Source organism: Cupressus sempervirens, chromosome 1, assembly GCF_028749045.1.
Source record: "Cupressus sempervirens isolate cs-2001-9-10 chromosome 1, ASM2874904v1, whole genome shotgun sequence".
NCBI classification, from domain to species: Eukaryota; Viridiplantae; Streptophyta; class Pinopsida; order Cupressales; family Cupressaceae; genus Cupressus; species Cupressus sempervirens.
This window is the reverse complement of record NC_143118.1, coordinates 321,543,349-321,615,437: the sequence shown is the minus strand read 5'-3', so window position 1 is coordinate 321,615,437 and position 72,089 is coordinate 321,543,349. Positions and strand designations below refer to the sequence as shown.

General features: G+C 33.8%; 2 protein-coding genes across 2 annotated transcripts; both read right to left on the bottom strand.

Annotated features, from left to right (window-relative positions):
* Positions 1-35,734: 35,734 nt before the first annotated feature.
* LOC149577445 (exocyst complex component EXO70B1-like) lies at positions 35,735-61,465 on the bottom strand. The gene is made up of 2 exons (XM_089796462.1): positions 61,403-61,465; positions 35,735-37,477 (listed from the first exon to the last, which is right to left on the bottom strand). The coding sequence occupies exons 1-2, from the start codon at positions 61,463-61,465 to the stop codon at positions 35,735-35,737; spliced, it is 1,806 nt and encodes a 601-aa protein (XP_089652588.1).
* A 401-nt stretch (positions 61,466-61,866) lies between these two features.
* Positions 61,867-62,696, bottom strand: LOC149577444 (exocyst complex component EXO70H1-like). Its single transcript, XM_089796452.1, is given in 2 exon segments — positions 61,867-62,441; positions 62,444-62,696. Coding segments are annotated over 2 exon segments (825 nt in total). The 5' UTR covers positions 62,694-62,696.
* Positions 62,697-72,089: the final 9,393 nt, after the last annotated feature.

The window sequence follows — 72,089 nt, the reverse complement described above, 5'->3', positions numbered from 1 at the left end:
GGGTGATCTATGATCCCCTTGGACCCATTAAATGATGACATATGTCCCTAGTGGTCCTACAACCCCTAGTGACATATTAGAATTGTTCATATGGGTCAAACAGGGTCACCTATGACCTCCTTGGACCCATTAAATGATGACATATGTCCTTAGGAATCCTAGAAGCCCAAGGGACATATTAGAATTGTTCATATGGGTCATATATGTCCCTAGGAGTCCAAGGACCCCTAGAGACATATTAGAATTGATCATATGGGTCAAAGTGGGTCATAGGGTGACCTATGACCTCCTTTGACCCATTAAATGATGACATATGTCCCTAGGGGTCTTAGGACCCCTAGGGACATATTAGAATGGTTAATATGTGTCAAAGGGGGTCATAGGGTGATCTATGACCCCCTTTGATCCATTAAATGATGACATATGTCCCTAGGGGTCCTAGGACCCCTAGGGACATATTAGAATGGTTAATATAGGTCAAAGAAGGTCATATGGTGACCTATGACCCCCTTTGATCCATTAAATGATGACATATGTTCTTAGAGGTCCAAGGACCCCTAAGGACATATTAGAGTTGTTCATATGGGTCAAAGGGGCTCATAGGGTGACCTATGACCCCCTTTGACCCATTAAATGATGACATATGTCTCTAGGGGTCCAAGGACCCTTGGAGACATATTAGAAGTGTTCATATGGTCAAAGGGGGTCATAGGTTGAACCTATGACCCTCTTTGACCCATTAAATGATGACATATTTATATACTATTAATACTATTGTAGCATGATAATAATAATAATATAAATAAACACTAAATATTAATACTATTATATCTTTAGTAATAATAATAATACTATTATAGCTATTATATATATATATATATATATATATATATATATATATATATATATTAATACTATTGTAGCATAATAATAATAATAATATAAATAAACACTAAATATTAATACTATTATATCTATAGTAATAATAATAATACTATTATAGTTATAATAATAATATTGATACTATATATTAATAGTAATAAACCAAAGTCGGTTTTCTTGCAATAATTATTCTAATATTAATACTATTATAGCAAAGGTTGTTTTCTCTCCAAATGTCAATGGAGAAAATCAGATATCCGATCTGAAATTGAATATTCAATTTTTCTCAGCACTAGTTTCGAACATCTCCCTATCTCTGCAGACCCAACAACATCACCTTTTCAGTTCTTTTTTCACGGGTTTTGCAAAAAAGTGTGTTTTGGAGCCCAACCAAATGAAAGAAATTCAAAAATATAACCTTAGGTGTTCGAATTTGTCATCTCAATGGGGAGCAGTAGTCATCGAAAGGATAAATGCAAAAGGAAGATATCTAATGAAGACATTACAACATATAGGGAAAGAGATAAAATGGAACGCCGAAGAAAAAGACAAGGTATGCTAAATATCAGTCAAGTTGATGATGAATTAGTCGAAGGTGAAATCATAGAGTTAGATAATGAATATGTACAGTTGGGGAATGAAAATGTATCTATTGAAAATGATAATGCTGAAATTGAAAATTTAGAGAATGAAAATTTTGAAGATAAAATGCTACCAAGTCATAATCCAAATTGCATAATTGACCATGTCAAACATGACAATGCATAGGAAACTAATGCACAAGAACGTTACATATCTCCTAATTATAATCGACATGAAGGTTATAAAACACCAAAATGGATAATTGAAATTGATGAAATGATTAATTTTAGTTTGGAAGGGAAAAAATCAGAAAGAACCATTCAGTTATGGGCTTCAAGACTATATCAGATGTTTTTCAGGAACAAGACAGTGGTAGAGAAATGTCAACTTTTCATGCACTTATTAAAGATGCAAAAGATGAGACCTATGCTTTCCAAATTGAAGAATTGTGTCAATAAAATGTTGGAAAGAAATGTCATTATTGTGAAGAATCTTTTCAGTGCTCTGAATAGTATCGGGAAAAATAATAGGGAGAAGGATGACAGAGCTACTCGAAGGGTTATTACAACCTCTTCGATAAGTCATCATTTGAGAAAGGGTAGATATATGAGACAAACTTGTATTTATTTGAATCTAAATCATACTACTTTGAGAAGAGCACTTAGTTGACGAGAGAAAATTGATGATCCTCTTCAAAATAAAACGTGGGCATTTGGTGGGAGACTTTCACATATTGATAAGAAGCTATCTGATGATGTGAAGGAAGAAATTACACAATTTTGGCACTCTAACTCACGAGTATCACTCAATGCTAAAGATGTGTTAAAGTTGAGAATTGGCATCAAAGACCACACACCACATCCTAAACACTATTGGAAGTAAGTCAAACTATGTTGTTCAAATAATTTAGAGAGAGTCATCCAAGTCTTCATATATCACAAAGGGATTTTGAATCTTTGAAGCCATTTTATTGTGTGCCACTCAAAATTTGAAATACATGTTGTTGCAAATATCATGTTGAGTTTTTTATGCACTATGAACTATTATGCTTCATCCATTCTACTTTGCATAGTAAAGAAATGTTGGAGAATTGTGGTGATAGTGAGCTTCTAAAATCATCAAGAGACTTGCTTGATCAACTTTTATGTCGTAGAGTTGATGGTTGTTTCTTTTATAGAAATACTTTCTTAAATGAGAAGTGTTCAAAATGTGGTGGCTTATCCAAGTTTGACACATGTTTTCATGAGGGGTGCGAACAAGATCTTGGAAAGATAATAGTGAAAAAAAAGGTATATGAAACGGTGAAATACACATTGTAGAGTGGAGGTGAGAGCTCTAGATGTGAATTGGTTGGAAAAGATATCAGTGTCACTATTTTTATTTTAGATTTCGAGGCAAATCTTTTTTACAAGTATGAATGACATAGTCATAGGTCTCAGTGGTTGGATGAACAATTTAGAATGTGCAAGGAGACTTTTCCCATTGGCACTATTATATCATGTGTTAAGAACTACACATTGCAACCTCAAAATGAGACACAATCTCAGTATTACAATTCTATTCAGATTGCTATTTTTTTCACATAACATATAGATATGCCCCTGATAGTGCGAAAGATAATTGGAAGATTATTAGAGAGTATCATTTTTATATGAGTGATGATAGATCTCACTCTCATGAGTTTGTGCAACATTGTTTCAAAAATTATTTTGATTTCTTACATGAGCATGCAATTGCTATGGGTAGATATATCATTTGGTCATATAACTATACAGGTCAATTCAAGAATGCTCACATATTTTATTGGTTGTGTAGGATGCACGTAGAGAGAGGGGTGCCTCATATTTGGAGTTTTTTTGAGTTTGGCCATGGAAAAGGGGAACATGATGGAGTGGGGGCATGTGTGAAGAGAGCTCTAGTCAAGGAGCAACTGAAGATTTCAGCAACAAAGCTTCTTGTTGCTTGTAGCATTGTTGATTGGTGTAGTTTAGCATTATCACGGGGGGGACTTTTGATTCAATGGTATGCAAGTTCTTTTGGTTGGTTGAGGAAGGGTCCATAGTTGATAGATTAGATTGTGCTACAATGAGAGACTCATCAAAAATGCATTCATTCCAAAGCTCTGATTCTAGTACATGGACCATTTGGACACGACAGCTAGCTTGCTTTTGTCCTAATTGTTTTCAGTGTGATTGGGATCACTATGAGTCAAGTGAGTGGGTGGACACATGGGCTCCACATTAGCTTACTCCATTGTCTATCATATCCTCTATCATAAATGATGACATGGAAAGTTCACCTGAGCATAACCATCTATTAGATCTACTTCAACCAGGACATGTCTTTGCATTGGTTGCACCACAAGGGAATGATGAGAAATCTGAATATTGGTTCGCACGTTGTATAAGAGGTAAACAAAAACTTGCATAACCAATCAAAAATGATGATGGATTCACATATCCTACTGGTTCAGTGGTTGTTGCTAGAACATGGCTGCAGACATGCATGCTTAGAAGGAACGAAATTCCTATTTTTGAAGACTATCAGAAGCACAAAATAATTCTCATATATTCGCATCTTATGATAGCAACAAATGTGAAGTTGTTGAATCATCAAGGAAGATCAAAAGTAAAAGAACTTTTTACTATTGCTAATGTTGATCATGAAGCCCTATTGGAGACCCTAAAATAGAGAGAGGACCCTATTGGAACACTCGACTAGGTATATTTACTTCTTATGTTATTTTCTTCATAATGATTCAATGAACTGATGATTATCTTGTTTAATACAACAAGTTACTAATTTTTTTATGATATTGGAATGTAGGTACATCATGAAGAGTTGGGGGGGACGGGGGGGTGGGGTGGTATTGGGGAGAATTCCTAAGATTTATGATGTATTATGATGTAAAATGTGAACTTTTTTTGTATATGGTTTTTGTAATAATGAAAAAGACAGGTTAAATTAGTTGCACATTCTAATTTGTATTTTAGTAAGTTCTTTGTAAAGAATTATAAAATGAAGATATTGAACAAGTTCTTGCAAATCATATTTGCATGTGATACAAGGCTATAAGGACAATTTTAAGAGCATTTATGACTATATGAAAGATAATTTCTTGTGGATATCTTATTACAAATTTGGTTTTTTCCTTATTTGACATAAAACTGACATTATGATTATTAAAACTATTTTTATCAAACTAATCAAATAAGAAAAATCTAGAAAGTATAGATGAACAATTAGAATAATTGATTTCTTCTATTTTGCAACCAATCATGGCATTTGAAAGCATAAAGAGTCATAATATTGTATAATGTTTTGAAAGACTTTCATATTGAAAAGTTGTAAAGGACCATGAGATTTGAACTTTAGTAATGTCTAGGTTTGCATAGGGTAAGTGATTCATTACATAGGTCCTAATAAGGTCTCATAATAATCTCAAGTCATTTCATAAGTAGAAACATTCAATAAGTCACTTAAAATTTAGCTTATTGCTTTAGAAAATTCAAATCTTGAATGTAACGGCTACATGAGCATTTTGGAAGGAAACTCTATAGTTAAAATTTTATGAAATACAGGGAATACTAGTGCAAAGAGCCTAATCATTTTATTTTTCTTGATGTAATAAGGTCTAGGGATAGATCTAATGATCTCCCTATGACCATCCACATTTGTAAGGGACACAAGACCCCATGGTGCAACTATAAGCCTTGGCCATCAATTGGTCCAATAAAGTGGATTTTTGGTAAATTCCATATTTTTTAGGTAATTCTAGATGTTTATAACATTATTAGGGTCCCTAGGAGTTTGTAGAGTCTATTTTCAATCAAATTTGCAATAAAACTTGTCTTAGCGCAAAAATTGCAAAAAGTTGCTTAGCAACTTTTGTAATTTTCTTGACAACTTTTCAAAATCTAACTCCTAACAGCTAGAATTGTTTGAATCATTAGTGCCATTAGCTCCAAGTGGGTGGGTGAACCCTAGTGACACCCTTGTTCCAACCATGGAGACCCTCTATCGTTCGTGGCCAGCCCGTACCGAGGAGTCCCCAAGGTTCTCTAAGTGCATTTTGAGGTCAATCTTCTGAGGGTCATAACTCGGAGCTCGTGAGGGTTATCGATAAACTATCAAATGCTATTGGATAGTGATGTTGAGGCCTAACATAAACTATCTCATTTTTGAGAGATCACATTCTATTTTAATTTGGCACAACAATCTCGCTCGATGCCAAAACTCGTAGTGTGCCTCAGTTCATAGGTGCACCACAACATAACTTTGAAGCCACTGATCGTGGCATTGAATCGTCAGCACCATTAACTCTGGATGGGCAGGTGAACCCTAGTCATACCCTTGTTCTGGCCATGAAGACCATCCATCATTTGCGGCCACCTCGTACTGAGGAGTCTCCAAGGTGCTCTAAGTGCATTTCGAGGTCGATATTTTGAGGGTCATAACTCAAAGCTCATGAGGGCTGTTAATGAACTGTCAAATGCTATAGGATAGTGATACTAAGTCCTAAAATAACCTATCTCATTTTTGAGAGATCACATTCCATTTGGATTTGGCACAACGATCTCGCTCGATGCCAAAACTCGCAGTATGCCTCAGTTCATAGGTGCACCACAATGTAACTTTGAAACCGCTAATCTTGGCATTGAATCGTCAGTGCCATTAGCTTTGGATGGGTGGGTGAACCCTAGTCACACCCTTATTTTGTCCATGAAGACCACCCATCATTTGCAACCACCTTGTACTGAGGAGTCTCCAAGGCGCTTTAAGTGCATTTTGAGGTTGATCTTTCGAGGGTCATAACTTGAAGCTTGTGAGGGCTATCGATGAACTATCAAATGCTATAGGATAGTGATACTGAGGCCTAAAATAAAGTATCTCATTTTTGAGAGATCACATTCCATTTGGATTCAACACAATGATCTCGCTCGATGCCACAACTCGCAGTGTGCCTCAATTCATAGGTGCACCATAGCAAAAGTTTGAAACCGCTGATCATGGCATCAAATCATCAACACCATTAGCTATGAATGGGTGAGTGAACCCTAGTCATACCCTTATTTCAGCCATGAAGAGCATCCATCATTTGCGGTCATCCCATATCGAGGAGTCTCCAAAGTGCTCTAAGTGCATTTCGAGGTTGATCTTTCGAGGGTCATAACTCGAAGTTCGTGATGGCTATCGATGAACTATCAAATGATACAAGATAGAGATACTGAGGCCTAAAATAACCTATCTCATTTTTGAGAGACCACATTCTGTTTGGATTCGGCACGACAATCTCACTTGATGCCAAAACTCATAGTGTGCCTCAATTCATAGGTGTACCACAGCGTAACTTTGAAACCGCTAATCTTGGCATCAAATCGTTAGCGCCATTAGCTCCAAATGGGTGGGTGAACCCTAGTCACACTCTTGTTCTAGCCACGAAAACCATTCATCATTTGCGGCCACCCCATACCGAGGAGTCTCCAAGGTACTCTAAGTGCATTTCGAGGTCGATCTTTCGAGGGTCATAACTCGAAGCTCGTAAGGGCTATCGATGAACTATCAAATGCTATAGGAAAGTGATATTGAGGCCTAAAATAACCTATCTCATTTTTGAGAGATCACATTCTGTTTGGATTCAGCACAATGATCTCGCTCGATGCTAAAACTCGCAGTGTGCCTCAGTTCATAGGTGCACCACAGTGTAACTTTGAAACTGCTTATCTTGGCATCAAATTTTTAGTGCCATTAGCTCCCGATGGGCGGGTAAACCCTAGTCACACCCTTGTTCCAGCCACAGAGACCATCCATCATTTGCAACCACCCCATACTGAGGAGTCTCCAAGGTGCTCTAAGTGCATTTCGAGGTCGATCTTTCGATGATCATAACTTAGACCTCGTGAGGGCTATCGATGAACTGTCAAATGCTACAGGATGGTGATGCTCAGACCATAATCTATCTCATTTTTGAGAGTTCACATTCCATTTGGATTCGACATAGTGATCTTGCTTGATGCCAAAATTCACAGTGTGCCTTAGTTCATAGGTGCACCACAACATAACTTTGAAACTGCTGATCTTGGCATCGAATTGTCAGTGTCATTAGCTCCGAGTGGGTGAGTGAATGTTAGTGACACCCTTGTTCTAGCCATGGAGACCATCCATCATTTGCAACCACCCCATACCGAGGAGTCTCCAAGGTGCTATAAGTGCATTTTGAGGTCGATATTTTGAGGGTCATAACTTAGAGCTCGTGAGGGCTATCAATGAACTGTTAGAGGAGACAAGTTTGTAAGAAGTAGTGGCTTAGCATTTTTGCTAAAATAAGTTAGTGGGAAGGCTTTATTAGAGGGTCTTGGCCAAACTAGTGGGGTGTCTACCCACTCTCTAATTTTAGAGACAATTAGGTTTTGGAGGGAGATTAGGGGAACTCTACTACAACTATCCTTACCCTAGCTTGGACCAAGGTCGGTATCTCAAACTTTCTTTTTTTCCATTTCTTTCTTTTAGCATGGTTAAGAAAATATGCAAGTGTGGAGTTTATCGATGGAGTATGCATTGCATTGCATTGTGGAGTAGCATTCATGTGAGTGCTTGAATGGTGTTCATTCCATGTAGATTAGTGTGACACCATTGTGCATCTTTGTGTATTGTGTGGAGTATTGTGAGTATGAGGTTTGGATTTCCTCTATTTCCTTGTTATATTATGGGTGTTGATATTGTGTTGTGAAAATGTGATGTGCTCTTGAAAATTTCTTGTTTTATTTCTACTTGGTTTTGTTTTCTTGTTTTGTGCTTGAGTGTTGTTATGGGCGTGGGACTTACACTCACCCTTGTGGGAAGGGAAGAGAAGTCCAAGATGAAGGGCTTAAGCTGGGTTCGAAAAATGTATTGAGAACCTTGGAGTATGGGCTCCATTGTATGCCATAACCATTCATATCTTGCTGGGGTTGATAAGGAAAGTATGGTGTAGAAAGAATGTTTGAGGAGTTACAGCTAATGGTAGTGGGTTTGGAGGAGGAAATGTGGAGGCCCCGAGAGGGCATTAAATTATTGATTTATGATAGCCCCAAGAGGGCATGAAATTTTCTGAATTATGATAGCCCCGAGAGGGCATGAAAATTGTTTATTGTAGATATGGTTTGGTATGGCAAGTCTCCATTTTAGAACACACCTTCACCCTATGTTTATGGTTCCATCTATGAAGCCATTGTGAAATAGCCTTGGGGGGGAATTGTTCAAGTTTGAAATGTATAGTTTATGCATTGAAAGATTGTATGTGTATCCCAATTTGAGCCTTGTTCCCTAGCGCGGGGGTGGTCTCTTTGAGGCCTATGGTTGGGTGGAAAGCACCCATGGTCCTTGTTATTTTGTTGTGTTGCATATGCAAATTTGTGTCGAAGGGAGCAATGGAAATGCCTTGGAATGATCATCTTGTAGATTGATGTTGGATGAGAAAACTTGACATTGTGCCCTCATTTGTGAAGGAGGATTCACCAGCTTGTTCATGTTCTCAACAATCATGTTGGACAATGTTCATGCTACTCATTGTCCATATCTTTCAATGTTCATTTTCCTTATAATTTTGAAAAGTCCCTTATGTTTCCCCATTGTGATGGAAGGAGATTGTATCATTGTTACCTAATGCACATGTAGAGGAAATAATTGATAAGGTTGTATATGCATGTTTCGTTTGGAGTTTATATTGTTATGAAAGCATTGGTATGAGTCGTAGATTTACTTTGACATCATTTTTATCATTTGAAAATGTGAAAGAAAGTTTTCTCCTTGTGGTATTGTAAATGACTAGTTGATAATAACAATCCATAGATGTTGTGTGATACCATTGATTGTATAAATTTAAAACTTAGTAGATTGCTTACAATCTTTTTGTGCACTCAATAATTTGGAAGGAAAATTTTATGTTCATATCACATGCATGGATAACATTGATTTTAATTACCAAGCTTAATGCAATTCTAAGCAAGGAAATCATCAAATTAATTTCATGATATAACAAAATGAAGTTTGTTGTAAGAGAAGACATAATAAAATCTATGAGATACATTGCTGTAGGATTGTGTTTTCCTCTTTGGAAAATGTATGGTAAAGGCAAATAAATCCCTTCCTTAATACAGAGCAATAAAATATTAAATAATATTTCTAAATTCTAGACTACTATCCAATAAAAATAATAATAATAGCATATAGAGACTAATGAGTGTCCTAGACTAATATATTTCCTAAGTGATAGAATGGTACACATTACAATCTTATGACCTCTAAGTCACATCCAACACTCAAATAATAAATTAGTAATTAAATAAATAAAGGCATATTAGTGTGCATGTTAGAGAATATGACAAATTTAAATATTTAACTAAAAAATAAAATAAAATCCAAGATTGATCTTGACCGCCCTTCTAGAGTAGCCCCCAACATTTCCTAAGCCATCATAATGCAAAAAGTTTTCTCCACTCCCCAAGGCATATTGTTAAATCTGACATTCATTCTGACATGTCATGTCAAAACTTTTATCCTTGAGCTTGCCTCCTTGAAAAGGGGTTTCATCCCCATTAATATACTTGCGTGCATAGGAGAAAGGGTTTATGTCACATCCTTGACTTATTCACTAGTCGTCCCCTCCTTGCAGAAGTGGTCACGCGTTCCCAAGCATAGGTAGTCAACTTGAAATTTCTTGCAGCAATGGTCACATGTTCCCAAGCATAGGTAGTCGACTTGAAATTAAGGGGGAGTGGGATAGCAATCCCAAGGGATTTGCAGTTAGGAGAATGTCAAGTTGACATTTAATATGACTTGTCCACATTAGGATTGTTGATTGGAGGGATGGGAAAAAGATGTCCTAAGGCTTGGATTAGTCAAAATCCTGCACATGACCCATGTGGGACCTTGTGGGGACCATGTGTATGAAAAAATGTGGCCTTGGTAAGAGTTAGGGAATGATGAGGATTTAAGATAGATAGGAGATTCACCCTTTAGATTTGATTTGATTTTTATCAGATAATTATTTAATCATTTCAAGTCTTGAGTAGAGGATAATGACACTTAGTCTATTTGAGCTTAGTTTAAGGGTAATGTTTATATCAAGGGGCTCATTTAGAAACATGTAACAATTAAACCATATGGTAATGGAAAAGCTCAATATAGGAAAATAAATTAAATGAAATAAATAAGTTTATGAGAATGAATATATAATTGAACATAATGTTAAGTACGGAGGGTTTAATTAAATTAGTGTTAAGACTATAAATTAGGATAGTTGGATGTAGATATAATAGGGTTAATATGAAGTAAGTTGTCAAGATGATTGGATTGGAGAATCAAGGATAAGGATGGATGGTGGATTAAAATAATAACTCAAATCTAGTTTTATCTAGTCAATAAAGCACATTGATAGATAAGAGTTACTAGATAGAATTGAATGCATGAAAAACCTGTGTAGATGTTGGATTTAATGTCAAGTGAATTTTGTATTCGGCTTGAGGGAATTTTAGTTAGATAATGAATGTTGTGAATTCGATTGAAGATATTAGTAGAATAATCGATAGAATATATATACCAATTTGAAAATGTAGTGTAGGAATAAAGCATTAGTTAGCTAGTATGTAATAAGGGTCAATAGGCATGTCATTAGAGGTAGCTCGTCAGCTCATGTACCCTATGTATAATTGATGATAATATGATTCATGTACACCACATTTTACTATGTTAGTTTCATGAAATGATAAATACATATATGTCAAAACGACAAGGTATGTTATATACAAACCTTATTTATACGCTTGCACCTAATCCTTGCATAAAAAATTCATCCAACAAATTTAAATTGACACACTCAATATGATGATGTAGTAGGATGTGTTTAAATACTGATCGTGAATTATTTTTGAGTTAAGTACTTTGAATTGCTCCTTAGACTTACTAAGAGTTCCTCGTTTTATGTGCTTACTAATTCGTACTATGAAACTACTTTGAATCTTAACATGCTTTGATAATAATAATATTGATAGTGAGAAAGTAAGCTTATGGTGAATAATTAGATGTAATAATGTAAAAAGTAAATGTAATAGTATAGTAATTACAGTAATTAAAATAGTGAATGTAAAAGCATGGCAATGTAGATAGATTAGTTAGTAGTTGATGAGCTAGACAGTTAGTAATTGTCTTTTGTTAGAGTGAGTTTAATTTATGTATTGAAATAGTAATTTTTGTGTTTAGGAAACTGTAGTGAGTGCTAGTTTGGTGAGGAAGCAATGTTGATAGAATGCATAAGCATGACTAAATAGAGTAAAGAGGGAGAAAATGACTCAGTATTGGTCCAATCTTTGAGAGGACCTGTACCCAGTAAGATATGGATGCAAACACATGATACACGTTTGGCACGCAAAACAAATTGTTTATTCCATAAGTTGTGTATAGTATGTGTTGAATGATGGATACTATCAATACAAGTGGCCCCTTCTCCGTCATGTAGACTTCGAAGCTACCTTTGGGGCATATATTTTCTAATTTCCAATGATTAGATCTGATATAGTGTGGTAGATAAGTGTACATTTTCTTATTTGACTAAGGGTGCTCATGTGATGAGTACTAATCTAAATTCTCTAGATACGTGTGTTTAATCGATTAAGATATACTACACTTCCACACCATATAGTAATTGTCACATTAATATATATTGTAATGATTAATGAATGTGTGTACATTGGTAATGAGGATAGTAAGTAATTTTGATCCCCTTCCCTTACATGCTAGAATCACGACCTAGTCCATATGATACAATCGATAGACCCTAATAGAATATTAGTATTAGAGGCTTGTTAGGATATGAATTACCTCACTAATTTATGAGTGTTGTATCTTGAACTTGCTCTTTTGACTTGTGATGCTAACTTGAACTAGACTGTCATCCAACCTATTTGAAAACCACCTGTGATTAAAATGTTACAACCGGATGACACTATCCACATCAGTCTTGAACTCCTATTCAATGATAACCTTGTTTTACAATATATAATTTCTTATGTGACTTCATAAGCTACAAAAAAAAAAAAAAAAAAAAAAAAAATTGTTGTGTTTTTACTAGTAAAATTTAGGGCATGACACATGATCCACGATAAATTGAACAATACTAGATACTAAATTAATATGTATATCATTGTGCACATAAATTACAAAAATATATATCAAAATACATGTATCCATAGACAAAATTTTACACAAATATATATCAAAGATCATGTATCCATAGACAAAGTACTCAAATATATATCAAAATACATAGATCTATACACAAAATGTGACTGATCATGCCATCAGAATGTGTATAATATCAATGTTTCTGTATACAATGTGGCATATTCCATCTCAAAATGTCTCATGATGCATCCTACAACAACTATACTATCCTAGGGTGTTGGTGGATGATCAAAATGCAGCCTCTTTGCTGCACTAGGTGGATCGGATGCCTCCTACATAAACAAAAAAGGAAAACCCAAAGTTAGACTACTAAATTAATATGATTCCACATATCTAACATTGAATTACTCAAATGCATAATGATTTTTTTTTGTAATGGAGATTAATACTATCAAAATTTCATAATAAATACCTCTCTCAACGATCTCTTGTGCTAGTCAAGAGTCCTCTTGTATGCCCTCGGTAATGCTGGTACCTCTCTAATTGTGGGCTGTATATGTTCAAATACCTTTGTCAAGTGAATTTAAAATTTAAACTATAACATTATAATTCATAGCATGCTAAATTTATAACATATTTAATCATGAATTCAAACTACAACTTACTAATGTAGTCTCATCCTCAGGAGTGAGTGGCCACATCATTAAATCTACATAACTCTCCCGTCGGACCTCATGTGCACTAGGAGTCTCCTATGAGATACAAAATAGTAGTTGTTAATATCACAAAAATCAGTTTTGAATTTATTTATGAAGATAAGGATAATAAAAAATAAATGATACTTATACATAAAATGGGGCTCTCAGTGCGAATGGAAATCCCTAATGGTCTACGACGCAAAATCTATACAGGCTCATCATTAGTATTGATGCCCTATATACAATAAAGAATGTAATTAAATGGGATTACCACAAACATTTTACAAGAATGCATCAATATTTAATCAAATAGAAAGCACCTAATTACCTTTCCTTTGTCAATGTGTGCTGGCTCACCCTCTGCACTTTGTCCTTCCGGGACAAGTGCTACCTACAAGATGAAATAAAGATTAGCAACCATATATGCTACAATATCAAATAGAAAAAAAAATGCGAACACAACATAATGTACCGTAGATGTTTCAAGGCCAAATGAAATGGCCAAGAGCATGGCATTGTCAATCTGTCTGAGCTCCTCCTCGATCATCAACTAAATGTGAATGAAGATCACATACATATAAAAGTCAATATGGCTTAAAAATTAAAATTACTCTATTATAAAAATTAACTTTAAATCACATATGTCATAACAAAAATATATATACACATACTGACATCGAAGGAGTCCATGCCTCTGTATTCCCCTCCTCTCTCACATCAGGGTCTGTAGCCTCTACGTGTGTGTCTAGTGTATCCTCATCTAATACAAAATGATACTCAGGAAGATCACCTATGGGACCCAGGAAAATATTCTTGCACATAATGCAAGTGTGAGGCACACAAACATGTGATGAGCTAGCCGATGATGAACTGGCACCAACATCATCAACACGAGGAGGCAAGATTGACCTAGCTTGAGATATCATTAGGCTGCTCAGCCTATGAATGGCTCTAATAGCCTCAGAGATAGCCTCTATCATAATATCTAGATGCTGCACTCAAGGAGGAGGGGAGATATGAGTGGTGGGGATAAAAGTGCTAGCTTTCTTCCGCTAGGAAGAGGGTCTATCCTGAGGAGCTCCTAGTCCTAAGCCCATGTTGGGCTTCATGCTCCAATAGTTCACTTTGAGTTTCAACACAAATTCAACATATAATTTTCTAAGGAAATAAAATGGTATGTCTAAATTGCCATGTGGAGGGATATCAAAGACCATCCACCAACGATCCCAAAAGTTTGCATTTATGGCATCATTTGTGCACCATTTAATTGATAGTTTGGATTTTTTTTGGGTCAATTGGTAAACCCATTTTCGGGTTCGCAAAAAGGCTAGCCAAATTGTCTTTTCTTATGTTGAGGGCCCCAACCTCATCATAATCCAAACCATCATCAAACATCTTGTGCATTTGATCACGCTAATGAAGAGCGACATTTTGTTGGTTTGTAAGGGTTTCAATGTTATCCACTATGGTGTTTAATGTGGATAACATAGGAGCCAATGTGGGTACATTATTATATGTTCTATGCAAACCTCTCAACTCGATGAGATTTTTATTTATCAAATCCTCGATTCGAGGAGGGTTTTGAGGGGGTAGAGGATCATTTGGTGGATGGTTTTGTGGGGGGTACTGAATCATTTGGTGGGGGGTTACGAGGAATATTATTCCCTACCTCAGTGTCATCATTCCGATCAGCCATTCCTATTGAATTGCAAAATGTAATATATATTTAAAAAAAACCTTTTTTTAAACCATTTTTTTCAAAAAAACCATAGATTCAACTAAAACAAACAAAATCATGCTAAAATCTATCAAATTTAGATTAAAAATTAGTTTTTTTATTAAAAAAAAATACCTTAATATCTGATATCCAATCTTATATCTGATATCTGGTCACTCGCTAATACTAGCCCCAAAATGTGAGAAATAAGGGCCCACGGGTTTGGTCTTTTTTTTTAATGTAATGCTACAAGTATTGGATTGGATATTTGATCGCCCACATATCTTATATTTTATATATAAGATATATAACATATTTTATATTTTATATATATTATATTACATTAATATATATTATAATATAAAATATTATATTATATTATTATATTATTATTATATTATTATTATATTATATTATATATATTATATTACATTACTATATATTATAATATTAAATATTATATTATATTATTATAATATAATACATTATAATATAATATTATTATAATATGATTATAATATAATAATATTATTATTATTATATTATAGTATAATAATAATTATTATAATAATATTATATTATATATTTAATAATAATATTATATTATAATTTATTATACTGTTATAATATAATGTTTTTATATTATTATAATATTATACTAATAATGTCATTATCGGATATCTGATATATAATCGGATATCCGATAAGGCTTGGCCTTTCCTTCCAGGCTTGGTACTTGGATAGGTGGAAAAAAGTCAGAGTGAATTTTGAAGTGCTTTTAGACGTGTTCAAACTCTATTTTTTTCACATCACCACTTTTTGGCACACCATAATCCTGCACATACCCTATAATATTTCAAATATCTATAATATTATTTATCTTATGATTAATACCAACTATGATTTTACTTATTGAATACAATAATCAAAGTTTATTTATATAACTAATTATTATTAACTTACTATCCAACTCCTAATCAATTAATCGATCTAATTATATTTTGAATTTCAATTAATGATAGTTGTGTGAAATACAATTTTTTTAATTATAACTATTTTTATGAAGGTAAGTACTAAGCCACTACATGGGTCATGACATAGTGCACTTGTTAATATTCATACCAAATTTGATCCATCTTATGAATGAATTTTTAATTTACTTATTCATAATCTAATACTTATTATTATATTAAATTTAAATTCAACATGAAAACCATTAGGTCACAATAAATCAATTACCTAAAATATATTTTGAGAAGCCAAGGGAAATAAATGGGAATTTTGTAAAACTCTTCCAAAACTGTCACAGATGTCGAGTCATCAGTGCGAGTGTGACTAATCACTGTCCATATTGAGTTTGACATGGTAAAATTCATTGGGATCCATATGACATGAAATCTACATCATTTATAGTGTACCAAAAATGGGATGCTCAGACTACTATTGGATCATCAAAGATCAGTGACTTGAGATGTATTTCAGGCTGATTTTGGCAAAACTTAATTTTTTTTCCCAAATGCCCTCGAAGAGAAGAAATGTGGCATAGGCATATCAAGTGTGACTAATCACTATTTATTAGGATGTTTTGTATTCATGTGACATCTACATCATTTAATTTCTATAATAAAGGTGATGCACCAACCACTATTGTCTATAAATATCAATGACTCTAAATGAATTTCAAGCCAATTTTGGCAACAATCAACTATTGTTTTCCAAATTCACCCATAAAATAAGTCTATATAGAAAAAAGTCTTTGAATCTCAATAAAGTATAAATAATTATAAAAGTTAATACCAATTATGTTGTACATTTCACAAGAACACAAGTTGTAAAATGTACATTTGTAAAAGTAACCAAAATTAATATCAAACATAGTCTCACAACTCTACAATTTGTAAAATTTTGATTGGTGTAGATTGTAAAGTTTTATTTTGATTTTTTAATCTTAGATCTATGTTTCTAAGTTCTACCAAGATTTAATAAAATTATTGGAGCATCAAAAATCAGCTATGATTTTCAAGTTGCAACATAGTCTTAGTCTTCTAAGACAACTCAAAGTTCTTGATTTGAGTAAGTGTAGCATTTTCCTCACCGCGTCTTTTTATTGTAAGTGTAGAATTAATTGTAGAATTTAGGGTTTAATTTTGAATCACTCATGTATTGTAGGTCTAAATTGTTACATTATAGCACCTGGCTAACTTGCTAATAAAATAATAGAATTGCAATTTACGGTTTAATGTTTAATTGCACCTATAAATTATAATTTGTCACTGTGTATAGTTATTTAAATTTTTCAATAATGACACAAAACATAAAAGAGTGGTACTTGAAGGGAAGCCTAAATTAAAATACACGGGACTGAAAAATAGAGATTAGAATTCAACAAACTGGTTAAAACTCTAGGTTACACTGGTGAATTCCATGATATTTATGATGTTATTATCTATGGAAGGAGTATTAGGGAAATTGATTTGAAGTTAAAAAAAATTAGAATGATCCACAAAAGAAACAAAATATACTAAATTATATAACATGATGCTAGGGTCAAAGAAAAATAAATTTGTAATGTGGATTGCTAGAACAACCCATGTGGCATTACCTTGAGTATTCCCTTGTCAAGAAATTGTCATGATTTGTACTAAAAATTATGATGAAAATGGAAAGGAAATTTTCATAAAATATACATAGAAGGTAATTTTGGCAATAATAGAGAGTGAATTTTATAGTCTATTGGACCTAGGGTATGAAGCACAAAATGCAACCCACATTGACCTAGGAAACTTGATAGAAACATACAAGAACTTACAAGAAAATAGAAAAGATTCATATATGAGAGGATTAGTAGACAAATGAAATCTAGATTGTAATGCTAAACCTCCTCATGATTTTTGATATTTTTCGACAATGGGTTCAAGATAGTATATCCTTACTAGAAGTATTTTTGGGATTGAAAAGTAATGAAAAAGTGGGTGCCAACATTATGGAGACAATTTTCACTATTCATTGCCAAGAATAACCAATAAGATATAATTTTATTGAGCCCATTACTCATTTCTTGTAAGAAAATTTGTTAATAAATAAAAGAGGTTCAAAAAAGACATTTAGATTCACACCGTACTTTTTCAATCTTTTGTGATCAAACCATCATAGAGTATTTGAAACTAACAAGCTTTAGGTTTAATATTCATAAAATAATAAATGAATGGCCACCTCTGATAATGATGACTGATAGCAAAAGGGACTACAACCATTTTATAGAATTATTTTTCACACCCTTTTACCATAAAATTTTTGCACTTTAGTGCCTATATTTCTTGTGCATTGTAAAGATTGAATTCAGCTAGGAAATAAAATACAAATTACATTGAGTTGTACTTCATGGAAGAGTACATTGTTTGAAAATTTTATAGTTCAATAATAGAGCCCTCAAAACTTCCAATACATGTGATAGAGAGGACTTTTATATTTTAATATGGATGGTACATGGAGAGCACATATGTACTCTTTCATGGTTAGAAAAATAAAACCATATATCATTCATTTCCTTTCTAATGTGAAGGATTCAAATTTGAGAGAAAAGAACTCAAAGTGGCATAGGATTTATTTACATTTTTGAAATTTGATGTTCCCAAGAACTAATAGTATGATCCACTAAATATAATTGGTAGAAATATTATATAGAATGGGAATTGCATAAGAAAATTTCAACATGAGAGTATGCTATTGATTAAAAAATGTAAAAACATGGATGCCTGCAAAGCAACCAAAAAAGAGATTGAGAAATGTGTTAGTGAAAGAAATATTTCAATAAAGGAATTGTCAGCAAAAATTAAAGAATTGTGCAAATAATAAGAAAAGGTACAACCCAAGACACCCTACAATTACTATTAGAAAATGGATTTTCCAAAAAAAATAAAAAATTCTAGATGCCATAAATAAAGATTGTGAAGATGCACATTGGGCTCAAATAAAAATGATTGAATTTTAGGAAATGAGGAAGAATCTAGGTGAGCCTAAGACCTTTGTAGATTTTGATGAGTTGGATGAGGATGAAATATTTAGAAAATTATGGGATAATGCACATCTAGATGAAGCAAGAACACAACAAGCCCATGTTGAGGATGAATATAATCAGTATGAGGTTTCTTTGGATCCTAGATTCCCCAACATTGGTTCCATTTCCCAAATGACTAAAATTACATCACCTTCACCATATATTGTACTCAATAAACACATAAGGGAAAATTATGGAAAATGGGCAGCAATAATATAAAAATTAGGTTATTCAGGTGATAGTGGGTTGGACATGATAGGTCAAGGAGTTTTGTACCCACCTCCCATGCTTAATCCACCAAAACCTAGACATGAACCATTCATTGGAGATGACCCATAAAGTTCATCAAAAAAAGGTAATTCCTTTCCAACATCATTTGTCTCATCTTTAATTCCATCTCCACCTTTTCTAAACACACAAATTCAATTTGAAAAAAGTGCTACTATAACTAGCGCTACCACTCATGGGGATGATATGGGTAGTTCTAGTGGTCTAGAAATGACATTAAAACTAGACAAGAAGAATACATGGGATCTTATCCAACAAGGAAATGCCAAGAAAGAGGTTATGGATACAATGACAATCCTAATTCCTTCAGGAAAAAACCCTCAAGATAGTCCAAAAACTCCACTTGTTAGTGACAGTGAGGCTAGATTAGAAAGGGGTGAGGTCATTACTAATCCTCATAATGTAATTATTAGAAAATAGAGCATAGGTGGAGTTAATCATATTTTTGGAAGGTTTGTTTTTTTATGTGGAAAATAGTTTTTGAAGGGTCCCTAAAACCCTATACATAATAAAGAAAGATAAACATTAAAAGTCGAAACCAAAAAAAGGATAGTGAACACAAAGTCTAGAAAAAAAGACCATCAACAAAGGGATAGCCAAAGAGACAAAACACTAACTAAAACAATATAAAGGAAACATTAACTCATTTTCAGAAGGATTTTGGTAGCCTCATTTTCCAACAAGTCCATTTCCCTAGTAACCCCTTTGATCTCAATAGTTTTGTTTCTCCTTTCCAACATCTTATTTTATTAGAAGACCCATATTTGAATTCAATAATTTTGTAATTTTTTATAAGAAAACCCAAAAAATGAACTCAAAAAAGAATAAGGTATTGAAGAAGGATGTACTTGATGTACCCCATTTTGAAGAACCTACATCGAGTATGGTATTTCAAACATATAACCCAAATAAAGAAATGTTGGAGTTCATGGTTTTTGCACCCTCACAAATAGATGATAATCACCCATAAAGATAGATAAATACAACAAATTTTTCTATTGGCATCCTATCAACCAATTTCTCCAAAGTAAAACTTGTGGACAAAATTAGCATGGCAAAAAGGACCAATTTTGTGAACTATAGTTCACTATGTGTGTGTGAGTGTGTGCATGTGTGTGTGTGTGTGTGTGTGTGTGTGTGTGTGTGTGTGTGTGTGTGTGTGTGTGTGTGAGAGAGAGAGAGAGAGAGAGAGAGAGAGAGAGAGAGAGAGAGAGAGAGAGAGAGAGAGAGAGAGATTGAAAAGCTACAAGAAAGCCTAGAAAATGTAAAGGCAAATAAGAAAATATAAGATAATAGGTGCAAATAATTAGAGGAAAAGGATAAGAAAATCTTCCTCTCTAGAAATAATTGCACAACCATAAAATATGGACACTAGAAATGAAAATTTTGAGAGACCAAATGGAAGAAGACAACATTAAGCTAAGTGATGTAATTATGGAGAGAGAAGTAGAACTCAAGAAGATGAAGGAAAAATTGGAAGAAAGAAATAAAAGAATTAGTAATGTAAATATGGATTCAAAATTAAAATTCAAAAATCCAAGAGCAAAATTGCAAGAAAGCAATAACTTGAGAATGAAAGAGCGTCCTCACTAAGGATTTTCAAAATGATGCAGCCTACTAGACATGCAATCACTAACTTAAATAAGGAATGGGAGAATGAGAGGGAAAAATAAAAATAATGGGAAGATAAGGAGATGAAAATAAAGAAACAAAGTGAAAATCAATTTTCATAATTGGTGCAAGATCTACAAAAGGAAGACATAACAATCACAACCTACAAAAAAAAACTTGAATGAGTCAAATGTCAAAATTAGAAATTTAGTCAAGCGAAATAAATAAAAACATGTGGGGTAAACTGTGGAAAATGGTGATAGGTTGTGTGATTGGTTTTAATTGCATGAAAGTGTTAGAGTTGTTTGTGGGAGTATAAAAGAGTAGGTTGAGAAGAACAAAGTCCTTTTCAAGCTCAATAAGACTTCAAGATAGATTGTACACATAATCAACACAAACAATGACTTGTATTTGGAAAACAATAGAATTCATGATCTCATTTGTGTGTCAATAAAGATATTATCTATCATTAAAAAAAGCTAGAGTATAAGGGAAGGAGAGTAATATTTTGTGAGAAATCTAGCCAAGATGAATAATCGAGAAAAAATAATGATAAGTCTTGGATTGTTAAATTGTTTCCCTAGTAACTTAGTAACAATTTTTTTCGGAAGAGAAGCTTACCTAAAAAGGTTGGATGAAAAAATGAGGTCTAGAGAAGTCAACTTTCCTTAGGACACAATTTCGAAAGGCATTGCAAATTTTATCAAACCATTGGCAAATTTGAATGCACTATTTCTTTCAAGTAAGTCTTTTGAGTATGTATGTTTTGATGAAGTTGTAGGTCATTTACTATAATGTAGCAAATCTTCAAATTCCAAATAAGTAGAATTCAACATCTTTAAAAATATGGTAGAATCATCTCATAATTAGTCAATCAGAGTATGTAAAACATGGAAAGTACTTTTAATCATCTTTATAGTGTGTATTTTATTTCTATTTCTAATGGTTTATTATGATTCTAAAGTTTGAACTTTTTTTTGTGAGTAAGATAAATATAGTACAATCTAGATGCTAATTTTTGGATCAAGTCTGTCCAATGAAAATGCCAAAAATGTTTGCAATGCTAAATTGGATGCTACTGGTCGCATGAGGCAAATTGACCTAAACCTTTTGTTTCCCCCTTATTTCTATAAAATTGAATTCAAGACCATTTTCTAAATCTAGTGGTTGGGTAAAAGTATAGACCCATGTCACCTTTTATAAAGGAAAAGGATATCAAAACTTAAACTATTCAACTTTAAGGATAGAAAAGGGACATTTGTGTTTAGAATTTGAAGATGATGTAAACTAATGAAATGTGTAAAATTGGATGAAGTTTATGTTTGTAATTTTTTTTTTAAACATTGAGTGAAAATTTTTTCATTTTAAAATATTTTAAAGTCTATTTTCCAATTTTTTTAAAATGTTGAAAATATAGAGTTTCATTCCCACCAAAAAAATATATGTAAATGATCATGCTTTGGCCTGATTTTAAACTATGTTATAGTTGACATGTATACCTAGTGAAAATCAATTGATTTTGAACTTATATGTTTCAAGTTATAAGTGTTCAAAGTTGAACTTATTAGAAATTGACAGTTTTTTTCCTACCAAACTTTTTCTATCAAATCTACATATTTTTAAAAATAAATTACATATTCTTGAAGATGACTCTCTCCTCTAGAGGTACACATAAAGCTTTTTTTTTTTTTTTTTTGATGCGATTTACTATTTTTTTTTCTTTTTTGAACAAACATCTTCTTGAATCTTAAAAGACCTACTTGTAATATTTTATAAATAATCAAAATACTACAAAATTTATATGACCATAATCTTGAATCCAAGATCTACAAAAGGGTATATTTAGTTTTTGAAAAAACTTCATTTTGCATGGATAAATTAGTATTCAAAGTGAAAAGTTTGGAGAAATGGCATCTTTTGCTTATGTGGCTGCTACTTAGGATGACACATGGACAGTTATGGTCAAAACCCTTTCGACCCTAACGGTCTCAGCCGTAACCCCTGTCGGCCCAAAAAATTGCTAGCAGTTATATTGGTGGTTTCATATAAAATAATTTGTTTTTTATTTCAATTTATAATTAGTGCATAGTAAATTGCAAAATTGAAAGGAGCATTTTCAGAAATAAATATTTTTTGAAGTCATACTTACCAATTGTTTCGTGGAGCTTAACAACAATTACAAAGGATCATCATTAAAGTATTTTTTTCACCTAGTTATTTTTATGTACTCTATATTGAAGTATTGAATTATATTTCTAGTGGAATCTAAATTAAAAAAATTTCCTATAGGTCAATGTATTCAATGGGTGATAAAAAGGTTAGATCAAGGAAATATGATAGAATAAGAGATGAAAAAATGAAAGGTCATACAAAACATAATAAAAACCAACCTACTAAAGTTCATGAAGAAGATGAGATTCATGAAGAGGATGAGATTTATGAAGAGGATGAGATTCAAGAAGATGAACAAATTGGTAGTTCTAATGATAGAACCATATTATTAGGTGTAGGAAATTTGATGGATTTAGATGAGGACCTAATTTTTATTAAATTCCATCTACACAAATGGTAAAATAGAACACTATTAAAAATCATTTCCAAAACATGTGGGATGAATATTTTGAAAATAAAAGTATATTTCGAAAGGCATAGTTATTTGTCAAGTTATCTAGGAGAAAAGATATGAGGGATGTTGTGGAGTTGTTGGGTGTTGATAATAGGAAAAGCCATGTGCATAATGCTAATAAAATAAGAGTTGACAATTTGCAAACTGCTAATAACAAAATTGACAACACAACATGAGGAGGCGATTTCAGCACAACATGTAGAGTGTTGATGACTACTATATCTAGTAGAAAATTGACACATAGAAAACAAGTATGTGAAATTTCTAATTTACTACATATACATAAAAGAATTGTTCAAAGACACATTAGGAGGAGAAAAATGCTAGACAAAAATATTCAGAATAATTGGGTGGATATTTGCAGAGTTCCTCAAAAAGACATAATTTTTGAAGATGTAAAAAGACAAGTTATTGAATTTTGGACCACATCATCTCTTGCTTCTTCCAATAGACGTGATAATTTCTTTGGTCAAACCCTCTAGCTTTCCTTTTTCTTCAATTTTCTTTATGCTTTCGAAGGTCTCTACTTGTCCATGCATCTTCTTCCCTTAATAAGTCATGAAGACTTTTCATCTCTTTCTTGGCCCAACTACCATCTACTTAGCTCTTTTCTTCTTGGGGGATTTCATTGGCTCTTGTTTTATTTCTTCTATTCTAGAAGATTTCCTCTTGACCTCTACACTATTTACTTCATCTTCTTCATTGGATTCCATTAAGGGAATTGTTGGCATACTTTATGGTTGTTCTTGTGAGACTATTGCATATGGTATTATTGAAATTTCTACTTGTCACTCAACAACTATTATACCTTTTTTCAAGGGTTGTGCTAGAAACAGTCCTACTATTTCTAGTGGGGTAACAAACATGATACCTTCTTGTTCACTCTTCCTCATGCCTGCCACTATTTTTCTTATAGTTGATGCTTCTTTTGGTGTCATCTAGGCTTCTTCCATGATTTTCTTCATAGTTTCCTCAACCTTTTTCTTAGTTGACTTGTCAAGATGAGCTTGATAATACATCTATATTATCTCATCATAGTTGTCAAATCTATTAAACTCTTCATCTCTACTTGACTTAAGGATAACCTCTGCATATCCTTCAACTTCTTCTTCTAAAACTTCATAACCAAGAGGCTCAACATATGTCATTATGGATTCTACTACTTCTATGCAATTAAAGTCAATATCAACCATGAAATACATTTCATTCCTAAATTTTCTAACTATAGATGGGGGGATTCTGTATCTCTATTTCATTTTAGTTTGGAATGTTTTCATAATCAAATATATACTGCTCTCAATTATGTAAGCAAGATGTCTCATGTATAAATTGGTTACCTTTTCCATTGTAATTTTATCACTGCTCAATAGTTATCTTGAATACAAACATGAATGCAAACCTCTTTATGAAATGGAAAAACATGTAATTATCAATCATTTGAATTTGAACTAGTTATTTTTTTTACTTTTTTTATCCTTTCCTAGTTATCAACTAATTGTGGTCTAAGTATCTCATACAAATTCACCTTCACCTTCTCAACACATATCTTATAAGCCACATGAATGAAACATGTTGTCATATCATGTTCTCTTGAACTTCAACAAATCTTAGATGCCGTAATTCTACATATATATCTTACATCATGTTGTTTGATCTAATTAATCACAATTCCACTACCATTTTACTCAAACTTGATGTTTTCTAACATAATTTTCTTTACATTTTTCTCATTAATAGGTATTAAACCTTCATTACTTAGAGTAGTAACCTCATGAATGAGATTTACTAAAATTTCTATATTGCACTTCCACCCAACCAGAATTAGCCATTATGAATTATGATCAATATGATCTTTGTCCATTCTTTGTTGTCAAACTCATGTGAGAACATGTATTTAATTAGTTCATTCTACTCTAGGTGTTCATAACCAATTTTAAAATTCATGTCTTGATTGTATATGAGGTCAAATTCCTTAGTTATATTTCATTCTCCCATAGATTCAAACTTACTCTTAATGTATCTTCTAATGTCCTCCAAATACATGTTTCATTCATAATTATCAAAAATAATATTTAGGGATCATCTTCCAAGGGTTTAATAGGGTTTATCTTCATCTTAGGTTTAGGTTCATCCACAACATTTTGAACTAATGACTTATCCATCTCTATAGTAAATACTAAACTCAAATTCATAATTTCAACATTCAAAAACCATAATATACCTAAGCTTTGTAAAAATAGGGTTTACTGGTGAATTCACTTCAATTCTCCCTTGATGGTCTTTGATTCACTCTTAATTTTCTCCTTAATTCTTAGTTCATTCAAATTATACTCAAAATATCAATTCAAATCCTTAAATTTTTTTCTTTTACCTACTTGATTAATTGCGTAATTATGCAATCAACAAAATGTTATTCTTTCTTGTCCTACTTCACGCATTCACATACAAACTTTAAATCTTATTTGAACTTAATCATACATTCTACACATCATATTCTACCTCATACTAATCGCACATGCCTTAATTCTTTCTCTAACACTTTTGTTATCTCTTTGATGCTAATTCCTTTATAAAAAAGAACTCAATTTAAGTAGGATAAATTAAACAAAAAAACTGACTTCAATCTTCTTTTAGGTTCTTCACTTGACTATTCTTCCAACACCACATGCAAACTTGTTGGATCTTTGGCTTTGACAAATACTTCATTATATTCTTCTACATGTTCTCTTATATTGTCATTTTGGATGTTGTTATTTTTATCATTCCTTCTGACATTTCTATTCATGTTCCTTTTGAAATTAGTATTCCTCATGTTGTTCCTCATGTCTATTTAATATAATCTTTCTATGTGACCCATATTATTACATAACTTACATACTGACACATTGTTCCCAAATCTAGATCCATACCTGTTAATCAGTGCTCTGCAATCTCTAGCAATATGTCCAAAGTTGTTGCATTTATAAAACATAATGTTACTTCTCATTTTATTATTACCTTCATTAGATATTATTGTTGTAGGGTTACTACCTCTAAACATTCTACCATTTCTATTATTATTATCTAATTTAGGTTTTCTACAATTTACTACTCTATGACCAAAACCATGACAATAATAATTAGTAATAGGTTTAAAAGACTTACTTGTATAGTCCCTTTTCATATGACCAACTTCATTGCATGCATAACACCTACCTTTGAGTTCATTCCTTACCTCTTTAGGTGATTCATCTTTCTTAGGTTGCTTAGGTTAATCAACTTTCTCAAGTTAATTAGCTTGCTCAACTTTCTTAGGTACATCATTAGATTGATTTGACTCAATCTTGTTCAAATCTTATTTTTCTTGCATAGGCTAGTAATTCTTAGGATTTGTTTCCTTTCTAGCTTCAAAATTCTTAGCTGACTTTTCTCCATTTAAATATGTGAGACCATTTATATAATAGGAGGGTCTCTATATAAATATCTACTCATCATTCTTTTCAAACCTGGAATATAACTTTTCAAGTTGTTGCTTAGATTGAGTTAATTCTCCTTTCACAATAGTATTGTACTTTTCAAGTTCTGCATACTACAACTTGTTAGTCTCAAGCTTAGATATTACTTTGGTAATATTATATCTTAGATCTTCATTTTTAGTTGTCAAATATGATTCAATCATTTTATTATCATTCTTCAAGATCAATTTCAGATCGGTAATCGTTAGTTCATGCTTTAGGATCTCATTTTATTTCTTTATCTTGAAACTTCATCCCTATGCTTGATATAATCTTTAGGATCCTTCTTAGACTTAAGATAATCTATCTTATCTTTCACCTTCCCAATGAAATATTTTGCATCTTCATATAATTCCTTCATAGTATCTCTTTCTTCAGTAAGAATATCAATCTGATCAAGAGCTTCTTATAGGTTCCTATGTAATTGTTCCATATCCATATAGATCTTACTCAAGTTGTTAGGCCTCCTCTGAGTAATTGAGCTCTAATACCAATTGTTAGAAATTAGAAATACTGGAGGGGTGTGAATTAGTATTTCACAAACTTTTTCCCACAACTAGTTATCTTTAATAACTTTGATACTTGAATAAGAAAGTAAACTAACTGTGATGAATAGTAAAAATAACCATAAAATAAAGTAACTCATGACACCACATTTTTTAACTAGGGAAAACCCCATCCAAGGGAGAACCCTTGTGGGATGGTAGTCACAAAATAATCCACTAATCAAAAGTATTTGGTTAAAGAAATTGACCTTGTCAAGAGTCTATTACATTTGTATAGGGTCTTGGTCCTTGTTAGAGGACTTGGGACTTGTTAGAAGCATCAACCCTATTAGGATTTATTATATACAAGTTAGAAATTAATGCAAGATGGGACCATTTTCCAAAAATGCAAAATACAATAAAGTTCTTCAATACAAAAGATAGCTACAAAAACCTTTGCACTGTTGTTGATATATTCAACATATGATATTGCCTTTTTTCCTCTTTACAAATATTTACCAAAAATCACATTACTCTAATCATACACAATAACTTGCGTCATACATTATTTCATTCAATCACAAAAACATTACATTACCGTTAACTATGCATTTGCAATCTTTCCTTTATACCTTGTTATTTCACAAAAATCTACTTTGTAAGCCTTCATATCTTTATTACACTTACCAAAATATAAAATCAACTTTTTCAATCTTAGGGGTAACATCTAGGATGTCATCCCTAATTAGTTAAGTAATTATTTGGGTAAAAATAAATTCCTTAATCCAAAAAAATTATTTCATCATCATACTCTATTCTACATGTACAATACTATGAGTGGTAAAATTATTTTTACTCTATCCATACTATTTGTATTGTCCTACAAACTTCCATACATCATCATCATATTCTCTATTAGTCATTCCTAACTCTACACATGTCCAAAATATGCCTATGAAGCTTGCTAATCAAAACTATAACTATTCTGCCAAATAAACTACTAGAACTTCATCTTCATGCTCTTCTCACTTCACATGACAATATTTTTCCATAAATGACACCATCATATTGTCTCACCTAGCCAAATTTTTGATAAAACCTAGATGTGTGTTCTCTAGAACTGGAATCTATGTTGAACAATGCCAGGGAAAATAACAAAGTTCTAGGTGATGTACAAAGGTCATAAACATATCGTGGATAGGAATATTTTGATGCTTCTTTTCATTTAAGTTATGTGGAATCTATGGAAGAAATGAAATAATTAGGTGTTCAGGGATTCTTTTAGCTCTCTAGCATTGTTGGCTGAAAGAATCAAAATTTATGTTGTTGAGAATTACTAGCCTTCATAGGAAAATTGCTTTTGATTTTTTTTTGGGTCTAAAGGAGTCTGGGCAGATAAAATAGAGGAAACAAAAGAGAGAGGAGAAAATTCAAGATGGAATTTTCCACCCTAGGGTTGGTTCAAGATTAATTTGGATGGGGTTATTAAGGGGAACCTAGTCATGGCTAGTTGTAGTGCAATTGTCTAAAATGATAGACAATTTCTTTAATTAAAGCCAAATTATTCCCTCTTTGAATCCAATGGAAGCATATGGATAAGGCAATGGGTTTACTCCAGGGTTTAAGATTGACAAAGAAATGTTGTACTGGATGGCAATGGATTGTGGGAGATTCCCAAAATATCCTCATTTGTACTACCAACAAGGCTAAAATTTCTTTGTCTATAGACAATATTATTCAAGAGGCTAAAATTATTATATTAAAAATTGAAAAGGTTAATATCAGCCACTTGTATAGAGTAGATAATGGGGTTGTTGACATGTTAGAAAAATGTAGCAGTGTCTAATATTTCTTCTATTTATTGAAATAATAGCACAGAAGGGTTCAAAAGTCTAAAAGTGCTCATTAATCATGACAACATGCTTAGTAAACGAATTGATATTACAAATCTTTCTAATTATGAAATATAATATTAGGGACATGAAGTTTCATGATTATGATACTCCTACTTGTGTGAGGCCTAAAATTTAGAGAAATCTCCACACTTTGTGAGTTTTTTTATTTGCACGTAGTTTATTTTTCCATCCTCCCATGTGTTGCATTTTTTGTTTTGAGTGGTAATCTACAAATGGCTATTACTTGTGCTGGTATAATGAGGGGAGATTTTAAAAGAAGAGATCCATAAAACTATGACAAGTGGAGAAAGGAACCTGAGATCTAGGAGACACTTGAAAATGGGGTATTGGTCCCACTTATTAAGAGGATGAGGGACTCAAAGCTGGAAATCATTGAAGAAATTCTTCAAGGTTGAGAAACGGGGATTGTTGAAATGATCAGAAAATGTTTGGATATGAATATCAAAATCATGGAAACAATCACCCATCTTAAACCACAAGGTATGCATTTTTATGGAAATAAAGATGTTTATGAAGAAGTTATTAAAATATTTCCAAAACTTGAAGATGAGACTTTAGTCAGTAAAATAGGTGTGGTTTATGTGATTTCTTTGATTAAAACCCTATAGAAGAAGGACCTTAAAGCTACCATGCAATACATTACTCTAAACAAGAAGTATGATAGAGCTCATAACTATCATTTTTTCCTTTTCAGTCACTTTAGGTATAAGAGTTTGTTTTTTTCATTCTATTTTCTTTGTTCCTTAACTAACAAAATTAAGGCCTATAACGAGAAATCAAGTAAACCTATTTTGCATGAAGGGTTAATGCATTTAATTTTGGAATCTATGGTACAAAATGTGAAAGAGTCCTTTTTATGGTCTATACTGATCAAAAAGGAAAAATACAGTCCGAGCCCAAGAAGTAGTTTAAAGGGAAGGGAAAATTCATGGTGGATGAACTAGGTGAAGTTATGTCGAGGATGGCTAGGAGGAAGAAACATAATTTGAATTACAAGGAGATGATAATTGAGTCAAAAGGATAGAGTGATGATGAAGGGAAGAGTATGGAGGTGGCAGATGATAGGAGGAGTGATCACTCGTATGGCTCAGTAGAGAAAATGTATAGGCCTAATTTAAATTTTTCGTCCCTTATTTCTACTCACTTATAGGAGAATAGAGTCCATTCATAGAAAGATAAGGGTGAGGAGGAAAAAGAAGAAAATTAAATAAAGAGGAGAATGTTGAGGAATTGGATAAAGAATCTCCCCACCTTGATGAGTATGTCAACTTGGTGGAACATGATGCAAAAATTTCTCCTAATATATCAGTATAGAAGGAGATTGTTGAAGACAATGATATCCATGAAAAGGAAAATAATAATAAAAATTTCCCCATGATGAATAAAATGGATATGGGAGAGGTTAATGTTAAGATGCTAGAGGATGATCTCAAGGATATGAGTGTTGAACCTCCCTTTGGAGTGTTGTAGACATTTAAGGCCATTTTTCTTTATATGTTTTGGATGAAAAAGTGGTTCTTCAATTCCATTAAAACCCTAAACATTAAGGATAGATCCTTGCAAGTGAAAATGGATGAAATCCTTAATAAAATGCAAGATGGTATTGAGAAAGAGAAAATAGGGGATCTCACTTACTCTAATAATTTCATTCAAATTCTTGTGGAAAGAGTTGAGAAAATGAAAAAGAGGATTAATGGCATTGGTAAGAGCTACCACAGGATCATGGAGGACACTATTGAAGGTCTTATCAAACTTGTGGTTAATGTGGACTAGAACATTGATAAACTGTTGGTTCTCAATTTAGAGGATCCTAAATATTCTAAGAACTCCTTAAGGAAAGTGAAAATGACCAAGGAAATCATGAGGAAATTAAAAATAATGAGAAATAAGCCAAACAAACAAGATCTTAAAGCATCCATTGAAAAAATAAGGAGTTAAAGGAGGAGCTAGTCTTTACTTTAGTGTACAGTCTGATCTCCTAGTTTATTCTATTTTTTTGTTTCTTTTAATTTTTGTTGTGTTTCTTTAATTTTGGTTGTTGTTAGGTTTTTTTTTTTTTTTTTCTATTTGTTGGTTGTCAAAAGAAAATTATGGATCTTCATCTTGTCTCTCATACTTTTAAAGTTGGGGGTAAAGTTTGGTGACACTTGTACAAACATTATTTCAAAGAGAAAAAATATACAAGGGTCAATTAACTTCACTATGGGCCTTATAAAAACTATTTGGAAAGTGTTTTGTAATTTTTTCAATTTCATCTTCCAACTTAGCTAGGCATCCATGATGTTGTGAATTTTGATCTGCTCAAGAACTACCATTAGTCAATCCTAAAATATTAGCCTCTAATAATCAATCCTAGAAATGTTATTCCATTTTTTTAGTTTCCACTTAATTATAATAGGGTTTTTGATACAAAGAAACATTATAAGTAATATGGTTCCACCACTCCCTACCTTGTCTCACAATAAGGTTATTTTTAGCATCAAGCATAGTTGATCTCTCAACATCAACTCTCATACTTTTAAATCTAGGGATACAGTTTGGCTACACTTGGAAAAGCATTATTTCAAAGAGAAAGAACATACTAAGGTCAATCAACTTCACTATGAGCCTTATACAATTATTTGGCAAGTATTTTGTAATCTTTTCAGGTTGATCTTCTAATTTAGTTAAGCACCTGTGATTTTGTGAATTTTGATCTTCTCAAGCACTACCATGAGTCAATCCTAAAATTTGAGCCTCTTATAATCAATCCTAGAAAGGTTGTTCCAGATTTTTAGTTTACACTTAATTCCAATAAATTTTTTGATGCAAAGACTCATTATGAACAATATGATTCCACCACTTCCTACATTATTTCACAAAAATGTTATTTTTTGCATCAAGCATAGTTAATCTCTCACCATCAACTCTAATACTTTTAAATGTAAGGATAAAGTTTTGTTACACTTTGACAAACATTATTTCAAAGAGAAAGAACATACTAAGGTCAATCAACTTCACTATAAGCCTTATACAATTATTTGGAAAGTATTTTATAATCTTTTCAAGTTGATCTTTCACCTTAGTTAGGCAACCAAAATGTTATGAATTTTGATCTTCTCCAGCACTACCATGAGTCAATCCAAAAATCTGAGCTTCTAATAATCAATCCTAGAAATATTGTTCTTGACTTTTAGTTTCCACTTAATTCTAACAAAATTTTTAATACAAAGACTCATTCTATAGAAAATAGTTCCACCACTTCCTACATTATTTCAAATGAGGTTATTTTTTCCATCAATCATAGTTGATCTCACACTGTTAACTCTTTAGAAGCCTATGTCTCCTTTGCAATGATTGAACTCCAATGCAAATATTGTTGAGAGGAATGATAAGGATTCAAAGGGTATGACTTCTCCTTGCCTCAATAATAAATGTCAAGAATAAAAGGTAACATGTTAGTTCCTTATTGTTAGGAGGTTAGCATAAATTTGAATATTTTATTATGTTGTTTGATTTTTTTTTCTTTCTCAGATTGAGATATGGAAAAATATATTCTATTTTTTCGTATTAGATTCAATCTCATGTAGAGATTTGAAAGGTATTTCTAGCTATTATATTTTGAGCATATATATTTGTATCTTTTACTTCATAAAGAGATATGAGAGTAATGAAATTTTTCATTATTTCATAGAGAATATTTTATAGTTTTCTTGGAATTTTTTCTTTAACTATAGATGTTTTTATTTCATCATAATCAAATCTCTATTTGTTTCCCATTTCTTTATTTTATTCCATATTACTTGATCAACCAAATATATTTTAACATTCTAGGAGACAAGCAAATGTATTTTTCTAAACAAGAAAAGTCATAATCTTGAAAAAAATCATAAATATAAATCTATTTTTTACTATTAATAAACTAAAAATACAATTCTTAGCTTTGTGTATTTAATATTTTGATAAAATAATTTATATTGGTGATAGGATTAATGTATATCATGAATATTGGGCTCCTCTATTTCTTTGTAATCTAATGTAGGTCTTCTAGTTAGGAGACTTTTTAAGAGTTCTTTGCAGATTGTAAATAGTCTATTTTTTATTGTAAAATTTTTGTGTGAATTTAATTACTAAGAATTTGATTTTTCTTTATATAACAAAAAAAAAAGTGATGGTATATAGTAAGGGACTTTTTCAAGCCTTTTCAACATAAGCATTTAGGTTGTCAAATTATAGTTTTTTTCACATATTTAGATTTTAAAAATTATCTTGACTTAGAATGGTTATGTATCTCATATTTTAACTTTTGAGAATGAACCCTAGTTATAGTCATATGAAGAAAAATATATGTTAAATTTGACATTTATTGTCTAGATGAGAATTTTTGGAGGACTTGACAGAGTAAAATCATAGAGATTATAGTTAGGATTTGTACAATTTTTTTATGGACAATGGGCTGAACCTTGATTTATTTATTATTTTTATTCATTAATATTATATTTTATTATTATTATTATTATTATGAGTTAAGCTCAAGTAGACTCAAACCCGAGACTTACAAGATACAAGGCTTACAATTATTGTTGTGTTATAAGCTATTGCCTGAGATTTGTACATTTTATTCTAACTAACTGTATAAATAATATTTTTAATAAATAATATATTTGAATAGTAGATTAATCTAATCATTTGATTTCTCTAGCATATCTTCCTTGCTAATAAACCTAATGAGAATGTCAACACATGTTCAGTCCATAGAGGACTAGAAACTATCCATCATATTTTCTTTGATTGTCTCTTTGCCAAAGAAATATGGGTAATGTTTGTCTTCCATTTGCATTGTAACATCAATATTTTGCATATCCTATCTAGGTGATTTCCAAGGCTTAAGAAATATTGCAATCTTTCTTTTGTTTAATTTATATATTATTATTTTATCAGTCATTTGGAAATTAAAGAAATTATGACATTTTTTTAGAGCAGAGTGGGGTTCCTTACTAAGTTTTTGTGGAGACTAATTTAGCACAATGTTTCAATATAGATCACAGTCATCATGAAGTTGGAGGAGAAAATGTTTTAGGAGTTGATTAATGACAGGGCTGTGAGAGTACAAAGGAAAGAAATAACAAATGGATTCACCATGGCTAAAGAATAACCTAAAGCACACCCTTTTGATAAGGCCCTAGAGAACTTGGAAAAACAACTTGATGACTTGTTGGAGAAGAATGACTTAGAAGAGGGTAAAGCTATTTAGACAGAAGTAGTGGCTATCCTTCCTTTGTGGTTGTGCCTCCTCCTCCAAGAGTTCCTGGCAAAGGTGAAAAGTTTTTTAAAAATGGAATGATAAGGTGTATACATATTGGATGTAGTCATAGTTTCTTCTGATTCTCTTCCCTTTTCTATTGTTGTCAAATATGTATATACCTTAGTTATCATATGTAATTATCTTTTATTCTACACTAATGTACTAAAGTCTTTGTAAATTGATCTCCTAGTTTGGAATTCCTATATTTTTAGCCTCATAGAATATTGTAATGTTGTTTAAGTTATATTCAAAAGGGGAAAAAAAAAATTAAATATAAATTAGTCTTACAAATAACATAATTTTATTACAAGAAGATTCAACAAGAAGAAGGTGACTGAAGAACGATGAAGATGAGTCATATATTATGGAGATTCAGGTTGCTAAGGTTCTTAAGGTGCTGACTTAGGTGTTGCTTGTTGTGGTTTTTTTATTTGTCTCAACTTTGTCGTTAGTTTTTTTTACTTTTGTTGGTTCTATATTCTGGTTTGCTGGATTTTATCATTGTGTATCCATCTTTTCTAACATAGCTCTACGTTTAAACTCTTTTGATTATATCATGTAATTTATTGTAATTTATATAGACCCTATTTTTACGTAAATCCAAAAAAATATAATTTTATTACACATATTTTAATTTATAGAATCACAACTGAATGATATAGTTATGTGTTTCAAACTTTGAGAAATAGAAAAGAGTATGCAGGATTCCCTACAGATTTATTTTCTACAGCTAACAGATAGTCAGCAGTTCTTTATTGTTCTCCCAGTTAAAAAAATTCAAATTTAATAAGAAAGTAAAGTATGCGGAATTGAATTCCGAAACCCACCTCCCACTTAATACAATATGACATTTTGGAAGAGACAATATCTTTCTTATATTCAATATAAACACATGCAAAAAAGGGATCTTGATAAATAAATGAGAATAACTCAGTCATGGTGATCTCGTTGAGCTCGCGGGCAAAGGCCTACCATTCAGCATGTCTAAAACACAATCCCGCACCTCCTCAGGTGTGTATTTGATCAACGTATCGCTTTCAAAACGGTCCCTGAATCTCCTAAGAAAGGAGTTGTAAAGCGGTATCAACTTCTCCGTAATTGAAATCCCTACCTTCTCTCGGAGTCCGACGTCAGCTACTACCCATCCACTATGCCTTTTCTTTACCTCTTCCATCGCTGCATTGAACTCCCTTAATTTCTCCTTCAGAGCTTGCCCTGAAGAAACTCCGCCTGTCATAGGAACTTCCTCCTGATCTGTTAGGCACGACAGCACTTTCATCCATGCGCTCCTCTCATAACTCACAGCATAATGCACTACCTTATTCCACTCTTCTCTTAGCCAATCTTCCCCCAGTATATATTTGAGTTCGGAGCCATTCACCTTCTGTACAATGTAGTTCAGGTTGTTCATTACGAAGAGGTACGACAGAGCCACGTCTTTGTACAGATCAGCTTTCTTGTCCAGCTTGCACTGCAGGAGGAAGGTAGTCCATTCGATGCGATCGGACAGCGTGGCAGAGGGATTGTGATCCAGTGACTCCTCAGGCGCATCTTCCATTATATTTACCCAAGTTTCCTTGTAATCGGAGAGAAAGGAAAGATAATTCATGACGTATCTGGTGAGAGGATGTACATTGCCGCCCACAATGGGGGCCTTAGATTTATCTTTCTCAATAGCCCTGTCAAATTCTGTCAACATCAACCGGGCCGTCTCCGCCAGCCTGGCCACTATCGTGTGGGCCAGCTCTCGCCCGCTTGGACAGGAGTGTTGACAATATGTGTCCTCGATGTCCGGCATGAGATGAGCGAAGGTTTCGTAGAGGTCAAGCACCCTGAATATCCTTTCCGGCGCCCGACTGGCGGTGGCCACTGCCTCTGCGAAAGAGAAGACCCTCCTTGTGCTGCTTTCGGTGATTTCAGCGAAACAAGAATCTCTCATCTGATGAAGCCCCTCAAACACCTCGTCACACAGCCGCTTTTCTCCGCCGAATAGAATTCGAATGCAAATTTTAGCGGCGGATATCCATTTCCTGATCTTCTCATCCAGAAACTTCCACTCCAACTTCCGAATGTCATTCAATTTCACCTTGTCGACGCCCAGATTGTACAAACTCTCCTCCACCACCGACTTTCTGCAGAGAACAAAGACTCGGACGCATTCACCCGCGTAGCCACTCTTCGCCATGCGCTGCGCTATAGTCCGCAGATCGGCCACGGCGTCCGACGGAAGCATGTTGAATTCGCAGAATCTGTCTACTGACAGACAGTTTGAGATGGAGTGGGAGTGGCTGCCGCGATCATCATCGCCGTCAGAGGAAGTAGATTTAGGGACGTTGTCCTCTGAGGAGAAACGGCAAGAAGGTTGGCCCGATGACTCCCTATCCAGGTAAAGGGGTTCACTGTTAGATAACAGAATGTTGTGAAATTCTTTCTCCAGACGGATCATCGCCATCTTCATCAGCCGTTGTGCACGGATGAGACGTTTCTCAGCGTCTGCGCCAACGGAGGACAAATATTCCATGAGTCGTTGTAGATTGTCAACTGTTTCCATGTACATACCGACTTCTTCATTGTTCTTCTCAAAGAGCATTTTGCTTGTCATGTTTATGTCCCATCTGGAAATTAGTATCTCTGCTGCGGCCAAAATTGATTCCATCCTTTCCAAATTGTTTGTTATCTAATCTGTTTGCAGTAGCAGAGCATACGAGCTTGCGTTTGCTCTGTGCGGCCGCTTCTGCTAGAATCCTTAACAATGGGCTTCTTGCTCAAAACCCAAAAATCCCTTGGAATATAAAGTCCGGTTAGTCACACAAATTTTTGGTACAATAAAATGGTATGACTTTTCCACGCAGTATTTTGGTTTGACCGACTTATGGTCATGAGAACATACAGAGTAGTGTACACGTTACGTATCAAAGATTCCAGGAATGGTGTCACTTAAGTTTGAAATTATGGGAAGAAGACATAATTCTCTAGGAAATACTACTTGAAACTTCGTTTTTATATTTGAAATGGACCAAGTAAACCGTCTGTACCGATAAACACAACCAATGCGCGGACCTGAATATGTTGAAGGGGGCTAAGTCAACATTCTAGACACCAAGAAATTTTAGGCTCTCACATTACTACTAAATATTTAAAACTAGAATACTACAAATACTGCAAATAGATAATACGCTCTCATCATTTTATGAACTTAAGTGAAAAACATATGAGACATCCATGTCATTGTTATTTTTAGTATAATACGTTTTTAGTTCCTGCCATAGGCAAAATAACTATTGCATTTGTTTAGTTTCATTGTGTCATTTAATTCTACCAATCAGGTTTAATCATTTTTTGCACATAAATGTTTTCTTTATAGTTTATAAATTTTAATAGATTTATAAAATTTCAATAAAGTCATTTTTCTGTATTCTCATTGTGAAAAATCAAACTATTGCAGTCATTGATTATTAATCTCCTATCATAAACGATTATTAAACTGCTGAAAATAAATTCCCAGCTAATATCGAAAAATAACACAAGTGCAACTTCACTTATAAAATACGGAAAGAAATGCGCAACACAATGAACACAATATTTTTGGACAAATTGTCCTTGGAAAAACCCCTAAGGGAAAACCAGTTCTACAGATGAGGAATTATATTAAACTTCAGCAAATCAAGAGATAAAAAATTCCTTGCCTCTCATTGGCAGAACTCCAACAACCTCCTAATTTCTCCTGCTAATATTCCTCACTGCTATCTCCATGCTAACACTGCGCCCTTGCTAACACTGCAAGACTGTTTGCTAACACTGCAAACGTTTCTCCAAAGCTTCTTGTCCAAATAACCCAATGACCCCTTTTTATACTACTCCTGTTGGTAAACCAATGACCGAGATTAAATCAAACCAATGGCTAAGATTAAGACAACTCGACAACCAATAATAGAATTGGTTGCAAGGTGTCCAAAAGGGAATCTCTAAAATTAGTAAATAATAACCATTTACTAATTCTTGGCAAGTGGACAAACAGCTGTCCAAACCACCCATAAATACAACTGCTATTCATAGATAAGGACGAACAGTTGTCCAAGCTACCCATAAATACTACTGTTATTTCTGGGTCAGAAATAACAGCTGTCCAACTAACAATAATTAACTCTCCCTCTTAGCGAGGAAGTTGTTTTGCATGACACCCATCTTATCTCTGAAGAAGATAAATTTGGCCTTTCCCAAAGCCTTCATCAGAATGTTTGCTACTTGCTCATCTGTAGGTATGTATTGTAGTCGAACAACTCCCCTTTGTACACAATCTCTGATGAAGTGATATCTGATATCTATATGTTTAGACCTATCATGAAACACTGGATTCTCAGACAACTTGATGCAACTCTGATTGTCACAATGTATCACAGTAGTCTCAACCTTCTGACCAAACAAGGCTACTAACAACTTCCGAAGCCATATAGCTTCACATGTCGCCATGCTAGCTGCTATGTATTCTGCTTTTGCTGAACTGAGAGCCACAGACTTCTGCTTTCTGCTGAACCAAGATACAACTCCTGATCCCAAGCTGAAACAACACCCTGAAGTGCTCCTTTTGTCTATTGTACTTCCTGCCCAATCTACATCAGTATAGCCTATCAACCTGATACCTTCACCTCGAACATATTTGATCCCATACTCGATTGTACCACGTAAGTAACGTAGCACATGCTTAGCCACTATCCAATGCATTCTCTTTGGTTCAACCATGAACTGACTAAGAGAGTTAACTGCAAATGCTATATCTGGTCTAGTGTTGACCAAATACATAAGCGAACCAATCAACTGTCTATATAAAGTGGGATCTACATCTTTCTCCTTAAATGTATCTACCTTCCTCCAATTCGTGATCATGGGTGTAGACATGGCTTTGCAATCCTCCATCCCGAATTTCTTCAAGATTTCAATGCAATATTTCCTTTGACCAAGGAAAATCTCCCCATCTGTCTGCCACACTTCCATGCCTAGAAAGTAGTGCATAAGTCCTAAATCCTTCATCTCAAACTCTTCTGCAAGGTTCCTCTTGCAATCCACTATGAGCCCTAGTGAACCTGTAAGAAATAGATCATCCACATAAAGAACAAGAATGAGAATCTCACCCCTAACCATCAAGTAGTAGAGGTTAGCATCTGCTTCACTATTCACAAAGCTCATTTTCTGCAAGTATGTATCAATGCGCTCATACCACGCTCTAGGAGCCTGCTTGAGTCCGTACAATGCTTTCTTCAATCTGCACATGTGGGTCTCTTTGTTGTGTGCTACAAAGCCTTCTAGTTGTTCTATGTATACCTCCTTCAACTCACCATTGAGGAATGTTGTCTTGACATCCATTTGATGGATTTGCCATCCCATCTATGCTGCAAGTGAGATTACAGCTCATATAGAAGTATACCTGGCAACTAGATGCTACCATCTGCACCGTGCTTTATCTTATAGATCCAGTGTGATCCAACTACAACCCTATCTATTGGTCTAGGTACTACCTCCTACACATCATTCTGCATTATTGAAGAATATTCCTCAACCATAGCATCTCGCCATACCTGATGTTTTGTAGCTTCCTGATAGCTAGAAGGCTCACTATCTACCAACTGACTAACTAATGCCACATAGTCATTGAACTTGGCTGGTTGTCTTCGATGTCTAGTACTCTTCCTAGGAGCTCCCACAAACTCCTGAGTATCCCTTTGTGTATCTAAAACCACATGGTTCCTGCTGCCAACTGTAGAGGATGAAATGTCAACCTCTAAGTCTTCTAGATGCATTTCCTGTTGCACCCGTTTTTCCATACTCTATGAATCTTCACTAACTGAGTCTACACTCATACTGGTAACTGTACTTGAGCTTTGTTGCCCTTGACTTGGTCTTGGAGCTTTTATTGGCTGCTCACTCTGATCATCTGCTGGCAAATCTCTAGATCTCCTGAATGCCTTATCCTCCATGAACTTGACATCCCGTCTGACAATAACTCTTTTAGTCTGCGGAATGAAAATCCTATATGCCTTTGAGGTCTCACTGTACCCAACAAAGTACCCCCTCTCTACAGTTTGATCTAACTTTGTACGTGTATCTCTAGGAATATGACAATATGCCAAACTCCCGAATATCTTGAAGTGACTAACATCTAGCTTCTTCCCTGTGAAAGCCTCCTCTAGTGTCATCTTCCCTAGCACCTTGTGTGGAACTCTATTCAGAATGTAGACTGTTGTATTACACGCCTCTACCCATAAGTAACGGGGCATGTCCTAGTCGTGTAGCATAGCTCTTGCTGCCTCCAATATAGAACGGTTCTTCCTCTCAGCAACTCCATTCTGTTGTGGATTGTAAGGAACAATCCATTCTCTCTTGATTCCTTCTCTGGTGCATAACTCCTGGAAGACATTTCCTTTGTACTCGCCTCCATTGTCTGACCGAAGAACCTTTATCTTCTTTCCTGTCGAGTTCTCCACAAGAGCCTTGAACTCTTAAAATCGACTAAAAACCTCATCCTTAGTCTTCAAGAAGTATATCCAGGTCTTTCTAGAGAAATCATCAATAAAATTAACATAGTACTCATATCCTCTGAGAGATTTCGTCGACATTGGTCCACAAACATCTAAATGTACTAGATCAAGAAAACCCTTAGATCTGGTGTCACTCCTTGGAAAAGATGCTTTCGCAAACTTCCCCAACACACATCCCTTACATACATCGTCATGCTCTATGCTCACCTCTGAAACACCTGTCACGGTCTCACGAAGCAATCTAAGTGCTCCATGATGAATATGGCCCATCCTCCTATGCCATAGCTCTCCAAGATCTCTAGGATTAATGTTGCTCATAAGTGCCTTAGGAGCATCAAACTGCAATCTATAAAGGCGACCACTCCTAACTCCAATAGTTATGGGTGATTTCCAATCCTTGTGCTTAATCAACACATGTGTCCCTCTAAAGAGTACATTATACCCCCTATCCTGAAGAACAGATACAGAAATCAAATTCATACCTAAGCCTGGCACATATAACACATCATGAAGTGGAATTATCTTTCCATTCTCCCTCTGAAACTGAATAGTCCCTTTTCCAACAGGGTTGAGTTTGGACAAGTTTCCCATAGAAATCTGAATGTTGGTGTCCTCCTCCTTGTAACTGGAGAAGTACTCTCTAACTCCTATCATATGAAATGATGCCCCACTATCTATATACCAAACACACTGTGAGGTTGAGCTAACCATACAAGCTATGAGTCCAAACTCATTTTCCATTCTACTGGAGAGTTCTTCTGCACTTGCTTAAGCTACCACCTACTTCTTACCCTTCTTCCTCTTTGAGCAATCACTGACATAGTGGCCAAACTCGTGACATCCAAAGCACTTGATCTTAGAAAGGTTCTTCTTCTTCTTTTCACTTTGTGAATTTGATCCTTTGCTAGATCCCTTCTTTTCTTTCCCTTTACCCACTAGGGTAGCATTCTCTTGTTCCACCTCATTTTTTTGACTCTTGTTGGCCCCATTGACAAGACTTAGTCTAAAATCCTCTTGAGTGAAATCAGTCCATAGTCGATCCCAACTCGGTAAAGTATCTCGTCTACTGACAACTTGAACAAAGACACTCCATTGTTTAGTAAACCCATTTAGGGCTATTCTCACTAGCTCATCATCACTAGGGCTATCTCCAATAGTTGCTAACTCATCCTTGACAAGTCTGAGCCTAGTGAGGTAACTTGTGACGTCTTCTCCCTGATTCATCCGAGTATTCTTTAGCTCCTCTCTGAGAATCAACTTCCTATTGGTGGTAGCATTCTGGTACAGATTTAGAATGGCATCCCACATCTTATTTGTTGTATCTAGCTCCGAGATATGTGGAACAATATGATCCTTGACACCATCAAGGATAATCATCCTCGCTTTAGCATCGTCCTTCCTATATGCTGCAAGCTGTGTTGCATCCGTTGGTATAGGTACACCACTGGTAGCATAATCCTTGATACCATTCTCTTCCAACAATAAAGAAATTTTGGCCTTCCAGACACCAAAATTTGAAGCACCATCCAATCTATCCTGATCTCTCAAACCAGCTAAAGCCATCTCAAGGGTTTAAAGCAATAATAAATCTAAAGAGATCAAAAATTTTTTCCTAGGGCAAAACTCTTCTACCCTTAACAACGCTCTGATACCATGTGAAAAATCAAACTATTGCAGTCACTGATTATTAATCTCCTATCATAAATGATTATTAAACTGCTAAAAATAAATTCCCAGCTAATATCGAAAAATAACACAACTACAACTTCACGTATAAAATACGGAAAGAAATGTGCAACACAATGAACACAATATTTTCGGACAAATTGTCCCTGGAAAAACCCCTAAGGGAAAACCAATTCTACAGATGAGGAATTATATTAAACTTCAGCAAATCAAGAGATACAAAATTCCTTGCCTCTCACTAGTAGCACTCTGACAATCTCCTAATTTCTCCCGCTAATATTCCTCACTGCTATCTCCACGCTAACACTGCAAGACTGTTTACTAACACTGCAAATGTTTCTCCAAAACTTCTTTTCCAAATGACCCAATGACCCCTTTTTATACTACTCCTATTGGTAAACCAATGACTGAGATTAAATCAAACCAATGGCTGAGATTAAGACAACTCGACAGCCAATAATAGAATTGGTTGCAAGGTGTCCAAAAGGGAATCTCTAAAATTAGTAAATAATAACCATTTACTAATTCTTGGCAAGTGGACAAACAACTGTCCAAACCACCCATAAATACAACTGCTATTCATAGATAAGGACGAACAGTTGTCCAAGCTACCCATAAATACTACTGCTATTTTCGGGTCAGAAATAATAGCTGTCCAACTAACAATAATTAACACTCATAGGCTCTTGGCAGAAAAGCTAAGGGATAAAATTCAATTTATTAGAAAAAAAAGTTCAAAAATCCTCCATTTTTGGCATTAAATGCTGCATTAATGGAAAACTTTGTCTCGAGAATTCTCTGATTTTTAAAATCTTTTTTCTTCCACTGCCAGCTTTGGAATCTGGAATGCATTACATATTATTAGTTCCTTCCATGGCAGGATACTATTGCATCCATTAGATGCCATATTAGTTGCTATAACTTTTTAACTAGCCAATAAGAGTCAATAATTTTTAACATATATGTCTATCAACTATAGTTTGAAATTTTCCATCTATTTAAATGATTTAAACAAAATAATTTATCTCTTTTTTGATTGGCTTAGAGCAAAAATAGTAAGAAGTAAAATTAATTTTCTTCATACAAAATTAGCATATTTTTTACACTCTACTTTTCATATATTAATTATAGCTTATGTCATCTTTGCAGTAATGATAGCTTATGTCATCTTTGCATTAATTATTCATACAAATTTTTCTTTTACCATAGAAAATCATTTTTACAACTATTTTAAACATAAAGTAATTATATCAATGACATGACATGTTCACTATTTTCTTTATATAAGAAATAAAACTTAGATCTTAATATTTTTCAATATAGTTTTTATTTTATTTTTATTATTTTATATTATTATGTTCAATTTTCTATTTTACTTTTTCAATTATTGATTGTGAACTAGAATACTTATATAAATATTTAATCACAATAATTTAATATAAATATATGAAATTTCATTTTATTCATAATTATTTATTTATTAAAGTTTATTTAAGAACATTATAAAAACTTGAATTTGGTGCTAATATACTAGGGCACCATCTTATCTCAAGCTAGATTTTCTATCTAATGCAAATAAGCTATTTTACACTGTTCAAACCATAGGAAGTTATTATCAATGTTTCAATGGGAACATTTATTTTTCTATTTTGTTTAAACTAAAAATTCAAATGGCAGTAACTTTGATGCTTGCGTCACTTGTTATTTTTATTTCTTCTCACATCCTTTTCATCCAACTCACACTTACTACGTTCCCAGTCTTTTCATATTACGGCTCAATTATTTCAATCAAGTCACAATTTTATACGAATTTGTTGGCCACGATATAATAAGACTGACTTTCCTGTCCAAATTAAATTGGAGGTACGGAATACTTTTTGAATTAACAAGATTTATATAATATTTTGTTAAATAAAATAGTTTAGATTATTTTTAGAGAAGGATGGCGATGTATCCAATGGTACATCTTCAAAGTCAAAGTGGGATATATTCTAAATAAAAGTAAGAAACTAATAAAGTAAGCAATTAGAAGCAATTTTAGTGGACGTTTTGATCAAAATTTTCATAAAATATAATATTATAAAAGGAAAAGATTCGATATTAATATATCTTATAAAAGTAAAAGATTCGACATGAAAACAAAAATAATCTAATTTATTGTTTATTGTCATTTAAAATTAATAAATGCAACAAACTAATATAATTGATGGCCACAATGCAATTCACATGTTCTTGTTATAATCATAGTTGTGTATTTTGCATATTTCTATATTTCTTGTGTTTATATAATTCTACCCTACACTTCTTCTTCATAGATATTCTTTATTGCCATTATTCAAAGATGACCTATTATGATGACACAATTTCTATACAAGTTTCAAAACATTAGCGTGCATGTATTTTATATCTACGCTACTAAAAAAATTACAAATTTCAAACCTACGAAGACTACTTCAATCCAAAACAGAAATTTTTAACAAACTCGACATTATTCAACCACCAAAATCGTTGAACAAATGACAACACACATATCTTCGAATGCAGGAACTTTGGCACTTGCGCCTCTTGTTTTATTTGTCATGCATTCTTAATATTTTGAACACTAATATGTCAATTGGCTTAGAGTCTTTTGGATTATAGTTTTCTAAATGATGATAGAAGTGTAAAACAAATGGATAGGATTGTAGGTATTTCAGATTTTATATATTTGTGTTATATATATTTTATTGAAAATATATTTTGACATTAAAAATAAAATGAAACTATCTATAATTTGAAATTTTTAAAAAAATGATTGCAAATGACCAAATATATTGGTATAAAGAATATTAATTCAATGTAAAAATAATCAATTAATTAAGTTTTAGCTTATGCGCTAAATAAAACAGTAAAAATTATAAATTAATTACTTCACCTTTTAGAATGTGATAATTATTAGATAAACAATTCATAGTTTTGATAAACTCAAACACAGTTTAATAAATATTAGAATGAGTCTAGATTATACATTTATTTCTATAGTATAGTTCTAATCCACAAACAATTGAATAAGGTTAATAAAACTCTCTTTTCTATTTTTAAATTATCATTTACTTGCAGACTTGGGGAAGGCTGCTTAAGTGGTGTAGAATCAAAGGTAATCAATCTTACGACCCCGTGCTTTTTTATTTCATACGAACATAAATTTCACTTCCCCGTCAGACTATATTACTATAAACATAATCCTACAAAAATTGGAAGCGAATGTGAGCAATCGTTCAACTGATTAGGACCTCCCCTTGAACACGTGCAAGACAAAATCTTGAGCCTCCATTGGCGTGTATTTAATGTACGTATCGCTTTTGAAGCTCCTAAGAAACACTTGTAAGCCAAGCTAAATTATTTTGGACCAGAGCCCGCGTTTGCTTTGGCTCGCCAATTTCTCCAAGATAGTCTTGGTGCTTTAAACCGAAGATATCGTATGGTATATATACAAGAGTTTAAAGAGTAGGATATAGAATCTAATACAGTTGTGTGACTTTGTAGGATATAGAATATAATACAACCTGCGTGACTTTGACGCTGGGTCGTTGTTGACTCATTACTCCTCTCAGCGTTTTGTATAGTTAAAAACTTGGAGGACAGGTAATACCTGTGTGAGAAATATTCCAAAATTTGATGTAAGGTGGAATGAGAAGGTCATTGTCTCGTATCCATTCTAGAAGCTCTATGACCCAATCAAACGGATACGAGACAATGACGGTTTCGTTGGCTGAGAGATGAATAAACATAACCGATATAATTCCTTAAAACGGTAATATATAATTAAAAATTGGTACCTACTAGCACTTGTATCAAACAGTGTAAGATTTTAGTGTATTTCAATTGTGAGTTTCTATGTTCTAAAACAAACGTAAGCTTAACTTCTTTTGTTGACTAAATTATATCAACTATTTCTTTCTTATTGACTTAATCATGCAATCTTAATTGCATTATAAAATAAGATTGATGGAAGCTAATCCATATCAGCATGTGCTTCAGAGATCTACTAAAAAATTCTCTCCCTTTCTCTCCCTCCTTCTCTCTCTCACACATGCACACACAACAATATTTAATTCTTAAGAGAAATCAATAAACCAAACAAAAATATAATAATGTTAATATGATAAAATTTTAGGTGTTAAGTAGGCACAAATTGACTATCCATAACCCTAGACATACTCTAGGATGAAGATGATGTTAGATTGTGGTGACTGATCAGGAAAGTACTGTACATACTTCATAAATAGTGGTAGCCGACATGGTAGCCGACATATTATGGCCGACATGTTATAACCCTAAAGCGGTTTAATACTTGTATAAAAAGGGCTTAGGGTTGGGTATTTTTATGTGTGGCGATACGAAATTGGTTCTTGCGGCGGTATTGAGCTGTAAGGGATTACGGATTGTAATCAGGTTGTAATCACTGGATTGTAATAAGATCGGACATGTTGTTTGGTGGACGTAGCCCAGGGATTGGGTGAACCACGTTAAATCTTGGTGCTTTGTGTTCATTTCTGTGTGTTCTATTATTTTCTGTTATTGGTTATATTTGCATGTAGTTTATATTTCTGTCTGTGGTTTATCCTAACAAGTGGTATCAGAGCCTGATTTTTGACCTGGTCATGGGTTCAAATCTCCCCGGTGCCTTCCCGACTCGTGTAAGCACCTGGTATGCGCGTCGAGGGGGAAATTGTTGGGTGATGCGACGCGCTCCCCTGCCCACAGGTGGTTAATTATGTGGTGTTCCATGTTCACTAACAGTCATGGCTTTTGGTGCAATGGTAAATGGGCCCTACAATTGGTATCAGAGCCTAGTTGTTTCTTAGTTATCCTCTGCAGGAAAGTCTCACGGTTAAGTGAGAGTCTCACGGTTGAGTGGGAGCAATGGCAGATGATGGTAAGCTGAGGGTTGATAGGTTTAATGGGCAAAACTTCCAGTTATGGAAGATGCAAATGGAAGACTATTTATATCAAAAGGATTTATGGAAGCCGTTGGAAGGAAAAACCAAGAATCAGGGAACTATGTCAGAGGTTGAATGGGATCTTTTGGACAGAAAGGCACTCGGAAGCATTCGATTATGCTTGGCACCATCGGTGGCATTTAATATTACAAAAGCAAAGACGACAAAAGATTTGATGAAAACCCTAGCGACACTGTATGAAAAGCCCTCCGCTTCAAATAAGGTATTTCTCATGAAGCGTTTATTTAATATAAAAATGGCAGAAGGTGGATCTGTTGCAGATCATTTAAATGAGTTTAATACTATTACTAGTCAATTATCTTCTGTGGGTATCAATTTTGATGAAGAAATTAGGGCTCTCTTGATTTTGTGTTCTTTGCCTGAAAGCTGGAATGGCTTGGTAATGGCGGTGAGTAATTCTGTTCCTGGATCAAGTACCCTAAAATATGATGATGTGATCGGTGTTATTTTAAGTGAGGAAACTCGTAGAAAATCTTCAGGTGGATCTACATCAGGAAGTGCTTTAAATGCACAAAGCAGGGGCAGAACGACTGAAAGAGGAAGTAACTCTGGAAATCGTGGGAAATCAAGAGGAAAGTCAAAGGGGAGGAGGTCTCAATCGAGAGGACCAAATGATTGCTGGTACTGTGGGAAACCAGGGCACAAAAAGAAAGATTGCTGGACTCAAAAGAAAAATGAAGGAGATAAATCAGATGGAGACAAAGAGGCAAATGTGGTAAGTAACAAATCCGAAGAGGATGCTTTGCTTCTGTCTTTAGAGAGTGTTGATGATTCATGGATTTTAGATTCTGGTGCTTCTTTTCATGCTACACCTCATAGAGGTTATTTCATTGATTATGTCCGAGGGGATTTTGGGCTTGTTTATTTGGGGGATAATGAACCCTGTCAGATTGTTGGAAAGGGAAAAATTAAGATTAAGTTGCAGAATGGGAATCATTGGCTACTACATGAGGTAAGACATGTTCCAAAGCTGAGTAGGAATTTAATTTCAGCAGGGCAACTCGGTGATGAGGGTTGTGTAGTTACTTTTAATGATAAAAATTGGAAAGTTTCAAAAGGTTCCCTTGTAGTAGCAAAAGGTGTGAAAGTAGGCACCTTATATCTTTGTACAGGTCATATTGTTCCTTCTACTTTGATTGTTTCAGAGAAAAATGAATATTCAGGAACAATTACTGCAATTGAGCAGGGAGAACAAATAGTTGCTGTAGATTCTGATATAGCGCTGTGGCACAATAGACTTGGGCACATCAGTGAGAAAGGTATGAAAGTACTTCATTCAAGGAAAGTTTTACCAGGTCTAAAATGTGTGAATATGGATTTCTGTGAAAGTTGTGTGTATGGAAAACAAAAGAGAGTGAGTTTTGTAAAGACAGGGAAGGAAAACAAAAAGGAGAAATTAGAGCTTGTGCATACAGATGTATGGGGACCGGCTCAGGTATCTTCCCTTGGTGGCTCTCATTATTATGTTACATTTATTGATGATGCAACTAGAAAAGTATGGGTTTATTTCTTTAGACAAAAATCTGATGTATTTCAAACTTTTAAGAAATGGAAATGCTTGGTTGAAAATGAGACTGGTAAGAAATTAAAATGTCTCAGATCTGATAATGGTGGTGAGTATTGCAGTCATGAATTTGAAGATTATTGCTCCACTAATGGTATTCATAGACAAAAAACTGTTCCAAGGACTCCACAGGAAAATGGAGTGGCTGAACGCATGAACAGGACTATAATGGAGCGCGCAAGGAGCATGAGGTTGCATGCTGGGTTGCCCTTACACATGTGGGCGGAGGCTGTCAATACTGCAGTATATTTGATTAATAGAGGTCCCTCTACTCCTTTGGGCTATGGTATTCCAGAGGAAGCATGGACTGCTAAGAAGGTGAGTTATTCTTTTCTCAAGACCTTCGGTTGTGAAGCTTTTGCTCATATAGACTTTGAAAATAGAACCAAGCTAGAAGCGAAATCAAAGAAATGTGTCTTTGTTGGATATGGCATTAATGAATTTGGCTATAGGCTTTGGGATTTTGAAAATCATAAAATTATAAGAAGCCGAGATGTCATATTCAATGAAAAAGTGTTGTACAAAGATTTGTTGCAGCAACATGAGAAGAAAGAAGATGATTATGTAGTGCTGGATGATACTCCAAAAGATGATGTTCCAGCCATTCCTCATGATGTGCAACAACTGCAACAACAAATACCACACACACCAGTGAATGTTAGACGGTCAACAAGGCCAATTAGACCTCCACAAAGGTTTTCTCCCTCTTTGTATTCTATTTTACTTACTGACGCTGGTGAACCTGAAAGTTATGATGAAGCTGTGCAGGTGGATACTAAGATTCAGTGGGAGTCTGCAATGAAAGATGAAATGGACTCTTTGCTGAAAAATAAGACATGGGATTTGTGCAAGTTGCCTGTAGGTAAAAAGGCTTTACAAAATAAATGGGTTTACAGGTTGAAAGAAGAGGAAGGAGGTAAGAAAAGATTTAAGGCCAGGTTAGTTGTAAAAGGATTTGCACAGAAAAAGGGAACTGATTTTGATGAGATATTTTCTCTTGTTGTTAAAATGACTTCTATTCGTACTGTTTTAAGTCTTGTGGCTATTGAAGATTTGCATTTAGAGCAGATGGATGTTAAAACAGCCTTTCTTCATGGTGATTTGGATGAAGAAATATATATGGCTCAGCCACAGGGTTTTGAGGTCAAAGGTAAGGAGAACTTAGTGTGCAAATTGAAGAAAAGTTTATATGGCCTGAAGCAAGCACCTCGGCAATGGTATCTGAAATTTGACAGTTTTATGCATGAGCATGGATATAACAGGTGTCATTCAGATTACTGTGTTTATTTTAAGAGGTTGGATGATGATAACTACATTATTTTATGTCTATATGTTGATGATATGCTTATAGCTGGGTCTAACATGCATCATATTAAGGGGCTAAAACACCAGTTAGCACATGCATTTGCTATGAAGGATTTGGGGGCAGCAAAACAAATCCTTGGTATGAAGATTTGTAGAGATAGGAAGAATAGAACATTGACGCTATCTCAAGCTGATTATGTTGAGAAGGTGTTGCAACGTTTCTCTATGGAGAATGCTAAAGCTGTCAGCACACCTTTACCTGGTCATTTGAAATTGACTAAGGAGATGTGTCCCAAGACACAGGAAGAGGACGATAAGATGTCCAAGGTACCCTATGCTTCAGCTGTAGGAAGTTTGATGTATGCTATGGTATGCACTAGGCCAGATATTGCACATGCAGTGGGAGTCGTTAGCAGGTATATGAGTCATCCAGGTTTTGAGCATTGGAATGCTGTCAAGTGGATTCTCAGATATTTGAGAGGAACATCCAATAAGTGTTTACACTTTGGGGGCTCTACTACTGATTTACAGGGCTATGTTGACTCAGATTTGGCTGGGGATATTGATACCAGGCGGAGTACTACAGGTTATGTCTTTACTGTTGGTGGGGCAGCCGTGAGCTGGGTTTCTAGGCTACAGAAGATTAATGCTCTCTCCACTACAGAGGCAGAGTATGTTGCTGCTACAGAGGCAGCCAAAGAGATGATATGGCTTCAGTTCTTCTTGGAAGAATTGGGACATCCTCAGAAGGATAATTATTTGTTCATAGATAGTCAGAGTGCCATTCATCTTGCTAAGAATTCAGCTCTGCATTCTAAGACCAAACACATACAGTTGCGGTACCATTTCATTCGGTCAGTTTTGGAAGATGGATAGTTAAAGCTGGAGAAGATACATACCAATGAAAATCCAGCAGATATGTTGACAAAGGTTGTAACAAGGGAGAAGCTGACCTCCTCTTCAGCTTCGGTTGGTCTTTTAGACTGAACATGAATAAAAAAACAGTAGAGTCCAGGATGGTTTGATCCAGTGGGAGCCCCATGTGGTAGTTGTATTGCTATAGGATCAGTCTCCAAGTGGGAGATTGTTGTTTAGTGTGGAGCCTGATCAGTCCCCAAGTGGGAGATTGTTAGATTGTGGTGACTGATCAGGAAAGTACTGTACATACTTCATAAATAGTGGGGTTCGGGGCATCGGCCCGAAAATTTTTTTTTTTGGAAGTAGCCGACATGGTAGCCGACATATTATGGCCGACATATGGCCGACATGTTATAACCCTAAAGTGGTTTAATACTTGTATAAAAAGGGCTTAGGGTTGGGTATTTTTATGTGTGGCGATACGAAATTGGTTCTTGCGGCGGTATTGAGCTGTAAGGGATTACGGATTGTAATCAGGTTGTAATCACTGGATTGTAATAAGATCGGACATGTTGTTTGGTGGACGTAGCCCAGGGATTGGGTGAACCACGTTAAATCTTGGTGCTTTGTTGGTTTATCCTAACAGATGAACTCTTAATTTCTTAAATAACATCTTCAAGAGCTAAATTCTTCTATGATGCATATTGAAATAATTAACTTGAGAACCAATATGACCTCATTATGCATTTTAGATTGAAGGGATAAACTTGATTAAATCATGGCCAGACCATCTTTCATCTCTTTTCTAGTTTGATAGTCTAAGAGAAATTATCAATCTATATTACTTAAGATCCAAAGAAATATCTAAAATTGTTTATGTTAATGGAGTAGTTAGATTTAATAGATTTTACGCATAAATCATATATCTAATCTTTTGTTTAAAAGATGCAAAGTGCTTAAATGTATATCACAATTTAAATTGTTAGGCCCTTTTAAACAAATCACATAGGCCACTTTTCTTTCCAAAACAAAAAAAAATTTGGCTAAGATGGAACCTTATCTTTTCAAGAAAATGAAGTTGTTTTATCATTATACTTGACATTGGTTGCGACAATACCACTGATAAAAAATGTTTAACATGTTATTTTTCTATGTTCTCAAGAGGAAATAAATTATTTTTAATTAATCAATTTAATAGAGAGGATTGATCTAATACATGCAGAGATAATGGACACTAAATCTTCAACTTTCCTGTTTTTGAAGTAAATAAGTTATGTCCCAAAAGAAAAAATCAACTTATATATGTCATTTAATGCATTCATCAACCCCCAATATCTTTGGATTGAATCTACATATTCACTTTTCTTAAACTATGTTAAAAAAAGTTCAATTCATATGTATTGAGGATACTATAGACCATTGATAAAGTATTATCACTTAAGCTAACAAAGTATTTTTTGAGCTTCAATGTGGTTGTGATCTACTACTGCTGTCGAAGTTCATGTTATGCATAACAAAGTATTTTTTGAGCTTCGATGTGGTTATGATCTACTACTACTGTCGAAGTTCATTTTATGCATACAAAAAAAATCAAGTATTCAATAAGCATTCTTCAAATACATTAATATACCTTTCTATTGAACAAACCCTTACAAAATGATTTATTAATTAGACTTAATTAAATATCACAATAAAATTAAAATTAAAATGAACTTATATTACACATCAATAATTATATATCCTTGTTGATGTCTCTACTAGCTTTAGATTTAAGCAACCTAGTATTGTTTAGTGGGAGGCTAATGATCCCATCCCAATTGATATCAAACTTTGCATTGATGATGATAGTTGATCTTTTTAGGTGCAACATTCTTGGAAATAATGACTCTTCGCTCTTGGTTAATGTGACTAGAATTTGTGACCTTTCCTTTCACTACTATGGGAAAAAAAGATAGGCCCTTAAAGCATAATTTTATTTGGATGAATATTGCATTACTCTAGTTTTTGTTGGTGTTTCATGTTCTCCTTTTTCCTTATGGCTTGTGGCATGTTACAACAATATCGTAAGTGAAAGGAATAGGGTTTAGAATACCTCATTTTAAAAATGACAAGATAATCACCTTATTTTAAATGAAATTTTAGCATGAGGATTGAATCCCTATATGGAGAAGCTTCATGGACATTATTACTAGGTTGTTATTACTATTTTTGATGGGCAGGAGAATGGTATCTTTTAAATTATACAAGGTAAAAATATCTTTCATAGAGGACTTTATTATGGAAGTTTCTAGGATTGTGGTGGAGGAAGAAAAATTCAAGGAAGTTGCAAAGCTTTGAACAAAGTTGTCAATATTCTCTTCAAAGATGTTGAATGAGAGAAGGTTAAAAGAACCACTAATGGGGCTTACAATTGTCAATATTCTCCTTAAATTTAATCCCCCTTATGATTTGGGTTTGCAAACCATTTCCTAAGCAACCCAACTCATCCTCGACTTCTCCTCAGTTTTGCACCACAAAAAGTTGTGTTGGATCTTCTCAGTAGTGTCTCTAACTTTCCCAAAGATTTCAAATATGGATAGAAAGTAGATAGGGATGCCTTTTAAGGAGGCCACAAGGAGTTGCAATTTTCTAGCATTACTAAGAACTTTTCCTTTTCAACATGCAAGCTTCCTTTTCATGTGTTCCATAATTAAATTCTAGAACTGGGGAGTAACCCTCTGAATAGTGAGGGGTAGTCCTAGGTATGTGTTAGGGAGGTTAGCATATTGGAATTTTAGTTCTCTAGTGATCTTGTTTTGTAGTGTCCTGCCAATATTAAAGAAAAATATTTTACTCTAATGATAATTTATATGCTGGCCTAAAACTATAACATAGTCACCCAATAGCTTCTTCTAGTGTTTAGCTTCATGAATAGATGTTATTCCATAGAGAAAGGTGTCATCTGCAAACTATTGGATCACTTTTAGGGGGAGAGTGGTGTCCAGCTTGATGCCCTTTATATGACCTTACTTTATCACACCCAAGATATTTCTTCCAAGGGCCTCTGCCTCAATAATAAACAAATATGGGAAAAGGGGATCCCCATTCTCAATCCCCTCATAGTCTTAAAAAATTTACATGGGGTACCATTTAGGAGAACCATAAATTGAAAAAAAATTGCAAGCTCCTTAATCAAAGAGATGGATCTCTCCCCAAAATCCATCCTATACAGAATGCCAAAGAGAAAATTGCATCTTACTTTGTCATAGGCTTTGGAAATATCAAGTTTCATAGCCATACCCAGATTCTTTCTCGTCTCCATTGAATGCATAACTTCATGAGAGGTAATAGTTGCATCCAATATCTATCATACCAAGACAAAATCATTCTAGGAACTACTAATAAATTTATCTAGAAGAGGTTTCAGTCTATTCACCAAAATATTAGAGAGGATTTTATACACCATATTTCAAAGGTTGATAGGCCCAAAATCCCCCATCTTTTTGGGTTCACCAATCTTTGGGAAAAGGACAATATAAGTCCAATTTATTTCCTTAAGGAATCTCCCTTTGTTTATGAAATCTCACACAACATGTGTGAGGTCATATTTGATGATTTTCCATAAGTCATGGAAAAAGCAGGAAGGAAACCATCAAGGCCCAGGGTCTTGTAGGAACCCATAGAAAAAATAGTTACTTTCACCTCCTCAATCTCAACCTCCTTACCAAGTCATCATTTATCCCTATGTCCACCACTCAGGTGATAATTATCAAAAGATCCTCACTTTTATTATGGTCTTGAGGAGGCAATTTCTAGTTGTAGATATCTTGGAAGTAGTTAGAAACCCATTTTCCCATGTCCTTCTCCCCCACAATCTTCTGATCCTATTCATGCAACAATCTAGCTATAGTGATCCTATTTTTATGTTTAGATGCTGATCTATGGAAGAAGGTTGTATTCCTATCCCCGTCCGTAAGCCACCAGATACATGATCTCTTCTTCTAGAAGATCTCCTCCTTCATAACAATATCCTTTCATTTCTTCCTCAACTCCTTCTCCTCCTAGATAAATTCCTCAGACACATCCCCATTAGCAAGAAAAAATTGGAATTCCTCAAGCATTTTCTCAATATCCTTCTTTTGCTTAAAAATGTGATCCCCAAAAGTTGATTTCTTCCATCTACACACTTCTCTCCTAATGATTTCTAGTTTCTTAACAATCCTAAGCATGGACATTCCCTCTACTCTAGTATTTCACCAATGTTTCATGCATTCCCCAATCTATGGGTGAGAGTGCCACATTATGTCATATCTAAAAGGTTTGAAACCCTAAGGGTTGTGTTGAGCCTAGCTAATCAAGATCATGGAGTGATCAAAAATAGTCTTAGGAAAAGCTTGAATGGAGGACAGGGGGAGAATATCCTAGCCAACAGACTTATGCACTCTAATTTATTTCATCCTAAAAACACATTTTTTGAATTCCTTGAACATGTTAGTATAGACTTAAAGCTATATGTATCCTACTTCAATATTCTCACTAAAGAATTTATGTCATTCCATGAGTACATGCACTAGATTCAAATTTCATAAAAACATCTCTCTAATTTTGAAGAAACATCTGTGTGTGTGTGTGTGTGTGTGTGTGTGTGTGTGTGTGTGTGTGTGTGTGTGTGTGTGTGTGTGTGTGTGTGCGTGTGCGCATGCGCGTGCATGCGTGCGTGCGTGTGTGTGTGTGTGTGTGTGTGTGTGTGTGCATATATGTATGTATATATATGCATGTACATGTACACACACACACACACACACACACACACACACACACACACACATTTATATACATATGCATATATACTTTTTTTTAAAATCCATAATATCATTAATTTTATTAAGTATAAAAAATGTGTTATAAAATAGGGAGATATTGTTCATCACATCAGCATCAGCATCATATCCATACCTACTAGAGTACATATTCACCATGGATAAAAATAACCCCAACCCAACTACAAACTAGATACAAATGATCAAAATGATCTGCATATGATCGTACCTTACAACTACATGACATATTATACCAAGGCATATTAACAGTCATTTGAAAAAAATAAGAAAATGCACCCTATTCTCAAAACATCCATGATAAAATACAAAGCAACTAGTCATAGCTCCATAACTTGAACCAAATATCAAAATCCTTCTTGGAAAAGTTTTGAAATAACCAAAAAAAAAAAATTGGGACTCTTTTATAGACACCCACTCGGTGCTTCGCAGAAACTCACCCTATTCTAGAATTGAAGCCATTCTAGAAAATTTTGGACCCATACATATATCTCTCTCATTTTGAAGAAACATCTTTCTGGAGAAGTACATATAAATTTACTTCCACAAAGGTTATATAAGTTTTCTTCCACAAAGGTTAGATCATGAGGAAATGTCTATGAATCAATGCTGATCATCTTATTCCTAGGCTCTCATTATTTTCTACCACCTTTCTCAAATGTTGGAAAAACTTTGAATAAGTAGGTACAAATGTAGCACAAAGGTAATAATCCACACTACCAAATGTGCCTCTTAATTGTCATTTGTGAGACTATCTATTTTTTAATGCATTTTATGGACATCTAGGAAAACAAACAAATTGTTTCTTCTAATTGTAATCACCTTTTTTTTGGCCAATTAGGTTGAGTAGATAGTACAAGAAATATCACATACATAATTTCATTACTATTAGATAGTTCTATGTGTCTCTTCATTTTCCTACAACAAAATTTTATGTTGATTGTAATTTGTCATGATTTGAGATTTGATATATCTGATAAGGAGAAATATTTTTAGGATCTATTCTAATTTGTATATGTATATGTATGTTTTGTTTTAAATAGGTGCATTTTTCTTCATAGTTTTAAGGTTTCTTTTTTATAGATTCAAAGTTGTCTGATAAGAATGTGCAAAGCAAAGGATAGTATTTTTAGGTGAATTGTCATTTTACAAACTTTATAAAAAAAAATTTCCATTTTAAATATGTTATTATTAGAGAATGTTAGTTTGATTTATTTTCATAGAAGTGAGAGAGAGAGAGAGAGAGGTGGAAAGAGAGAGGAATGGGGGAGAGTGTCATATTAGAAAATATAATTGATTATTATAAATTTGTATATTAGAGATTAGGAATCCCTGCAAGTGTGTAGCACCAAAATCCATCATTCCTTGATGACGTGGCCCCTTGCTCATGCATAGAACATCTCTCTATTTGTTGATTATGGACACTCCTCAATCTTCCCACAACCTTTGAACTTAGCAATCAAAAATTCTCTAGGCTCTATATTAAAGGGCACCATCATTCTCGATGTGTTGGGTTATTTCTAATCTACATTTGTCCAAAGTCCATATAAATAGGTATATAAAATTATATGTGCATTTCTTTCCATTCTATCTCATTATAGTGTGCATGTCATCAAGGAAGATGGAAAATGCTCAATGGTTGGTTCTCTGTCCCATTCTTTCCTTTGAATTTATCAACTCAAAGATTCTTTTGTTTTGTAGTGCTTTGAAATTGAGTCACATCCACTTCAAGAATTATCACTTTTAGAATTGCCATCATTTACATTACAACTTGGGATTCTTCAATATTTTTCTAAAATTAGTTCACTACTTCAAGTCACCTCCAAGTAAATTACTTCCATTATGCTTGTGTTGATTGCTACAACATTTGACATTTTATTGATTCCAATGCTTAAATGATTGAAATAAACTTGTATTGTGGATCACACCCACATCAATAATATATGAGATTTCCATTGTTCATCTGATTTCCTAGCTTACCAAACAACTCAAATTCAATGATTTTATTTATTTTTAATTAGTTTAAATAAATATTTGGTCTGTATTATTTGAAACTAATTTAGTATTTTTTTAACTTACATCAACAACTGTATTTGCCCCTCTCATGGTTAAGCATAAAACATTGCCAAATTATACTAGTTAAATAGAATTTTGAAAAAATTTACAATCTAAATTTGTATTGATATTATAGTAAATTATAATCTAAAATCAAATATTAATTTTTTTGACTTAAGTTTTATTGATGTTATAAAAAATATTGAATAAAAATTTCTAACATATAATTAACAAATATGTATTGATTTGGAAAGCTAAAATTAGATTTATAAAAAAATTAAAATAATATTTCATATAAAAAAATATATATTGTAATAATCATTATTTTATTATAGTTTGATTATGTGAGTACAAATTTAAGTAGGAACTTATTACCAGAACAAATACTTATTATTGTTGGCAAATTAAGATTTAACAATCAATTTTTGAAAATCTTTTAATAGCTAAAATTATTATCATATAATTCACACCCATTAGCAATAAAGTGGACACATGATGTTTCTTACTCATCTGGGTTACCAGAACACTAAAGGCTACTATGTAGGTTATTGATTAGGTTTATGAATCAAATGTGGAAGATAAATTGTGGACAAAAAAACATAGTTGTGCCATGACTTTAAGAATTGTGTGTGAAGGTGATGATGAGAAGGGAGGTAGGTTATATAGGAGTGGAGGGAATGAGATTTTTTTTAAAAATGATATATGGAAGAAGTAAATAGGAAAAAATAGATAGGGATTGGTGATAGATGGATCAAAATTGAATATCAAAGTGGGGGATAAAGATAAAGAAAAAGAAATGGAGGGGAAAAAATAGGAAGAAGAGAGATGAGAGGTGGGTAGATGAAGAAATAGAAAAACTAAGATATATTAAGGGGGGAGGAGAGAGAGAGAGAGTTGTGCTTGTATGTGTGAGTAAGAAAGATATATAGGTAGAGATAGGGAGATAGATAGGGTGAGAAACAACCGACAGTAACAAAATAGAGAGAGACAAGTACTGACATTGTTAGGTGTGTAGAGTAAAATCTCTAAATGATCATTGTACAAAAATTTCTACATACAATTATATAGAAAACAACTAAAACTTACCCAAATCAAAAGGCACTTAAAACCAAAATATAATCATCTTATGAAATTATCCCATCAAATGTTCTACATCATTAATATAGTGAGGTTGTTTACGATATCTAACACTATCGGCATTTAGGTGGAAGCGCTAGTATTAAGAAAATGGGATGGCAATTCAAAGGATATGAAGAAAAGGGGAGAAAATCAGTCAACCAATTGTCTTAGAGCTCACGATTGAGGGTCTCATTTTAAACACATGCAACACAAAATCGTGCACCTCCTTTGGTGTGTATTTGATGTACTTTGTATCACTTCCTCCAAGCCGCCTTCTGAATCTGCCAAGAAAAGAAGTGTAGGACGGTATCAACTTCTCAATGATTGAATCTCGTATCTTCTCTCATAGTCCGATGTTAGGTACCACCATCCCTTCATGCCTTCTCTTCACCTCTTCCATCACTGAATTGAACCACTTCAGTTTATCTTCCAAAGCCTACCCATGAAGGAGGTGGATAGAGTGGATCAAAGACAAACATGAATGTAATGATAAACATTCAAATCAGTAAGTAAAAGACAAAGACTCATCAAACTATGCTACAATACTTCATACTCATTAACATAACTAAAATCTATTAGATGTCCTTAGAGTGCTACAACATTCCATCTACTCATGATCCAAAATGAGAAACCCAAAATGGGCTCTGTTGATCCACCATGATCAGATAAACATTTCATACTCAAATCCTTACATAATGACTCTATTTATAGAGATCCAAGAACTCTCTAGACTATAGACCAAACATATTGCACATGATATAATTTATTATAATATTGTACATATATTAAAACATGGGCGGCTATATTTGTGGGCTGAAATGACTATTTATTGTGGATGGTTTCATTGTGGGCTGGACGGCTAATTTGGGCTATTATGGACAACTCGTTGTCTATGGTGGACGGTCGGTAGGTGGAGAAATTACTCTACCAACACTCCCCCTTAATTTCTTCCAATAATGCTACTGCAATTATACTATTTTCCCTTGTCATATTTACTTCAGGTTTTATGGCTTACCCCTAACCAATGCAATATCAAAGTGGTTTTAAGTTCACCACAAACTTCTCAAACATCACACAAATGGTTTCAAGATAACCATAAACTTTGCACTCAAATGGTTTACAAACCAAGTACTCATTGGTTCTAATGACCATGAATCATCACTGCAAGGAAACTATCATTACTCTGGGCCTTTCTCTTTTGTACCTGCATCAAACTAATTATTGAGTCCATATAAAAAGAAATCCATCTACCGAGATACATGGGTACCTAGCTGCTGTACTTGCCAGTTCTATAAGAATCTGTTTCACATACATGGTTCATCAATATGTCAAACCAAAAACCTTTTAGGGTGTCGGGCACAACCAATAATGCACCCCATACATTTAGATAGCCCATTAATAATCATCACTAATTCAATTTTCATCACTTGATTGGGGAATATCAATGCAACCAACTTCTATTAAATGACCACTATCAAGAACATCATATCCTTGACAATTAGACAAACAAATTCTCACTTCCAATCCCAAAAATTTTATCCAATTAGCACACACACAGACCTTTGAATCAAGACAACCAACTCACCACCAATACAACCTAATTTCACTTACTATCACAACAACTAACTTCAATAACTATTCTATAACATCAAACACACATACTTCAAACACAAAGACATAATAAGCATTTCCATGATCAATATCTTCCATGCCAGGTGTATGCATTCTCTGGCACTCCCGCTTGCACAAAGATGCTTCACATGCTTCTAATCTATGAATGACAGCATCACACAATGCTAACTCAAACACACTTCAACTTTGGCTTCCTTCTTTTCATGACTTCTCTATCTCTCATAGCAATCTCTTGATTTGTTTTTCTCTTTATTCTTGCAGAAGATAACTTCAAATGCCATTGCCTGTTGGGCTACGATGCCACAACACTCTTCACCAATTCTAAACTCGTCGACCTCTCCACAATCTTGAGGATCATCTCCCTTTAGCTTGGATACCAATTGAAGGAGGTGGATAGAGTGGATCAAAGACAAACATGAATGCAATGATAAACATTCAAATCAGTAAGTTAAAAACAAAGACTCATCAAACTGTACTACAGCACTTCATGCTCATTAATGCACTTCAGCCTCTCTGCTCTCCTTGGCGATTTCGGCAAAACACGCATCTCTCATCTTATGAAGCCCCTCAAACACATCTTCGCACAGCCGCTTCTCTCTGTAAAATACAACTCGGATGCCTGTTTTGGCGGCGAAAATCAATCCCTTGATCTTCTCATCCAGTAGTTTCCACTCCATTTTTCGAACATCTTCCATCTTCGCCTTCATAATGCCAAGATTGTATAAACTCTCTTCCACGACCGACTTTCTGGTGAGAGCAAAGATTCGAACACATTCCCTCGCGTACCCGCTCTTCGCCATGCGATGCGCTATTTTCCGCAGATCCTCCACGGCGTCCGGCGGAACCATGTCGGATTCGCAGATTCTGTCTGCTGACGAGCGATTGGAGCTGCAGGAGCTGCTTCCGTCGTCGTCGCCGTCAGAGAAACTGGGCCGACTGACGCTATCCTCTGAAGAAGAATAGCAGGACGGTCGGGCATCATCGATGGGTTTCCTGTTAGATAACAGAATTTTGTGAAACTCGTTCTGCAGACGGGCGATCGCGGTTTTCATCAACTTCTACGCGCGATAAGTTGGGCGACGTTGGTGCCGCTGGCGGAGAAGCATTCCATGAGCCGGTGAAGATTTTCGACAGTGTCAATGTACACGCGCACTTCTTCTGCATTGCTCTGAAACAGCATTTTGCTGCTCGAACTTGTGTCCCATCTGGAAATCAATATCTCCGCTGCGTCTAACTTTTCTTCCATGTCTTTCAAGTTATTGCTCTTAATCAACGTGTTCGTGGTAACAGGATTGCTAAATTTCAGTACCATTCTACGCATGTTTTGGGAAGTACTTAGATATTCTACAATGTGCTTTGCACTGATGCTAATTCAATCTAATCGACAATCGATGTTCAAACTTTATGAATTAAAAAGACTCGCAGATTTCAGCACTTCGATGCAGTATTCGAAAGTAAGGAAAACTAACAAGAAACAGCCCAATCTGAGAAAACCAAATTGTGCTTTACCTTAGCTCGCGTTTGCTTTTGCTGAGCCGCTTCTTTAGCGAAAACCGAAGAAGTCCCTTGTGAATTTAAAGGGAGTTTAACGCGTATGATGTTGATTATAATACGATTGTCTCACTTTTATCCGTCTCCTTTTTGACCGTTTATTCTGCTCTGCATTTTGAGCATATTGAAACTTGACGCCACCTTAGTTTACTGCCAAGTATTTGTGTATTTACTGGACTGTGGATGTCATTGCTTCGATCATCTAATAAAGATCACGACAAAAATTTCTGCGACTTATTGAAATGACGTAATGTGTGACAGAAGGGAATCTATGACCACAATATCTACTTTGTTTCGTTATTCATTTTCTTTACATATGAAGTAACATTTCAATTGTCTTCTATCACAGTTGAAATAAATTTTCTGAAACTATTAGTTTATTCTATTTGATAGTGGTACTGTTTACCGAATTCTACAGCGACCAAAAAGTGTAAGGTAAGCGCAGCTGTCATATGAAAACATCAGGTCTGAATGGTAGTATGGGAAGAAATAATGCCTAAACTTTTGACAGCAGGCAAAACTCTCAGGAAGAGTATAGGCAATGTTAGAGCAATCATGTGCTATGGATCCTACTGAGACCGATTTAAATGTAAGACTGATGGAGTTAGTTAAAAGAAGCCGAGATTGTACATAAGGTAAGGATTCTTTTCCCATTTTTATTGCCGAAATCCTATAATTTGGTAGAGGTTAGGCCTATTTGCAGGATATTTCATGGAATTGTTTCATTTTTTTGTAATTTTACTATAGTCATTTTAGGTGATACAGTTGGGGGTTAGAGCTTGCCGTCAATTTTTTTCTTGATTAATGTCATGTGTTGTAGTCTTTGTGAATCTTCTAGTACTGCTCGTGAAATAACAACAATTTTCTTTTCACTTGGTGAAGGTTGCAGGTTTGACTCTAGATCTTTGATATTCACTATAAAGGGAGTTAAATTCATGCATAACCCACCATTATATAAACCTCTTCTAGATTAAATAATGTCAATCAGTTTGAACTCGTGTGTAATTATCTAGTTAGGATGGTGTTGTACTTAAAGTACTTTGACAAAAGATAACTAGTATGTTGAGTTTTCCATTCAACTAAGGCCTAATTTATTCATTTGAAGCTTAATTCAATCCCCTAAACTCTATTTTCTTACAGTCATCATTTTCTTTCTTGCCTAATAAATTTTGATTTCTATTCAAAAATAGTTAGCATTATGAGACTTCTTTAATCTATATTTTCACCTAACCATGACCACATGCGTTGATGTGTTGGATACTTTTATGTTCATCACCTAATTAAGATGCGGAGCACATGTTGATGGGTTGGATACTATGTAAGAAATGAGAACCAAAAGTCATATCAGGCTCAATTCAAGATTTTTGACGACTTTCCTTTTCACATGGGCTCAATTTTGTGTGTTTCAAACATTCAGAAAATGGTTGAAGTAAAATTATCTCTTCCCAGCACACTCTCCAATTACTTGTTTTTTACTTGGAGATTTGAGATACACTACCTACAAAATTGATTCAAAAAATATGGATATCATTTTTGTTTAGCATATTTTTGATGTCTATGTTGACATCAAAACAACATTTTTTAATTAAATTTAAATTTCAAATACAGTTTATAGTTTATTTTTATTTTATTTATTGAAAATGAAAAAGTGTTGTTTTGATTTCAGCATAGACACTAGTGAATTCTGATGTTGCATACATTTGTTCTAGTTTAACCTAAAATTATAAATAGGTGCATATTTTTTCCTTCAATATTTTTCTTAATTTTGTTTTAATACTAAGTTATAGTCAGATTATTCTAAGGGGAATACATTACGTCAAAAGCTAGAAAACAATTGATTGCATTTGAATCATAACACAATGTTGTTTATGCTCTTGGCATGTGAGGAGGCCAAATCATGTACAGTCCTCATTGTGGTTTTGTGATTACAGGCTTGGCGAGTGATATGAGATGTTTGAGTGCTTTGAAATATTTTTTAGAGGATGAGTTTTCCTAGCCTATGGAGGACACTTTGCTCTCCTCTATGACAGACGATGGATAGTTCTTCGATGAATTAGTTTCTAAAGGCACACATGATGAATCAGATAAAAAAATTGTGAGATTAGATAGAGAAGGGAATGCATTACAAATTTACTTAACCTAATTCATACATTTATCTCATTTTGTAATTCTTATTTTGACATAAAGCAATGAGAATGAGGCTATATGTTGTCCTCAAGACTGTGAGCAATAAAAAAAACTCTTCAAGCCAAGATACAAAGTAAATTTTCTTGAAAAGGAGCCACAGATGTAAATGTGAAGTGCAATCCTTGGAGGATCCTACAACCCATGTACAAGGTTGATTTTGTTTGTTTCTTCTCATAGAAGACCTATCAAATATTTATGTTAGTGTCACAGACGCATAGGGGTTGTTGCTTAAGTCATTGTCTCTGGTTGTATAGAGGAGGGAAGAGCAAGGAAACTACCTCCTCTGTTCTCATGTAGCAAGCCGACGATTTAGTACTATGACTTTTTTTTTAAATCTTACACTATGGTTGTATGTAAATTGATTTTATATAGTAAGATGATTACCCACACTTATTAAAAACTATATGTATATAAAGAAAAATCTACATTGTTAAGGAAATTTCTGGTGATTACCTTGAAAGAAAAGAAAACTCACACGTATATTACCAAAGTTTCCCAATAAAAAAGAGATGAAAAAAAAATTGCTATTTTTTTCTTAAGAATAAATTTGGTTTCTTCTCCTTAGCATTACCTCATATTCTATTATCTTTAGCATAGATTCTCTTTTTAAAACTAATTTGACAATTATCAAGGCAACCCTTCTGCATGTTTTTGTGATTAAAAAGAAGTTTAAATTGTGAATAGTCCATATTTATAGGTAGACTAATTAATTTTAATCTCACCAAGTTTTCATTAGATGATTTGGAATGAACAAATCATTTTTTAAACACTATTTACAACATTATAAATGAACTTTGGGGTGGGAGGTATGAAGGAGGTGAAGGAGGAGGATTTAGACTCCTCTAGGTTAGATTTGGGTGAGGGAAAGGAGAACAAGGATGTGTCACATGTTTCGACGATAGTTGAACTAGGGTGTGTGGACCTAACAAAGGATCAGTTCCTCGATACGGTAGACAAAATGCCTTCCCCCATGACAATCTCCTCCCCTGTTAAGGTTGTTTTTGAAAATGCTACTAACCCCCTATTTGTGCAAGATACCACAAAGACTATTACTGAAGGCCATCTGAGTTCTCAGTATAACGCTGGTAATGAGGTGTGGGAGAGAATTCATGTACTAGAGGAGAGAATGTTCCTATTGACCAAGTTCATAGTTAAAGTGACACATGTGGCGGCTACCACTCTATGCTTGCTCAAGGATGTCGATGGGGACCTGCCTAAGGAGGACTCTAAGATGCTTTTTGACTTTCTGGCAGAAGACTGGGCGAACATCCTCCTAGGGAGGAAAGAGGCCAAGAAATCTTAAGGGCTCCTTCCTTTTTCTTTTTAATGTTGTTAATCTACTAGTTACCAAATTTATTAGTTTGCAAGGTTGTTATGCCTTTGTTAATATTTTTCTTTAGAATCTTATGTTTAATTACAAGCATTTTTTTTAAGCCTATTGATACTCTCGTAATTATGGTTATGAACCTTGTTTTTATTTCTAGCAGTAATAAGGGTTAGTTGACCAATTTTCTGTTATGGGCTAGCCCCCTTGTTTTGGCTACTATTAATTGAAAGACATTATAAATGAACTTTTTTTTTTTATGATGGATATAAAATGTATTGTATTCAAAAAAATTGTATTAGAGGTAAGGCTTTTGAATAAGTTTCAATAATTTTTTATTTGAAATGATCTACTTGTATTTTAATATTTCTTTTCTTTTTAATTAGGTGATCATAAAGTGGGTAGAAAAGACAATAATAATTTTCTATTTGAAATGATCACTTGTATTTTAATTTTTTTAACATAATATATTTTCCTTGTTAGATTAGTTCAATTATGATCATAAAGTCAATAGAAAAGAGAATAGGGAAACATTACCAATTAGAGTTATATATTCTTCTATAGCTCCATAAAATTATTAATGGAACTTAATTTCTAATACTTTTATTATTAGCTACACTCTTTCTAATTATGCAAATAATGGAAATATTAGAAATCAAGTTTGAATATTACTCTATTATAATAGGTTGATTTCTAATATTTCCATTATTAATTTGCAGCACCATTGGGAATCTTATTTTCTAAAGGTTGCAATATTAGTAACCTAATCTATCTCACTAAATTTTGAAATAGTCCTATGCATAAATAGTTTTGTGTTTAGTTCTATGCATAAATAGTTTTGTGTTTAGTTCTACACATAAATAGTTTAGTGTTAGCATTCACTAAAACTCCTCCACCCCGACTTTCTAGAAAAATACACAAACTACTAGTAGATTCAAAATTTGAACAATAATGTGAAGTGAAATTTCACGTCATGTTTAGTAGAGAACCTCATTTTTAGTAGAGAATTATCATCTTGATGCTAGTCTTATGATCATTACTAGAGAACAAACATTCACCTAATCCAAATTGGAAATGTTAGTCAAATCATATGTATTTCATAAATAAATATGTACTTTTGCATCTAACCATGAGGTGCCTCCAATTACCTATTCTTTTGAAGAGTAAGCTTGAAATGATCATTTCTTATTGAGTTTTTTGTTGTGCATTAAGCCAATGTAACCTACAATAGTATTGTAGATGACTTGGTCATTGTTAAAATAAAATGATAGACCTTTCCAACTCAACCCCTCTCTTTCTCAAGCCATAGACATAAAATGTTTTCAACTTCTACTTTGTTTTGTAGATCTGTTTATTATTCTTATGAACAAAAACTCCAATCACCAAATTTTCATACCATAGCACAAACTAAATATTGTAATCGCAAGGACTCAAGCTACACACAACGCTTGTTTTTAATTGGTTGCATTGATTTTTTAGATAGTATTTTTTTCTCATGAGAAAATTTATCAAAAAAATGGTGATTTGTGGAAAATTGCAACATTGTAGGACATGAACACTACACATACCTTCATGTGCCTCTAATTAGGCAACAACTCCAAAAAATGGATGACATCAACATGAAGTATCTCTTAGAATTTTACTTTGTTATTACGAATCGTGATGTTGTATTTGCAAGTCATATGTAGTTATAGTCAATGGTGTTGTAGGGAGATTGGAAGGAAATTTCCAAACTTATATAAAACATATTTATCACTCTAAATAATTCAGATTGCCTCTATAAGAAGAAATCCCCAATCAATTTTATTTTTCTATTGACAAAGGATTTAACTTTAAGAGGACACTATGATGAGTTCTACAATATTTCCTCTGGAAAGTATAAGGTATTATAAGGTTTAAATGGGTTGCAATATATGTTTTCCTCTTCCAAATAAAAATTGATTAACCAACTTTTTAAATATCTTTTTCTTTTTTCCTTTTTATAACTTTAAACGCTCTCATGAAGGGTTTGATCAAGTTTCTCATAGCTATTTTTAAAAATACATGGAGGGTTTATGGGAATGATGATAAATGGGCTTTGGTTTGACAATGTAATTGATGATAGATTAGTTATCTTTCTCCTATCACGATTTTCTTTTTTCATTTGAAATATCATCTTGGATGTGTGTGTGGTTCATTCAGTTCTTGAAATAGTCCCTCGAGAAAGTTCACAACTTTAGGGCTTAGGCAATGTAGTGTTCATGTTACATAATAGCCTTTGTAGTGATAAATCATGGTACAAGCTCTCATCTCGCTCTTCCATATTGTCATTGTCTACTTCTTAGGGATTTAAAGAGGAGTTTAGAGGTCTATATTTTTCTTAATGATGTGTGCATGGAAGAGTGGGTACACTGATCTTGCCTTACAAATCAATTATATCACATGGGGTTCTATTTCCTTTTTGACTTTCTATCTAGCTTGAACTTGTTTAACTTATAATATTTAATTACAAGATAGGGATTTGAGAAAAGTTAAACACAATTTTGTTATGGTTAATATAGCTTGTCAATTAAATAGATCTTCTATTGAGGTTTTTGTGAAGCTAAATTTGATTTTCCAAGAGACTTCTACTATCCATTGTTTCTAGTAGTATCCCTTTAATGTAATCACAGCAGGTTTTCATCTATAGGTTGCATATTAAATGATGATGAATTTGAGAACTTGAAAGTAAGAGTGGAATTATTTCAAACTCAAAGTGCATTAGTTGGAAATTATTACTTCTCATTGGAGGTTTTCTTAGTTTATGCCTAACAACTAAAGAATTTTATTTTCTTGTGTTATTTCTTGTTTGCATATGAAGTTGTAAAAGTTGATTTTCCATTGCAATTTCCCTACTATTATGGTTAACTTGTGACAAGAAATACCAATAAAATCAATGTCAAAATTAAATAATAACAAGCCTAATTATACTAGTCTACCCTCCATCTTAACCCCAAACCTTAAAGACATCTCCAAGTCAGGATTTCTAACCCTTTGTTATTCCATCATATTATCTAGTGCAACCATTAAGATTCTTCTTAGATGGGATATCCTCTACGAAAGGTCAATCACATATATGTATGTTGACATCATTAGAATATTCTCACACTCATCTAATTATTCATATGGGGTTATACTAATCTCTCGCATTGGTGCTATTAGTCATTCATAAAAGGATTGCACTAACCTTCCATGTTGGTTTTCTATGAGATTCCATCTGATCATTCATATAGAGACAAAATAAAATCCTATATTGACACATAGTCATTCCTATATAGATGAGTGCAATCCCTACAATTGCAGTATGAGTGTTTTAATCAATCACTTAGATCCATAAGGAATTATATGATATCTCGCAACATATCAATTAGTTATTTATATTTATCAAACATAATATCAAGTTGCTAAATATCATTCTTTGAATTAAAATATAACCCTTATGAATTTCCATGTGTGTGTGTGTGTGTTTTTCATACTTATTTACATATTTACCATGGATCTATTGACATATTAATAATAAGCTACTTATAAAATATATTTCATACATAATATTATGAATAAATTAAACTTAAATAATACACTACATACACTTTATAATGTCTCTACCATTTCTTTATGCATGTCATCCTGATGGATGTGACCCTAAAGTATATGACTCCTTAGTAATCATGTTGGAATTGATGAGTGGTCTACACCCTTGCCATGATTTGATGTACGCCATTGTGTCAACAAACAAATTATTCTTTATGTCTGACTCATGGGACTTATAATGTATTTGATGGTTTTGTTGAGGTATGTACTAATGGTTACATAGACTTATATGGCATCATGATGCATTTTTTGCATACCCTTAAGATATGAACAATGGTAGGACTATGAGGAGCATTGGATTGTTGCACCTAATTCTAGTTCCTACAATACAATGGTTTGTGTGTTTGATTGTTTTGTTAGTACTATTTTTGTCTTATCTATATGTTGGTGTCATATGATGTTATCTAGTGTGCTTTGTTGGCATAATCAATTAATGATGTTGATTGGATAATGAATTCTATTGGTATAATATTGATGATTATTAAGTATAGATTAGAACATGATATGATTGTTGGAAATATAAGGTAGTCAAGGTTACTGAGAGGGGAGGGGTGAATTAGGAACCAATAAAACTTCGTTTTCTTCTTTCAACAATTAATCATCCATATAATACTTTGATCTCATTGCATGCATGAAAGAATGAAAGTAGTAAAATATTCATAACACTTGACACATGATATGGTAACCTAGAAACCTTCCAAATATAAAGTAAAACTAGGGTGGGGATGATACCTAGAAGCTTTAGTACTATAGTATAAAGTTGGCCTGTTAAGGCTTACAATTGACCACTTATGATGTTCTTCCCTCGTAGGACCAATAAGAATTATGAGGTCCTCCTTGTGAAAGGATTTACAAAACATACAATTGAGTATGTACTCAGTAAAGAGATTTCACATAAGATTATTAATTCTACCTTATTAAAGGATTTAATTGATACACCTATTAGGATGAACCAGTGGTTGATCTCTTATCTACAACTCTGATTTGCTAGTTGAGATTCCTCGAATTGTAATGATCACCTTGTTGTGATAGATAAATCTTTGTTGTCCCTTGTAATTCTTGTAGCCTTCATAATTCACACTTTTTTATTATTTCATGCCCACATAATACTCATTTAGATATGATTCAATGCTTTACATATATACCAATCCAAATCACAACTCACTGAAGTCAGCTACAATACAAGTTTCATCAAAACCAACAAAGTCAAACCAACTACTATAACTCAGGTTCTAAAGACAAACTAGGTGATGTTCTAATACTCAATAACAGCTATCAACACTCAACATTTTTTGGCACTTAGTTGATAAAGAGGCTCGATTCATACTCATTGCTTCCAAGTAGCTTGAACTTGATCAACACTATGTGACTCTTTGGACATAGTGAAACTTGACATATATTGAATCACTTGGTTGACACTTCATGACTTGGTCAACACTAGATTCACATCACTAACATTGTGAGCTTGGTAGACACTGGAGAACATGGTAACAATAAATAACTTGGTTAACACTATGTAACCCAATTGACGATGTGGAGCTTGGTTAACACTAGAATTTCCATCACTTGTACTGAACAACTCAGTTGATACTGCTACACTTGGCATGAACTGTACATAGGTTTTGAAGCTTAGTAGCAACTGAGAAACTCTGTGGTAACTGTATATTGACTTCTTGGATTAGGGGAAAATGGAGTACTTTGTTAACACTACAAACTAAAAGATAAGCTTGATAGCAACTATAGAGCTCGATAGCAACATAACCATTTGACTAATTGTGGGTCACTAATAGAAAAATTGGCCTTAATGTTAATAATCTCCCCCTTTGGCATTAGTGACAAAAAAATTTATCATCCCAAAAATTGAATACTCAAAATTACAAGTTAAAACATTATTTTATCACCATTTTGTGTCTTCAACTTAGTGACATACTCTATTTTTTAGATTTCTCAAAATTGCTTTTGTAAAAGATGTTTTCAGCTTATATGTATTTATATAATACTATAATACTCCCCCATACATATACCTTATTTATCTAGAGTACTTCT

Bases quoted from the DNA above. Each gene is read 5' to 3' on its own strand.
- LOC149577445 (XM_089796462.1), bottom strand. From the start codon at position 61,465: ATGCATACACCTGGCATGGAAGATATTGATCATGGAAATGCTTATTAT. The intron at 37,478-61,402 runs GTATGTGTGTTT...CAAACAGATTAG, and splicing joins ATTATGTCTTTGTGTTTGAA to ATAACAAACAATTTGGAAAG.